This window comes from Gymnoscopelus microlampas (assembly GCF_963454915.1).
Source record: "Gymnoscopelus microlampas genome assembly, chromosome: 4".
In the NCBI taxonomy this organism is placed as follows: domain Eukaryota; kingdom Metazoa; phylum Chordata; class Actinopteri; order Myctophiformes; family Myctophidae; genus Gymnoscopelus; species Gymnoscopelus microlampas.
The window spans coordinates 27,629,024-27,691,523 of record NC_139941.1 but is presented as its reverse complement, the minus strand read 5'-3'; the positions used below and the strand labels follow the sequence as shown (position 1 = coordinate 27,691,523).

Genomic DNA, 62,500 nt, shown 5'->3' with positions numbered 1-62,500 from the left:
CAATGAGTACCATCAGAATATAAAGCTATTTAACAATTATTTTAACCAAAGTAACACTTACCCTACCTTTAATGGTGCAAATAGTTGGCTACTGCTGATCACTATAGAACTACAGCAAAGTTTCTAATCCAATTAGTTTAAAATACACCATTAAATGATTTTTAAATGTAGTAGCCAAATTGAGGGTCCCACACCTGTCTTCTTCACTTTACATTCACTCTCTTTCAGCCTAGAGTCTCTTGCACACAGAGTCTGTTTCATCCGCATTAAAAAGGACGACGAACAATTAAAACAAGCACACCCTTCTTTATGACCTCTGTCAAATCTACTTTTTCAATCAAACCCAGTTAGATTCCTGCATTTCTTCAGAAGCGTTCAAAACCGATTGACCCGATAAAAATTGGAATGGGACTCAGTGTGATAAAGACCTTTAGTCAGGGAGAGGATCAACAGAGGACAGCAAATTGAAAACAACGCAGAGCGCACAGTAAACCCCCGGTGTTAATTTACCCATTTGTACACTCAGAGTTAAATGAGGATTTTGTGTATGAGTGCATCGAAGCAAAATAAAAGAGGTGGAAGGAAGTGAATGGTAATTGAAGAAAGAGAGGACAAAGAACACAGGGAATGAAAGGGAGCGGCGCAAACAGAACAACAGCGAGAGAGTGATAGAGATGGATTGATATGATACACAATAAAATCCTCAGTGTTAACTTATCTATATTTGTAACTCTGACAGTGTACAAATGGAACCAAATGGACCCTTGCGGGCCCATTTGGTTCCATTGTGTACACTCTCAGAGTTAAACGAACACCGTGGGTTTGACTGTGTAGACAGCAGTAGTGAAGTGTGAAACAGATGCTGCTCGGTGGGGAGTCAGAGGGCAATGGAGCTTGTAGAATGCTTAGAGAGGGCAGAGGCTGAATCGATTCACACACACTCACACACACACGCACACACACAAACGTGCGAGTGCGAGAAAGTGGCCGCGTGTTGGTGAGCACGGGGGTGAGTGAGAAATGATGTGAGCAGGGGGAGGGGAGCGAAGAGAGTGATAGTGACAGGAGAGAGAAGAGAGAGAGAGAGAGAGAGAGATAGAGAGAGGTGAGGATGGATGAGAGGAGATTGAAGCTGATTATCTCTGAACACTGACAGAGTAGAGGCCCTGTGGGTCTGTCAGTGACACACACAAATGCACGCGCGCGCACGCACGCACGCACGCACACACACACACACACACACACACACACACACACACACACACACACACACACACACACACACACACACACACACACACACACACACACACACACACACACACACACACACACACAAATATACACCCGCATGCGTGCACACAAAGGTGCGTGTGCGTGCGCAGACACACAAATGTACACACCTTTCTACACTGAAAAATCCTGAGTGTGTTTTTGAAAAAAAGGAAGCAATCCATGTATATGAACCGAAATGTATAATCCTATCCTGTGCTTCACAATAAAAAAACATTTGAAACAGAAAAATCCTGAGTGTACATTTTTAACTCTTGACAGTGTAAAAGTTGACGCCTCTCTCTCTCCTTCTTATTCCTTCTCCCCACAAATTCCAAACCTCCTGTACACCATCTCCCTTTCTCTCCTCTCCTCTCCTCTCCTCTCCCTCGCTCATCTCCTCTAACCCTCTTCTGCCCAGTAGTTTATCATAGCTTCTCTCCACATGAGGTGGTTCTCTGGACCCATGGAGCAGAAAATGGAGGCTAGTCGAGAGAGACAGCACGAGATGGGGGAAAAAATATACAATCTTCACCCTAGTAAACATATTGCACTGATGCATGCACATGCTAAGCTATACAGTATGGTGTGTATCTACACATACATACTGTATATCTTATGTGGTTTATATATAGTGTGGATTATATAGAAAAATGAGTTATTGAAGTTTGTTCATCATGGTTATCATCATCGCCATGACCATCATATTTACATTTCAGTTCCCCATATTGAAGGATAGAACATTCATCGACATTTCACAATAATGTTTTTACAATTGGACAAAAGGACAGAGAGAAAAACGGAGCCACGGTTTTATCACAAGAGGAGGATTATGGAAATCAGGTTGTGATCGGTGGTGCGGTAATCCTCAGTGCTGCGTGCAATCCCATAAAAAGTGTCAGTGAGATTAACCAGCAGATTAGCCACGTAGCCACGCACATATTTAACTGATTAAAACCCTCGAAAATCCAGCCCCAGGGGAGGGGTCCACGCCTTTTAGAGTCTGTATCCGCTGCTGGCTATTTCCGTTGGCATAATTATTATGGTGTACGTCTGCATGTGTGTGCTGCAGGACAGTCGCAGTGCCGAGGCTAAAAGAATAAAGATGGGAGATTAGCAGCACCCAGAGGGAGGCAACAGAGCTTACATTTCCTTTGTAGCTCAGTCCTTCATTAAGAACGTTTCAAGTCATGTTCTTTAACTTCTTTAGTGCCTTCAACGCCACACAGCCATGTGGGCCAAGAGGCTCTTAATGATGCAGGCGGATCATAGCCTGGTTACCGGACCTCACCAGCAGATTTAACCACTTGAACCCCATCATCCCTATTCTGGGGGGAACATTCACCAAAAATAGCTCACAATACGTTGCATTTTGAGCTTGTAGATCGGCTATTTTACTGAAGATATTTGGTGTAGATGGAAAAAAACTGTCAGAGTACGGTTGCAACTCAGATCCATTTGACAAAGAATAGAGGGTTAAGTACTGTATGTCAGTCAGGCTGCAGGGATAGCCTGTCAGATGTGAAAGTGTGTGTGTGCACGCATTTCTGTGCGTGCGTATGTTTATTGACACAGTTGACAGTATGAATGCTTACTGTGCACTTCAGGTGAAGTGAAACAACATAAATGGTAATCAATGTATCTGATCATCAGCCTCCAGTTCATTGTGATCGACTGAGTGATCAATAGATGATGAGTGATCAGTTCAGGGCAATGCTCCGACATGGGAGCTGTGTTATCCGACTGCTGCTCATCAATTCCCAGATCGATTCGATTCAAAATCTAATGTAGACATAATTTGTACTAACCCTGGCCCAGTTGATGCACGTTATAATATAAATTAACTGAAAAGTATCTAGTAATCCTCATGCTGTACTGTATAGTGCTGTCCACATCAGGAAGATGTAGACAAGATTTAACTGCTTGTAGAAAATTGGTAGTAGTCTGATAAAATGATGTACTGTACAAAATAAATGTGCTGGTAATGAAAGACAAATCTACGGTTATCTGTATACAATATACATGGCATTGTTCCAAATGATGCCTGTTGGGAACGCATGCCCCTCCAGTTATACAATACCATTTAACCCATGTCAGATTATCCGCTGTACACATCTGTCTGTCTGAGTCACTATTATGCCCATATATGGAGATCTCTGTATCTGTCTGTCTGTCTGCCTGTGACCCTTTTATGGGCATATCAAGTCGTATCTGCGGTTCTAGACAACCGGATCTCCATATATGCCCATATATGGGCATAACAGTCAGATTGGTGGTCGTGGACAACTGCCAACCTGATCGGCTTCATGCCGGGCACCGCACTCCCTCGGGTCCTCTGCAAAATGCACAACCATTCATCTAGTTTCGGCTACTTCTAAACTATGCAGAGGTTACCTTAAAGGACAACTTCGTTTTTTTACAACCACGTTTTATATTTTAGTTTGTAATTAAAATTAAAAAAAGATGAGTGTTATTTTTTTTTTTTCATTTACTGCTTTCTATAGTTTTAGCAATTTTCGCGATATTTTTTACTGTGGGCGGGGGCATTCTGTCCGGTGGCTAAATATGCCTTTTTTACACAATAAAAAAGGTCCTGTGGTCTTTGATGGCCAGATGTGAGTTATTGGGGGCTAGAAGAGCTACTGTAAATAATACTAAAGAAAACACCGGGTTATTGTGTAAAAAAAAAGCCATATTTAGCCACCGGACAGAATGCCCCCGCCCACTGTAAAAAAATAATCCCAAAAAATTCTAAAACTATAGAAAGCAGTAAATTAAAATGTTTTAATACTCATCTTTTATTTACTTTAATTACAATCTAAAACATAAACCTTGGATGTAAAAAAACAAAGTTGTCCTTTAAATGGTTTACCATGGTTTTACGGTCAAAGAATAGACAAACGAGCTGAAACTACAGAGAGAGAAAGGGAGAGAAGAGAGAGAGAGAGAGAGAGAGAGAGAGAGAGAGAGAGAGAGAGAGAGAGAGAGAGAGAGAGAGAGAGAGAGAGAGAGAGAGAGAGAGAGAGAGAGAGAGAGAGAGAGAGAGAGAGAGAGAGAGAGAGAGAGACAACATACCAGAAATATGCTTGTAACCTTAGTCACACAGACATGAGTGGCATCCTATTTTTCAAAAAACCTTATTGGACTCAATATTATTGCAACCGCCGTGAGCCACCGAGGCAGAGATGATGGCAGTCAGCTGGCTAGCCTCCTGACAGTTAACTACAGCCAGGGCCTTGCTTAAGACAAGAGAACCCAACGTAGGAATCCCTGGTGTGTCTCTGACTAAATGGGGCTTGTTCTGGATGTGCTTCCTAATTAAGAGCTACCAGTCAGTCTAGCAAGGTGTACAGCAGCAGTGGTTTCTCTGTCACAGGGGGTGCTTGGCTGTCGTTAAAGATGGCTGTGTGTTTTTCTGTAATAACCCAAACTGACAGCTTCAGGTGAAGATGCATATTAAAGATTGAAGTCTTTCTACGTCTCTCACGCACACACACGTTTGTAGTGTGTGTCACACACACACACAAACGCGCATTGTCGGGCAAGCACGCACGCACGTACGCACACACACACACACACACACACACACACACCCACACCTTTATCTCTCCTATTGAGTAACACTCTGATGCTTTCCATATTCCATGTGAGGGATTATTACAGCTTACCCACAATCCCCAGCAGCTGATTATCCTGCATGTTGACAGGACAGAGTTGTGCTATCAGCCCTGTGCAGCAGTGGTCTCTGTGTAAATGTGTGTGTGTGTGTGTGTGTGTGTGTGTGTGTGTGTGTGTGTGTGTGTGTGTGTGTGTGTGTGTGTGTGTGTGTGTGTGTGTGTGTGTGTGTGTGTGTGTGTGTGTGTGTGTGTGTGTGTGTGCGCGCGCGCACACACACACACACCCACACACACACATTTGTGTGTGTAAGTGAAAGAGAGAGACAGAGAGAGAGAGAGAGAGAGTAAAGGGGAAAACAGTATGTGTGAAAGAAAATGATTTAATGTATGTGCACATTTGTATTCTGAGAGCTGGTGTGTTTATATGAGAAAAGGGTTTATTGGGTACTATTGGCTGTGTGTGGCTGTGTGTGTGTGTGTGTGTGTGTGTGTGTGTGTGTGTGTGTGTGTGTGTACGTACAAATGGGAGGCATTTATTGTGTGTGAGTTTAGACTGTATGTGTCTTATAGAGAGTTACAGAGAGGAAATGACTGTGTGTGTGTGTGCGCGCGCTGCAGCAGGCAGGTGTTTGTGGTTGATACCTGCAGTTGCAGTAGTGCTGATCACCTCAGCATGGCACCTCACCTTGGGAGGGAGACAGCTCTAAGCTCATTAGCACGCTGACACACACACACACACACACACACACACACACACACACACACACACACACACACACACACACACACACACACACACACACACACACACACACACACAGAGCTATGGAGATTGAGGTGAAAAGGGAGACAGGAGGGAAGAAGAAAGAAGCAAATCATCTCGGGAGAGAGAGAGAGAGAGAGCAGAGGAAAAGAGAAGAAAATAGTTTAGCTCACTGGAGACGACCAGGGACTATGAGAGAACAAGGAGAAAAATGAAAATGTTGGAAGGAGAGAATGTGAGGCCTTGAGGGAGAGAAGGAGGAGAGGAAAGAAGAGAGGGGGGGGGGGGGGGGTGAACGAGAGAGGAGGGAGAGAGAGGCAGATGCACAAGACAAGTACGCAGTCAAATCTGGAGTGTTCATTTAACTCGGAAAGTGCAAAAATGGACCAGGAGGACCAGCAAGTTAAATTAACACTGTGTTTTGCTGTGTAGACTAGAGGAAAGGAACGGGGCTCCCATTAACTATGATGTACGTATGTTTGTACATGCCATCTTGGATTTTACTTGGATTTCATTTAATGTTATTACCTTTATACAAAACAGCTCTATAATTAATACAAATATGTCATCACATTCTTATGTCCACAACTGGTACAGCAGAAATACAAGCATGTGTACACAGTAAAATCCTCAGTGCTCATTTAATCCTGAGATGTGTAAAAAGAAAATTGTCCAGTTGGGGGATTCATTTTTACACTCTCATAGAGTTAAATGAGCACTGAGGGTTTTACTGTGTACACACACACACACATGAGAGCGGTGGGAAGAGAGCACCTTTTTGTGTGGCGCTGGGATAAATAGGATTATGGATTTGGGAGATTTAAGGGGAATAATCCGTCTGTGTATCGCAGAGAGAGAGCGGCAGCGGCGGTGGTAATCAAAAGAGAACGCTCCGATTCGGAGCTCAGAAATCTTCACATAAGATGGAAAACCGGGAGCGACATTTTCTATTTCTCTCCGAGGATCAGCTTTCATTCCGTCACTTGTGGCTGCTGTAATTGCCACATAATCACCTAACACTGTACACAAGTATATGAGTGAATGTTAGGGACAGAAAGAGAATTATACGTAATTTAGTTTATACTCCGCCAGCACCGCCGAACTGAAAAGAGCTTGTAGATCTGCCACTGAAAAGAGCTTGTAGATCTGCCATTTTCACCGCGCGGCACGTTGTACGACAACGTATAGATCAGGCTTAAATCAGGCTTTATGTTCACAGTAATTAATCAGATTAATAGTCTACACCAGGAGAGAGGGAGAGAGAGAGCACAAAATGGTCTTTTATGACTACTGAACAGCTGCTCCCTTTTGCAGTAGCTACATTAAACTGAGTCATGAGGGCCAAATGTCCCAAATGGTCTAAAACTAAATAAAACTGTACTACAAAACAGACCATGCTGTAATGCAACTATTAAAGTGATACAAATTGAAGTCATGCAGTGCTGACGCAATACGGTGCTGCTCAGATATAAGGCCAAGTGCTATTAGTGTACCACAACAAAATGTTCAAAAATGTAACTATTCAAACTGATTTCTTCATTTCATTCATTCATACAATTCTCACCTTGCAGTAAATGACTCGATAAATGAAGCATATTATCATACAAATTATCATGAAAATAATCATTGTACATATGACAATAACTATACACAAAATCCTGCAAGTGTGTGTGTGTGTGTGTGTGTGTTTTGTGTATAATGTACAATCCACAAAAGCCAAAGTGTCAAATGAAGTTGTATGCCTTTATAACTTACCTTTATATTTCTTTATACTGTCCCTATTCAGTGTACTGCTCCAACCTCGCCAAGACATATTCCTTGATTGTACAATTCTGGCAATAGAAATAATTCTGATAATGATTCTGAAATGAAGGAAGACTCTGGTTAGAAAAAAAAAACATTTATTGTCTAGTCATCCTTTTATATTAGCTAGCATTAAGACCATTTAGTGTTTCTCCATGTTAGATGTTTCTTTTAATTGTAAAAGACGTAGAAAAAAACAGCTCATTATTTCTAAATCGTGTACGGTAAGAAAAAAACAAAACAAATATGTACAATTATTTTTTACAAACGTTCAATAGGTGACAGAAACAAAGAATTACTAGAAAAAGACCAACATAAAACTGACCACAAGGTCATGAAATCAACAAGTGACAGGGCTGAAGCAGATCAATTCACACCTCAAACTTGTATACCATAATTCAACTGTTCATCTTATGCTATCTTGTATCTCACGTTAGCTTGTGTTCAGTCAGTCATTTTTCTTAAAAGAAGTTGAAAAAACATAATAGGATGATAGTTTTGCTTGTTTCAAGAATATTAATAAAAATGTAAAATATATTTTTCTAATTTTTATTCCAACAAGTGAAATTGTAACACCCGGTTGGCTGATTTTCTTCAACTTTTTTCAAGAAGAATTTCAAGACAAAAATCAAGTCAGATAATAAGACATACATTTTGGAGCCTGCCTGGACAGGACCAGGCCAGCCACCCAATAAGACGTTGTGTCTCTGAGGCAGGACCAGGCCAACCACCCAATAAGACGTTGTGTCTCTGAGGCAGGACCAGGTCAACCAGCCAATAAGACATGATGTCTCTGAGGCAGGACCAGGTCAACCAGCCAATAAGACGTTGTGTCTCTGAGGCAGGACCAGGCCAGCCAGCCAATAAGACGTTGTGTCTCTGAGGCAGGACAAGGCCAGCCAGCCAATAAGACGTTGTGTCTCTGAGGCAGGACAAGGCCAGCCAGCCAATAAGACGTTGTGTCTCTGAGGCAGGACAAGGCCAACCAGCCAATAAGACATCATGTGTTTCAAAGGAGGATCAAAGGCAAAGCTTAAACCTATTAAGAGGTTTCAAACTTGTTTTAAATTCACTTCGACTACTTAGTTTCTGATGCAACTTTACAATGGGAAGTTGGGAACATCAAATTCTTCTCAAATGTCGTTTTTAAAATACCCCAGCCCGGATGTATGTACATTGCTGAGGTCAGAGGCTCAATACCTTTCTGGACCGGGGCAAAATCATACATGTTAAGAACACAATATGAACCAGACTGTTTGTTCATTTGAAACAGCAGCCCAGTTAAAAAAAGACAACAAAACTGCTTCTTTGGGGTCAATTCAGTGACTTAACTCAAAACAGAACATGATGAAGGAATAATGACCATCTGTACTGTCCTATTATAGGTGTGATAAAAGACTCTTCATACTGTCCTATTATAGGTGTGATAAAAGACTCTTCATACCGTCCTATTATAGGTGTGATAAAAGACTCTTCATACTGTCCTATTATAGGTGTGATAAATGACTCTATACCGTCCTATTATAGGTGTGATAAAAGACTCTCCATACTGTCCTATTATAGGTGTGATAAAAGACTCTCCATATTGTCCTCTTATGGGTGTGATAAGACCCACCATACTGTCCTATTATAGGTGTGATAAAAGACCCACCATACTGTCCTATTATAGGTGTGATAAATGACTCTCCATACTGTCCTATTATAGGTGTGATAAAATACCCAGCATACTGTCCTCTTTTCACAACTATAACGACGACAGTGGTGAATGATAGTGCTTTGTGTTGATGGCCCGCAAGTCAGTGTTTTTGATTTCAGTATGGTTTAATAGGGTTCAAGTAGGGCAGTATGGTTTAATTGGGTTCAGTATGGTTTGATTGGGTTCAGTATGGTTTAATTGGGTTCGGTATGGTTTGACTGGGTTCAATATGGTTTGACTTGGTTCAATATGGTTTGATCGGGTTCAATACGGTTTGATCGGGTTCAGTATGGTTTGATTGAGTTCAGTATGGTTTGATCAGGTTCAGTATGGTTTGATCAGGTTCAGTATGGTTTGATCGAGTTCAGTATGGTTTGATCAGGCTTCAGTAGGATAAAACACACTCCATAATGTCATCTTACAGGTGGAGTAAAAGACCCTCCATTACTGTCCTCTTACCACAACTATAACGACGACAGTGGTGAATGTTGAACGTTGATATTTCTCCGCCTACTGCATGCTCCTACTAAACAGTATGTAGCCGTTTTGTACAGTTAGTGTTACGACAATGTTATGTTCTAACTGTTTGAACATAGCATTGTCCTAACACTAGCTGAATAGTGTTAGAATCGAACACTATCCAGACCTTGCTGGGGGAGGCATGTCAGAACAGCGAGCTGAGGTCAAAAGGTCATTATCCGGGAAAGAGCAGAGAGGTCATCAAACGCTGAACATTCTGTCTGGAACTCAGCAAAAAAAAAACATCATTTGTATTGCAATATTCAGACGTCCATCAGTTCATCCAGTCTGATCAGTTCATAATTCATCCAGCGGTTTCCATATCCGTCCCAGTCTGTTTTGCTAGGGTCTGTGCACCCTGGTCTTGTCACAGACAGCCGTCAATTTGTTCAATTCAATGTCCCAAATCAGAAATAAAACAGTAGAGTGTGCCCCTTTGGTTCAGACAGTGCCTGGTCCTGTGAAATGATCCCAGTGCTGTTCTTATCATTTGATGTCCATATATATATATATATATATAGATATATATATATACTGTATGTCATAGTTCCTCTGCTTACATTAATGTCAATTTTCTCCTAACCACTACGGAGGTAATCCTAGAGACGCCTTGGGATATGTGCATGTACAATGTACCTCTCTCCTTTCTGTGTCTCACTTAGACAAAGTAGTAGAAAAATTATGGAATGTCCCATCACAGTTACTCTGTTCCTTTCTGGTCCCATGGGGTTTCCGAGGAAAACACTTTGCAGGCGTTTAAAAACAAAACAAAATAGTAACTCCTGTCCTTTGAACTCCTCTCAGTAGATGACCTCGTAGACGGTCGCCTTCTTGTCCCCTGAACCAGTGACGATGTACTTGTCATCCACAGAGATGTCACAGCTCAGCACCGAGGACGATTCTTTAGACTACGGAGGGAGATAGAAGATCTAGTTCAAATTCATGTCACTTATGTAACGAGGGCTGAGATATAATATGTATGCATGATCTATGATGGTATTTGCAACGTTCTTTGAATAGAAAAAGGAATCAATAAAACAATTACCAAGAAAATAATCGATAGTTGTAACCCTAACAACAAGCATTCCCAGTCCAATCAAAGCATCCTACCTGGAATATACTGGCACCGTAGGGCGTCCTCCATGCATTGAGTAGGTTGTCCTTCCCTGTGCTCACAAACCATTTACCTGAGGACACACATAAATTAGCCATTTATGTCAACTTTTAGTCAAAGCTAACAGAAAGGCCATAGAACAGGATGTTATAGTCAGAGTTTGGTTAGTTCAGAGAAAACTCACCTCACTATTCATGGGTCTGACCTCTGTGAACAGGTATTTTCTCTCTAAATGTTGCAGCACGCATGTAGTGCTATAGTTCAGCTTTGCATTAGTTGTGTTTTGCTTTGAGCTTGAAAAATGCTCAACCTCAATATGTTGGTCTTCGCCAGGCCTGACAGCTGTAGGCCGTAGACTATGTTTTCGTCCAAAGTTTGCAGGAGTGACCCGTTTTGAACAAAATGCCACAAAATCATAAACTCAGCGTCCGATTGCCGTGAAACTTTGGACGCACATTCTTACTAGACCAAGGAAACACCACCCTAACCTTTTCAAATCTGCCTCAGGGTGGCGCTATAACAGGCCTATACACGTTTTGGCCTATAACTCTTGAACTGTTGCCCATACAATCAAAATCATTTTCCCAATGGATTCCTTGGATCATTATGCAACTCCCAGAATAGGCCACGCCCATTTCCAACAGACAATATTAAGGCCATTTTGCGTTTTCTTTGCAAAACATAGTTTGTCCTATTTTGTCCAAACCTCACCCAAATTGATACACCTTATTTTTATATCTCTGTCGATTTTTTTGATCCCATTTTGTTCCAGGGACCCCTAGAAGCAAAGATTTGAGTTCTAAATCTTCGCTTTAAAAATATAAATATTCAAAGATTTGCAAAAATGTTCATGATTTTTCAAAAATAGCCAAAATCTAAAATGGCACAGATGCGTTCCTGGATTGAATGGGTCAAGCGAGGAATCATCACAGCGCTACATATACAGCTATAGTAGAATGGCTCATAGGTGAGTGATGGGGGGAAAGAGAGAGAGAAGACAAGAGAGACCATGTCTTACCGCAGTAGGCAAACTGCAGGGAGAGGACACAGCTCTCATGGAGATGCAGCTGGTATTTGTCAGGTTTAGTGACGTGGAGGACCTCAACATTGCTGCTCTCCATTCCCACAGCCAGCCACTCTCCTGTGGGACAGTAGCCCAGGGAGAAGATCTGGACGGAGGGGAGAAAGAAAATGTTATTTGGGCAAAATCAGAAGCAGATTAAACGCTATCTGAACGCTATCTGTACCTGAACGAGCTGCTGCTCGAGTCTATACCAAAAGAGTTGAGCTTATCACTCCAGTTCTTAAATCCTTACACTGGCTCCCTGTTTGTCAAAGAATTGATTTCAAAATACTACTGTTGGTCTATAACGCTTTGATTAGTTTAGGGCCAAAATGCAGTTCTGATCTTGTGCGATATCATGAACCATCCAGATCTCTCAGGTCATCTGGGAAAGGTCTGCTTTCTGTCGCTAAAACCAAAAGTAAACGTGGGGAAGCAGCATTACGTTTTATGCACCACATATCTGGGACAAACTCCCAGAAAACAGCAGGTCTGCTGCCCTTTCTTATTTATTTTAAAACACAAGTAAAGACCTTTCCGTTTGCCGCTGCCTTTGATCGAGTTACTTTTCCTTCTCTTCTGCACTGTAATTGTATCTGTTATTTTTACTTCTTTTGTTTAGTTTTTTCCTAATGTCATTGTATAATTGTGTTTCCTTTGCTTGATGTTCTGTATAAAGCACATTGAATTGCCTTGTTGAAATGTGCTATGCAAATAAAGTTGCTTGCCAAACTTCTTTTTTGCAATGTAATGTAAAAACACGTCACATTGCGACGTGTTGTGAGGCTTCTAGATCTGCTATTTTTGGTAATTTAAAAAATGTATATTATTAAAATCGGTTAAATGTTTATGATCAAATCGATTAGTTTGAATAACTGTAGTACCCCACTGTGCACCTGATGACAAGACAGCGAGTGTATAGGTCCTTACACACCGGGGCGATTTTTCATGCGAATAATATGTTTTTTTTAAAAACCTTATAAAGTCAATGCAAGCTTACATGGAGCGAAAAAGCGAAAAAGCGCATATTCGCATATTCACCGGTGTGTAACCACCTTAAGTGTGTGATACATGCCTGTGAAGTGAAGTCATGCTGCTGGAGCTGCCGTCCCTCCCTCAGGTCCCAGGAGCGGACAGTGTTGTCCAGTCCTCCCGTCCACAGCTTGGTGCCATCGTTGGAGATGTCGATGCAGCTGGCACCGTCGGTGTGACCCTGGAACTGCCTGCATGATGGACACATAATACAGTCGAAGTCAGGGGTCTTCCAACGTTTTTCAGGCCAAGGACCCCTTAGCTGAGAGAGAGATGAAGCAGGGACCCCCACTACATATAGGATTCATGTTAAAATGTGTGTTTTCAGACATTTACGATTTAAAAACCTCAATACTTTGTAAACTTGACCTTTGGCTCGGTACTTGGTCTCCTTTTTTCCCTCTACACCAAACCTCATTTGGACATTTTTCCCCCCCTATACTACCGGACCCCCATGCGTGTAATGAGCCGATCTCCGCAAGGACGGAGGTCACAGAGAATATTCCATGATTTTTCAAAAGGTACAGTAAAATCGCTGTTTTCGCTTGGTATCGGTCATTGTCAGTCATTTCTTTGTGTATTGAAGTTGTTGTCATATCTGCCCCGTGCAACTTTTGTTTACAAAGCCACACAATTGAAATCGTTAATCGCGTTTGTATGACAATTAATCGTCAAGTAAAATGTCATAATCGTGACAGCCCTAACAGCAAGAAGGTCCGGGTTTTGAACCCCGGCAGGGAGTCTTTCTGTGTGGAGTTTGCATGTTCTCCCCATGTTTGCGTTGGGTTTCCTCCAACACCAAAAGACATGCATGTTAGGTACATGCTATTGCCTTTGAGCAAGGTACTAGCGTTACACTGGAGTCTCATGGCGCTGCAATGTGGCTACTCACTGTTCCTACTGTAAGTAGTTATGATGGGTCAAAAGCAGAGGACAAATGTCAATAGAAAGTATAAAATGAACGTGGAGAACAGGTGTTGCTGGTATGCCATGTTATGTTATACTTATTATAAAAATAAAATTAGAGTCCGTACACTGTTGTTAGCTCCCACCGTTTATGGCAGATCAACGTTTCCATCCCTAAAGAATGCTGATGAAGAACCTTTGTGGATCAAAGCGGTATGATATAAAGTATAACATAACATATAATACACCAACAGCTTAAGCCGTTCGTAAACGCGACATTACAAAGTCTAAACCAGTTGTGCTATAAACACGCCCCCTTCTGTGGCCAACGCGGAAGTGCCTTTTTCAAACAACCGTGGACTATTTCTTTTCGCCGATAAAGTATAGTTTTGGACCATGACGGAGGCGCGCCGACTCAGCAGACCTTGAGGCCGAGGAGACGCGCCCGAGCGCCTCCAGGCGCGAGTGCCCGCGTCGACCGGCCAATGGTCTGCTAGTCGACTCAGCGCCGTTCGAGTTATGTACCGATAGGGACAGAATAGTAAATAATGTTTTGGTGAGAGCGTTTGCCCCAACTGTCACTCAAAGTGACTACTGGCCAATCACAGCGCGTCCTTGCACAAGCGTATTGGCCAATCATGCACAACTGGTTTAGACTATGGAGTCACGCTTCGTAAACTCACACTAACTAGCATTAGCTTGAATCCTGATATTCGTTTTTTTTTTTAAGTTCTAGAGCTTAAGTTGGTCGCAGCTAGACATGTAAAAGTCATATTATGCACATTTGTATCTGAAGCCTTGTTAGCAAACAGAGACAGTCTTAAAAATGTGTGGGAATAATTTTATTTTCATGGGGGGATGAAAAAAACGAATAAAATTGCACAGAGAAGAGATAGCGTGTTAAATCACTTCATGCTGTTCGGTCCTTCTAAGTGGCTTTGAATTTTTCTATACTGTCTGAATGATTGTTGGACCACCCACAGCCTCCTTTAAGAAAATAAATATTCACACTGACACACAAACATGAAAATCATCATTGGTTTAACATATGCTCAGCAAATGTTTCACAAGCACACATGACAGGGTTAAACAAACAGGACAGTAAACCGTTTAAACAGACGTCAGCTTCAAGGGGTAAATTGACATTATGTGTGAAAACTAAATATTTACCCAAATATACTGGGATTGTACATTTGTTTAGGGAAGGGAGTATTTTATGGTCCATGGAGGAGGGTAAATTACTTTTATAGCATCATCCAGCTGATGGCAGCTTAGATGGCTTCGATGAGCACGGGGGCTATTAGGGGTTAAGTGTCTTGCTCAGTGACACTTGGACACTGTGGGCGAGCAGAGGGTCAAACCGGTGACCTTCCGATTCCCAGGCGGCCTCTCTGCCCAGTGAGCCCACTCACTGGTACCAACAGAGTCCCAAAAAATGTTAAAATGCCCCTGAGCACAGAATTCTCATCTGTGTGTATTATGTACTACTCCCCATATTGGCAAGCATTGTCAAGTCTTAACACATTCAATCCGGGAAAGCGTCATGGCGTCAACCATTAGGAGTTAGAAGGCATTTGTAGAATCTGCCTCAGGTCTACAAAACCAATAACATTCTATCCATCCTTGTAAATCTACAAATACAAATATACTAGGTTGCCCTCAAGCCTTTAGAGTTTCAGTAGGATCTCAAATTATTGTTTACACTTGGCTTAGGGCCTGCTACTGTAGCTGGGGGAAATTAAGAACGTTCCGCCCGGTATGTATAGATTGTCTTAAGATTACATTACATTTCTATAAGACTACATTTGTTCTTGGTTCTTGACAACATATCGCTATATACTGTATGACATTTCAGACAATGTTGACAACAAACCTAATTTCCTTATTTGTTTAATACAGTCACAGTTGAATTGATGAGAGACAATGCCTATTGATGGCTGGTATGGAACATACTACTGACACATGTCCCATCTACTGCTGTAACGGTGGGTGGGACCGTGTAGCCACAACCAACCAGGAAAGCTCAAACTCAAACTGGCCAATGGACGCCAAGCTACAAGCTGTGTGAATACAGGAGACTCCCTCTTTCATTGGTGTCGCCCAGGTTGCGCCTAAACCCAAACATTTAACTTCACAAAAACTATGCCTAAACCTAACCTTAACCTCACAGAAATTATGCCTAAACCTAACCTCAAAATCCTGTCCACTTGGGCGAAACACCAGGAAAAGAGACTCTCCCGTGAATGCAGAGCAGGAGATACAGGTATGGGTTAAGCTCAGATAGTGTGTGACATTGACTCGCAAATCTACTCATCACTTGCTTACATTCATCTAGCCGGCAAGCTGTTTTTAAATTGTGTTGTACATACAGAGCTTCTCTTACCTAACCAATGTCTGATTGTGCAAATCCCAGACTGCGATGTTTCCGTCGCTGCAACACGAGAAGCAGACCTTGGAGTCTGGGCTGATGGCCAGGGCATAGCATGCTGGCGCCGACGATGTTAACTCCGCCTTAATCCTTGGAGTAGGTGTGGCCAAGTCCCAGATTGACAGTGTGCTGGCCTCGCCTCCCACTATAAGTGTCCGACCATCAGGTAGAAGACGACAGGAACGGATGTAGTTGTCCCGGTTCTGCACAAAATTGGCTCCAACTTAATATTTTCATACTTAACATTTGTCATATACAAGTGCATAGTTTCTGTTTATATTAGGGCTGTCAAACGATAAAAAGCTACATCACATGAATTGCTGTGGTTAATTGTGATTAATAAAAAGAAAATGTCCAATGGCACTTCAAATCAAAGATAATAAAATGTAGAACAAAACTACCACCAAATTAATGAGGAATCCACACACATCCATATCCAGAGGTGTAGTGGTCAGGAAAAGTGGGTATACTCTACTATCACCCAAGAATTTCAAGTAGGACTGTGCAGTAAAGAAACGGCATCCTACGTTAAAACATCTCAGAAACAGTGCATGCTGCCAAAAACATATATTCTCCAATGCTGTTGCTCATACTGTCAGGTCAACCGGTTTCTTAGAGTCACTTGACTCCTGCTGCGGCTATTGTTTGCTTCATAAAAAGGTCCCACACTGAAGGAACATATCGTTCTGAATGTCGAACCAAGCTGAATAGAGTTCAGCCTCTGTTCATGTGATCATCATTACTTTACTGGCTGTTTTCAATTGAACATTTGCGTTGATTTTATTCACATGTGATTGGATTAGCCACACATTTCATATGCTCTGCCTTGTGTGAAATCCACCAATAAACTCAGATACAATATCTTGAAAAGTACCAATCCTTTCTGTCCGTTCTGAAAGAAAGTCAAGCCAAATCATGCTAGGGAGAGATTTTAAGAAGAAGCGCAATATTAATTGACTTCTGTGAACACGCTCTCATATTTCTCAATCAAAACCATTCGCGGAGGCTCTGCGCACTTGTCATCTTCAGAGAGTTGACAGACTGTGACAAGACCCGCAAACTATGTTTGTGTGAGGAGCAGGGCTGCTCCATGTGGACAAGAGTGTGTGTGTGTGTGTGTGTGTGTGTGTGTGTGTGTGTGTGTGTGTGTGTGTGTGTGTGTGTGTGTGTGTGTCAGAGGAAGACTTTTCATTTAGGAAAGAAGAGTTATAGGAGAATGCGTGGCTACTCTCACCGCAAAAACAAATAACACTTGCGGTCGCACACTTCAGAAACCACACCATAATTATCAATACTTTACTATTTTGTCCAAGAGAAGGTATACAATATTGCAATATTTTCCTTACACAAGCACGCCACTTTAGCCACAAAAAGTGAATAACCCAGTCCTGACACGCATGCACGCACACACACACGTCTTCCAACTCCTCACCCACTACAGAGGCAAGCCGTCACACAGGGTTCCGCACAGCAAAATTCAGGATTTTTTCGGTACAGCTTCTAGGATGACTTGTATCCACCTTGACACAGTTTGTGTCAAGGTGGATTCCTTTAGTCATCAACATGCACAAAGCACACACACACACACACACACACACACACACACACACACACACACACACACACACACACACACACACACACACACACACACACACACACACACACACACACACACACACACACACACACACACACACACACGCCCCCTGCCATTCCCCATTCCCCTGCTCACCAGGCAGTCGAGCTGCGACACAGGGCTCTTGTTGCCCGGGTGACTTATATCCCAGACCTTGACACAGCCCTTGCCGCCGGTGTAGACGTGGCGGGTGGGGTTGCTGATGGTGACGGCGCACACCACCTCCCCGTGGTTCAGTGTGTTGATCTGGCGGGCGTGGCGCGGGATGCCCGGGCCCACCAGTGCGTCCGGAGGGAACGGCACCGGCTGCATCTGGCCGTCCGCCGCCACGTGGAAGGAGTAGGCTCTGATGGAGGAAGAACACAGTGATGAGGATGAGTAGAGCAGGGAGGGTGAAGACATAGGAATGGCGGAGGGGGTGTGGAAGAGGGAGATAAATTAAGTAAGCTGGAGTGAGGAAAAACGGACGTAGACGTACAAATCTTATCTTATCCAACAGGGAAACCTATGTCATTTTCGATTCTTGTGTTGGCTATTCAAAAATAGCAGATATGCTTTTGAAAAATCTTGAAAGTGTGAGATTTAGAAGACATTTGTAGAATCGGCCTCAGGTCTTAATGGGTTAAACCCTATACTTGGTTGTCCGGAGTCCGGAGCGGCTTTATACTAGTGCTTTTCTGTATTTGTTCTACATAGCCGAAAATAGCCGATCTACAAGGTCACAACGCATGGCAATGCGACGCGTTGTGAGCTTGAAGATCTGCTATTTTCTGCTAAGTTTTCTGCAGAATACGAATGCTGAAGTTCAAGTGGTTAAGATAAGAACGTAAAAAGATGAGGTGGAGGATAGAAGGGATGTTTGGCATTTTTACTATTTCTTTGCCCTGATAAATCCATTACCTAGAATATCATGTCAAAGTCATAACACACACACACTTCCTTTCTCTCTCACACACACACACACACACACACACACACGCTTCCTTTCTCTCTCTCTCTCACACACACACACACACACACACACACACACACACACACACACTTACGGTTTGCCTCCAGGGATGCCTGATAAGCTGGGGGGCATTCCAGGGACTCTCATGTGAGGATGGGGGTCAAAACCAACCTTAGAGAGGGAACACAACATGTGCTCAGTACAAACACACACACCATGGGGGAGTTCAAAAGAGTTCAGAAACGGTCATGATCTCAGAATAAATATACACTTGCACACGTGTTCATACATGCAGGTACACTGGGGCTTATCTTCTTAGCCATTGTTCTATCGATTACGCTTTCGCTTAATGGAATTGAAAAGTGCAGGGTTTATGTGTGTGCGTGTGTGCTGTACACACACATACATACATATATACACATATACATATATATATATAAATACACAGTACATATACACACACACATACACACACATACATTATATATAACATCGGTCGATTATTTCTCCACTTCAATATTACCAATTGGTATTGTATTTTATATTGTTATGGTTGATTAGTCACCTTTACACCGAGGTATAACTTGTAAGGATAGTGCAATTGTGGAATGAGCAACACAGCTAAACGTGTGGGTAGCACCCCCCTAACAATTTGCCAAAATCTCCCAATATGCTTCTGTTGGTAATCGTTCTCGTTTTGAGCGGCCAGCCAGTCACAGGTGTGTGACTGGCACCCGAGTTGCTGCTTGGAGCATACACAAAGTCAACAAAGTTGCGTTTGTGTATGCTGCTCCAAGCAGCAACACTGCCCCCTTGGAAAGATGCCACATTTGTCCCTTCAGGATAAAGGGGCAATAACGCAAGTAGAAGCTGGTGTTCTGTTGATAGCAGACTAGAGTGGCAGCATTATTTAGTGTCAGCCCTGGAACCCTTTCCAAGCTTAGGTCCAAGTTCCGTGAGACTGGTGAAGTCAAAGCTCAAAACGAGAGTGAATACCAACAGAAGCATATTGTGGGATTTTGGCTACCCACATGTTTAGCTGTGTTGCTCATTCCACGATCCTTACAAGTTATACCTTGTCGTAAAGGTGACTAATCAATGATATAAAATACACCAATTCGACCGAAGTAAGACTTATTTTTCTATTAGCTTGTAAATCTGCTATTTTCACTCATTTCTCTAGGGATATATTTTACTAAATTAAATCAGTTTTCAATAAGTATTGCACCCCAAATGTACACACGCATTTGCAAGCACGAGAAATGTACTCTTATGTAACTGTACACAAGACGTAACAATAAAGAAACCTTTCAACAGAAGCATACAACAATGCCCTGTATGAGTATGTCAGCAGAAGTCAGAACTGTTGGTGGTTAACTTCACACACGCACGCACGCGCACACACACACACACACACACACACACACACACACACACACACACACACACACACACACACACACACACACACACACACACACACACACACACACACACACACACACACACACACACACACACACACACACACACACACACACACACACACACACACACACACACACACACACACACACACACACACACAGATAGTTACACAACCTGAAGGGTCTTCCTTAAACATCATACAGATACACATCTGCCTGTATAAACACAGTAAGAACACTGTGCAAATACAGCAAATTAAGTGATGAGGTCATTGCCGGTAATGGACACTAAGATACGAACCCACACTGACTTCAAGCTCTGTGTAAACATTCACACACTTAAGCACTGAAATGTAAAACACAGCTGTGCAATTATTGACACACTCAAGCACACAAAGTACAACAATTAAGGGTTGAGTGTAACAAATTGCTTCTAAGAAGTCAATCAATCAACTAATGGTGATTTTATCCTGACTTTTCCACAGTATGTCCATATTGGCTGACAGTTGCACATGTACATGGTGAGCACACACAATTATGAATATAAGCATACAAAAAGAACATAATAATACAAAAAAGAAGATGGAAAATAAACAAGACAGAAAAATCTTTACTTATTTATTAGTAGTTGACAAGAGTCTCCTTTGGCTACTTTCAGCCTGGCATCCCTATTTTGGGCATGTCATTACAGGTTGAAAAATGTAAAAAATAAATAGCAAACGTGGCCCGATCTACAAGCTTGTTCTAAGCTTGTAGATTTGCAATCATTCAACGTACAACGAAGTATATAGTGCTTAATGGTTAAACTAATTGATTACAAAAGTGTAAAAACAAATAAACCTTAAAAATAATTTAAATAATAATTTAAAACTGTTACTTTTCAGGATTTCTAATTCTAAAATCTACAAGCTCAAAACACGTCGCTTCGCATTGCGTTTCGCATTGCGTTTCGAGCTTGTGGATCTGCTACTATTGATACTTTTGTGTGACGCTGTAAATATGATCAAGTAGGGCACTAATTTCTGAAAAAGAACACACAAAGTTAACCCATTCAATCCGGTAACGCATCTCTGTCATTTTAGATTTCTTGGGCTATTCAAAAATAGCAGATATACAAGCTATGAGCTTGTAGATCTATTATTTTTGAAAAATCGTCAAATGTTCAATCATCAAAATGTTTTACAAATGTTCACTTTAAAATATATATTCAAAGATTTGCACACATTTTCACAGTCTTTGAAAAACAGTAGATCTACATGCAAGCTCATAGCTATTTTTGAATAGCCAAAGAAATCTAAATTGACAGAGATGCGTTCCCGGATTGAATGGGTTGAATGGTAATATAGGAGGTTTCTGCCTGACGGCAACGAGTTACATTACTATTGCGCAATAAGGGCACCCAAGACTTGGAACGCCCATGATCCTACTCACCATGGGAGAGCGTCCGTACGCGGCCACGGCGGCTGCGGCGGCGGCAGCGCTCATCTGAGGTGACATGTGTTGTAGTCCGGCGGCGTACGCAGCCGCACCGGCTGCTCCGGCCAGGTCCCCATTCATCCCCGCCGCATGGGGCAACATACCAAACGCACCCGGGTATGGCCCGGGAACAGCAAGGGGGGTCCGCAGACCTGCAGCTGAGGGGGAGAGAATTTTCATTCATTCACAATTTTCAAGATGTGGGCCTTCGTCATGCTTTTAAACCGTTTAAAAAGCCGTGGTTCTCAAACTTCCCTCTTCATGTCAAGGACCCCCAAATTGACACAATGTATGCCAGGGACCCCCATAAGAAAATACGTTTTTACAGCCATAGCAGTGATTCTCGACTTTTTTAGTTTCAAGGACCCCCAGTTTGATTTGCATCAGGGCCACGGACCCCCACTAGTTACCATTTTGATCTCTGGGACCCCCAATCTGCACTGTAGTATCATCAGATTGATTTATCTCCGAGAGCGTACAAATGGAACCAAATGGACCGGTTAGGATCCATTTGATTCCATTTGTATGCTTTCGGAGTTACAGACACATTAGGGTCCATTTGGTTCCCAACAATCAATCATTTGGCTGGGGACCTCCTGGAACCAACTCAAGGACCCCTGGGGGTCCCCGGGCCCCACTTTGAGAACCACTGGCAGGGTGTTCCACAAGCGCAGAGGCTCAAATGTACAGCCATTTGGCCGGCAGCCGGCTACTTTACGCTTCGCTCCCTCACGTGAGTATTATCTCATCTGGCAGAGTAATTTAAGAGCATGTGCTAATATTATGCCGACCGATCCGAGTTTAATAGGCTACAGCTGCGTGGCGCAAACTTCATTTAATCTATCTATGCCAATGGAGTTAAAGTATGTAGGTAGATATTTGACGGTCTGACGTGACACCCCTTGAAACACAGACCGCACTGTGGTCAGACTGGTCTTACTAACCATTAAATTATCCAAAACATGTTTTAACTTTTGTCATGCATGCTCTGCAATGTTAAGTGTATTTTTCAAGACATCCTGTTGTGTTATTTTGCGTGCCATCCCAATGCAATATGGTTTGGATGCAGCCTTGTTTAGGCTACTGTAGACTCCATGAGAAGCTACAAGCTATTAACGCGTCGCATTGACTGTTGCCAGATGTATGCTTCGTCGTACCACTGCCGTGCGGCTAACAGAGCCGATCTACAAGCCCTCAACGCATCGCAGCCGCGTTGTGGTAGATCGCCTATCACCGTGCAACACTGTCATGCCACAAAGTATAAACCAGGCTTGTTCTGCACCGTCTCTAGTGACAGAACAGTCAGGCACATACAGTGCTGTGTGGTGAAAATATACAAGATTGGATTGGGATATCATTAGTGAGGTGATACTGATCATAATTATTACAACAGAATAGTGGATAAATATAGGCACACAACTTATCATGTGTGTGAATTATAATCATGGTCTCAATAAACGTAACATTGATATAGCCCATAGAAGCAGCCTGCACTGGTTTAAAGGACCATAGTGGTATCAATACATGTCATTGTTTATTCATAGCTTCAGACATACATCATGCATAAACATTACAATTAGTACAAAGTTATTAGAAACAAATACCAAACTTAACTGAATCATTCCGTCACTGTTGTGTTGACTACACATCATTATGCGGCTAATAAGTCATGGATGTTTGAATTTCGTTTGTAAATTAATCTTTTCTGCAGGGAATATTCTCTGCCACACAGTTCATAAAATGCTTTATAAAATGCATTAACTGCAATAAATAACTTAACTTAGACAAAATATAACCATGTAATTATATTCAGCGATCTGGATTGCTTATCAAGCCAGATTCAAGTCTCTGCGAGTTTCACACAATACTGAAATTAACTGAATCCAATTGGCTTCCTTGATAATGAAACCAGTCTGATCTCAGATCTGAGACCAGTTTTACCTTATAAAAGGTAAATTCACTTTTCTATAGCTTATCCTAGAATCACACTCTTACTTTCAGATATCTTTGCAGGGTTGAGTTAAACGCATGCAATGAATTAAATATTTTAAAATTGGATGAGATCCACGTGGGCCATGCTGTGTGGCTTCAAGTGGATCTTGGACTTCATGTGGCCAGCCTGTGACATCAGTCGTTTATGACGTATCTATGACTTATACAAATTATAAATAAAAGTTAACTATAAAACTTTTTTTTTTTAAATCACAGAGGTATTAAGTTTCTTGTGCACACACGGCCTAATGGTGTGTGTGCACAAGAAATGATCGGTCCAGCGGTTTGTGAGAATAGCTCACAGCACACAGACAGACACACCCACTTCTAGACGGCTCGAGTCACACCATAAAAATGCACATGCTTTAATTTAATCACAGAATTGTCTTTGCTATTGAGCTCTCCTTCGGCAGCTAGACAACCACAACATCCAGAGTTTGAGGTAAGACGATTGTACTGGACTTACTGGCTGGGTGTGGCATCTCCATGGAGGGGGGCTTTGATAGGCTGGGCCGGAGTCCCGGGGTGGAGCTTGGTCCAGGGGTGGAGTCTCCTCTAGGAGTAGGTGTGCTCGACTTTAGACCTGGTGTGCCCGCTTTGTCTCGCTGCCACAGAAAAAGACACTTTATATGTCTAATAATACAAAATGGCATCAACACAGACTTATGAACTATAGACGTGTATGACTACTGAATGGAACTAAGTTAAATCGTCATTCTCATAGCATGTCAAGACGTGGATGTGACAAAATAATACCTGAAACAACTGAAGGCTTAGGGAAACTTAAGCCTTTCGTAAAATTTAGAAATTAACAAAGTAGCTCTTGCTAGTCAAATAGTAATCTACCCATCCACCCGGTCACTCAACTCTCCATCTATCCATACCATGGCCATTTCTTTGGACTTGAGGGAAGAGGAGCTAGCTGATGAGGCTGTAGAGGCTGGACTACAGGGATCTTTCTTCAGGAGACGTGCCTTGTCCAGCCCATTCTCTCTTGGGGAGGGAAGTGGCGTACCACGTGGGGAAGTAGGGTCCTGAGGGAGAGAGGGGAGAACCCACCAATAAATGTCTATCCAAGAGGAAGATTCTGTCATTTGGTGATCGTATCCATACATGACAAATATATAAATGCTGTGCTCCATATGGGAGATTTTTGCTTATCAACATATTTAAAATATGTCAAATGTATTACAGATGTTAGTCTTTTAGTTGTAATTAAATCCATTCTAGCATTCTAACTTAAACTTAGTTGTTACCAGGACTTTTTCCCATAGTTTCTTTTTCTATTCTTATGACCCTTTTTTATAACTGCAAACAAAACCCACCCACTCTTTTACAATTTGTGATGTGACAGTAAAGATGAAGTTGATGTTGGACAAGTTGCTTTAATATATTGGCAGCATTTATTTATTTGCTAACAATTACATGTTGAGACCCGTTTCTCCATATAATGAAGAGTGAATGGAATCCCTACTTGGTGTTTCTTGATTGATCACAGAGCACAGAAGCAACAGATAAATCAACAATATTTAGACTTATTTTGGACTTTATGGCCAGGTAGTGCTGGGCAAAATAACTTCAATTCAATATGACTAATATTTCAAACTTTTGGCTCAATTATGATTAATTAACAATTATCTTTGCTCTATAAGCTCACACCGCGTCGCGATGCAACACGCTATGACCAGGTATTGTAGCTATAACCCAAGGCTCCACCAAAGTTCAACATCGCTTTAATTAAAGCAACATCTCAACAGACAAATACACAGAAAATATCAAGTCCACTGACCTCATTGGAGACATCCACCACTAGATTATCATCACTTTTCTCCCCGTCGCTATCCTGCAAAGACAATCAAAGCTTTGTAAATTGCAGTCTAATTTTGTCCTCTAACCAGGCACTTGGCCTGATAGCATTTATCCTTTAATTCGCTGAAAATTAACTGGCGTTCATCACCTCCTAGAGAAAGTTGTGTAAAATGAAAAAGAATCTTCAATTTTTCCTCAAAATGGACAAAATCTTTATCTTTATCCACTTTCAACCTGTTGTCCCTATTTTGTGCATGTCAAAAAAAATGCAAAAATGGCAGATCTACATGCTCATAATGCCTTGTGGTGCAACTGCAACCTTGTAGATCGGCTATTTTCGCTGCACGGGTTGCCACACATACGACAAATATATATAGATCTGCTATTTTTGCAGTGCTACCATCGTAGGGTAAAGTACAAAACAGGGCTTAAGTGGTTATATATACATATGCTCACACAAATGAAGAGGTTGGGACTTTATCTTACATAGTGGCTGGAGTCCTTGTCCTCCACCTTGCGTTTTTTAGAGTCGTTGGAGAACTCTGGACCGTTGCGTCTCTTGTCTTGGTTCCTCAGACTCTCAGGCAGTAATGAATTACTCTGGAGAGAAGGAGGAAGAAACAAACAAGGTAAATACAACAGGAAAATAGTCAAATTAAAGTTCAGAGGACAACCAGAAGTGGAAGGAAATACAAGGAGATGGTGAAGGTTGGAAGGAAAAAGCACAGATGAGGAAAGTCTGGAAAAGACAATAGGATGATGGGGAGAAAGAGAAGGGGAAAAACTCTGGATGAGCAGTGTGAATTGATTGTCAGCGTCCTAAATTCTCTACATCCTGATTCAACTTAAGGGTGATGTATACTTAGTCATGCCCAGAAAATAGTCTTTCTACAACTTCCCAACACATGGCAGTGTGAGCTTGTAGATCGGCTATCTTTGGTGAGTTACACCGGTGTGCAATACGTACGTACGTATGAAACGGGCATTATAACAGCCACTCTGCAGGTTAGAGAAACACACCATCACGACCACTAGCTTAATGGTACCCAGTATGAATGTAGGTCACCCAAACACTTTAAAACCAACCTCTCTCTCACGCTCTCTCTCTCTCTCTCTCTCTCACACACACACACACACACACAGTTGATGATTACACTGAGTGGATCTCACAATCTATCAGTGCTCCCTCTCCTGGCTTTGACAAACCGCAATGGCTGTAGTGTGTTGCATGTGTGTGCGCGTACATGCCTATGTGTTTGCCGTGCAATTGACTATGAAAGCCTGTGTTTGTGTGCGCGCGCGTGTGTTACTTCTATAACACACCCCTCCCTCCATGTCTCTAGACTAGTGTTACAGACATACGCGCACGCACACACACACACACACAGCAGTTCACCCCCCTCTGGCTCCCTGACCAACGGATTCTATTGTTAATGGATTAGAGCTTCATGTTGAGTCCATTATAGCTTCGGCCTGTCAATGAAATGTGCATCCAACACACACACACACACACACACACACACACACACACACACACACACACACACACACACACACACACACACACACACACACACACACACACACACACACACACACACACACAGGATTTGAGGGGGGAAAGGGTAAATGAAGGAGGAATAGCTGAGGGTAGAAAAGGACGGGGTGGGGGGGTGGGTGAGGGAAAAGGGGGAGGAGGAGAAGGGGATGAGATTAGAGGACGGCGGATGAAGGAAGGGTGTGAGTGTGCGGAGGAGAAGAAAGAAAGGATGACAAGGGCGGAGGGGAGGGACGATGGGGGGGGGGGTCTGCATTCTGCTAAAGGGCCCTTTCCTTCATGAGCCCGCCCTCCCTCCCTCCCTCCATCTCCTCCCTTATTGAAAGGTTTTAGTGAGCTGAGCAGAGGAGCAGTGACCCGCAAAACATAAGCAATTTCCCCCCTCCGTCCCTCCTCTATTCCCTTTTAGCACGGTCGCACGCGCACACACACACACACACACACACACACACGCACACAAGCTCAGTGTCATATGACTGCCTCTGCCTCCCTGAATCCCCCCCCACCTCGGTGGCAGTGATATTAAACACAATGAGAGTCTTTAAGCGCAGGATCAGGGACGATGGGGGAAGAAAAGGGGGGGTGAGGGTTGGGGGGGTAATCTGCTCACTGAGGTGTTAAATAGGCACAACAATGCAGGCTGGGCTAGAGGAGGCTGTGTGGATTTGTGTGTGTGTGCGTGTGTGTGTGTGTGTGTGTGTGTGTGTGTGTGTGTGTGTGTGTGTGTGTGTGTGTGTGTGTGTGTGTGTGTGTGTGTGTGTGTGTGTGTGTGTGTGTGTGTGTGTGTGTGTGTGCGTCAGTGTGAGAAGAGAGTGCATGTGCGTGTGTGCGTGAAAAAGGCTTGTTTGGAGGAGAAAGGGAGCCAACAGCTCAGAGCAGATCAACACAGTAAAATCCTCAGTGCTCATTTAACTCCCGAGTGTGTACAAATAGACCCTTGGGTACATTTTTACACTCTCAGAGTTAAGTTAACACTGAGGATTTCTACTGTGTAGGGCAGAACAAAACAACAGACAGGCTAAACCTCTTCCCCTAGAGGCCCTCTCACACACACACACACACACACACACACACACACACACACATCATCAGAAACACATATGAATAAAGGCCCATTTGTTGTGGGATGAAAAAAAAAGAAACTGTTTTATGATTGGATATAATAACACACCATGTCTGACAAACCATTACATTCTGCCAGCTATCGGATCTCTTGGTGTCTTTAAGACTGAGTTATACTTAGTTGCGCGGGGGTGCACCAGATCTACAAGCTCACTACAATGCCTCACAGAGATTGGCAATTATTGGTGCGCGACACCCACACGCAGTAGAGTATAACTCAGGCTTTAGGTATTTGAGCAGCGGCTAGGACAACAGGTCAATGCTACGATTATGTCTGCTACAACTACTATTACGTTTACAGTATTTAATGGGATGTTGGTCTACCACGTTACGTGTTTGTTCTATGCAACACCTGGCTTTGTGTCTAGACATCGTTTTGTTTTACCTTAAGGGTGTATAGGAGTATGGAACTGGTATGTAAGGTAGATAACGATGTGATCACACAAACATGGGCAAAAAATAATTTTACTACTCTGCCACCAAAATGTGGAATGCCCTGATCCATTAAACGATGTGAATCTCTGGCTTCCTTCAAAACTGTCCCGAAAAAGCTTCCGTCAGAAAATTGTGGAGTTAGATTTGAAAACCCCTTGAAATGAGTGGACATACACTGCCGCCCCGTTTTCCCCTTTTCTTTTGTCCTTTGAAAATACATATACAAAGACACAAAAGGGATGCATGAAGTCTTTCACCTGGGTTCACATTATTTTAGAAATAGGAAGTAGGAACTTACTGTGCCAGGCTCTCGGTCTATCATCATTGGAGACAGATGCGTTGTTCAGAGTGGAAGGTTGTCCATGGAACAGAAGCGGAGAACAATCCACCAGATGTTGAGAAAGAGAGGAAAGAGAAAGAGTCACAATTATACATGATATAAATCACGGTATACAAAAGTAAATGTCAATAATATGAGAAGTACATATGGTATGCGTTTCAGAATGTAATCCTGAAATATCACAGACATAAAAGAAAATAACAAATATTAATCCGAGGCTGAAGACTGTGGGAATGGTAGTTTGAATGAGTCGTATACAATTATTTAGAGTGTGCCGTTTTGAATAGCCTCTCATGCTCTCGTGTGAATAGCAGATGTACATTTCAATATGATCAAAAGTATGCTCTTGCTTTGCATTTCCACAGGAAGCCCTCACAGGCGACCAACACCAATCCCCAGGTGCAGGTGGCATTGGCTGGGCATGGCTGCATTCCTGGGTGGGTTTGCTCACCTCTCAGGTGCTCGGGGTGGGGCTCGTGCCCAGACGGGTGGGGCTTCTTGTCCCCTCCCATGTCCTTTCCCAGCAGGTGCGGGGGCATGGCCCCGAGTGCTCCGGATAGAGCTAGGAGCCCGGCTGAGCCGCCGAGCTGAGAGGGGTGGAGGCCGGCTGGGTGTGGGGTGAGAGGTACGGGGGCACCGCCACCATGGGCATGGGAGAGATGTTGCTGCTGAAGGAAGGAGGGGGAGAAAGTATGTGGGGGATAAACCAGAGTTTAGGGTATTAGTGTCAGTGAAAGACAGAGGTTGTATATGATGGCCTATATCATGTCAAACGTTTTAATTGAAATATGTATATACTGTATATATAGATATAGATATGTATATATCCTTTATTTGCTGAATAGCAGGCTGTCTCTGTCCTAACAAATACTATAATGTATGTTAAATGAAAGCGAGATTGGGTTAGTCCTTCTGCCTAATCAATGAAGAGATATCAAGTCCTACAGCAGATGGATCAGGTCCCTCTGTCTCTTGGTCTCTTGAGTTTTCTCTTCCTCAACAAGCTGTTGTACTCAAGACAGTGAACAAAATCCTGCTACAGCGTGCGCGCGCACACACACACACACACACACACACACACACACACACACACACACACACACACACACACACACCCCTCCCTCCCTCTGGGGTCAAACACTGAACAATACTGACAGCTGGGATCAGAGCCCATGGGGGGGGCAGATGCTGCATGCAGCGCTGGTTCTTTGGAGGGAGAGGAGGGAAATGGACAAGAGAGGGGAAGAGAGAATGGAGGATAGAAAACAGAATAAAAGTAAGAAATGGAGGAAGGAACCGAGCGAAAGAAGGGAGGAAAAAGTAGAACAGAAGGGAAAAGGGAGAGAAAAGGAAATGGAGAAGAGACAACAGAAAAGAGGAGGAAAGAGTGGGAATGAGGGGGATAGAGGAAGGAACAGAGAGAGCACATAAAAGAAAGGAACAGAAAAAGAAGAGAGGTGGGGGGTGTATTGGGGGCGTTTGGCCGTCAGCCCTGCTCTCTCTTTCACACCAAATCAGGCGCTCGTCTGAGCGTGAAATGCCTTTGTGTTTCAAAACATCATTATTGCCTCTTCAGACAGGAGCCGCGGGAAGCATGGGGGGGTGGGGGGGGGGGGGGGTGGCTGGGGGCGGTTAAGTTAATTGTACCTACTATAACCTACTTTGATTACAATGTTGCAACGTTACACAGCTCTGTTTACACATTTGTTTTATTCTAGTAGGCCTATATCTTCAATTCATTGTTGTTGCTTTTAATTTCACATTTGCTTTAAGTAAACCTATGTTTCCCATGCTCCTGAGAGAGAGAGAGAGAGAGAGAGAGAGAGAGAGAGAGAGAGAGAGAGAGAGAGAGAGAGAGAGAGAGAGAGAGAGAGAGAGAGAGAGAGAGAGAGAGAGAGAGAGAGAGAGAGAGAGAGAGAGAGAGAGAGAGAGAGAGAGAGAGAGAGAGAGAGAGAGAGAGAGAGAGAGAGAGAGAGAGAGAGAGAGAGAGAGAGAGAGAGAGAGAGAGAGAGAGAGAGAGAGAGAGAGAGAGAGAGAGAGAAAAAAAGAGGGAAGGAGAGAGGAGGGGTTAGGAGATAGAGATGAAGGAGGTGGTGGTAGGAGCGAGTGGGGGTGGGGGTCAGATGGGGGGGGCACTGGAGGTCAAACAGACTTTTTATCTCACCTAATTGACTAAACCACCCCCCCCCGTCTTCTCTTCTCCTCCCTCCATCCTTCAACGACCCCCCCCCCCCCATGAACAACAGAAAGGGCGACGCCATTGCTTTTCAACCCCCACAACAGCCATGCGCCTGTTCGTACATGTGCACTCACGTGCGTGTGCGCGCACACCTGTTTCATACAGTCAATGGTGCGCACAAATACACACGCCTAAGCTCACGGTTTCCCCCGGTTGACTTGCCTGACAAACAGTCAAACATAAACACATCACACTTGAACACACATGGACGAGCGCGCGCCCACGCACGCACGCACGCACACACACACACACACACAGTCGATAAACAAGGCATGCACACATAACCAGCAAACACCCTGCCTGTTGTTTCTATGGGATAATAGAAATCCACACTGCTACAAAAACACACATACACACATAAACAGACACGCACACACAAACACAGAGGACCCCTGGTGGGATTAAATGGACGGGAAGTATTGGTTGAGGCGAGGGGAGCCATGGCTTGTCAGGGGGTGTTAGTGTGAGCGTGTGTGTGTGTGTGTGTGACTCTGTGTGTGTGTCTGTGAGACTCTGTGTGTGTGTGTGTGTGTGTGTGTGTGTGTGTGTGTGTGTGTGTGTGTGTGTGTGTGTGTGTGTGTGTGTGTGTGTGTGTGTGTGTAACAGAGGCAGGGGCAACATGCTTCATTACACTCATTTAACTCACACAAACAGGGTGAATGACAGGCTGGCGTGGGAGATGGGAGAGAGGAGAGGAGGGCAGCATGGGTGCAACCCCCCTTTTACAAACACTGGAATCCAGCAATTAAGACTCAAATGGCAACTGCCAAATCAACCCCCACCAGCCCATCACACACTCACACACTAAAACCTGTCAGTCCACGCCAACCAACCAACCAACCAAGCCCAGCTCACCTCTCACTACCCTAACCCGCACTCCCAGAACCCATGCCATTTGCCAAGCTAAACCATTTTGACAATTTAGCCCCCGTTCCCTTGAACTTTAACTCCATAACCCCTCCTTCCCCACCAGTCAAGTCCCTCTACCTCCTTTCTCTCTGACTTAAGACCCCCTCTGCTGCTCTGCATAGTTAAACTTCACACTGAAGCTGCAAGCAAAATAGTTTCCCCTCTTTTCATCCTTGCCATACCAAACCTCTCTTAAATCCTCTTAACGTTGCAGTAGTAAATATTGAAGTAAAACATTGCACAACACCCCGTCAGCTCTCAGTAATTCAAAGGGTGTGAGATCAAATCTGGCCTCTGTGTAACATCTTTGCCTCTGTATTTGCATTTGGGCCCTCCAAAATCTCACCACTCACACAATACCATGACCAATCAGGGGAGCTCCATGTGGTGGGACATGCTGTAGTGAAATTAGGTTGCTGTGCAATTATTTTGATTACAATGGTTGAAAAGCCAGGATCCTCGAATGTCCTACTCTGCTACTGCCAACAACAGCGCATTCGGGAAAACTAGGGGGCGTACAGGTGCCACTTGGCTCCACCACTACAGGGGATTGTGTGCTTGTAGTTGCATTAGCGACTCCTACTGGTTGGTCGGGCACCTGTCCAGCAGGGATCAGAGCTGGGAGAGATATTATTATGGAATGACATCCACACAGTAGAAAACATAGTTTGAAAATCTAGCTCATGCTATTTCCTCCAAAGTTGGCTTTAACTCCTTCTAAAACTGTGTGTAGTTATAGCAATACCATAGCCAGGTTAGATAAATGTGAATAATGAGCGGTTTTAATACATCCCAGGTTATAAACAATGGTGACATAATGGCCCAAAATGAGGACACTACGGCTAACATGAAGGGTTGGAGGCCGTAAGGAGAATTTTTTTGACGAAGTGAAAGAGGTTCAAAGTAAAAAGTAAAACAATAGAATCGAATATTACATAATAGAATGTTATTTTGCTGTGAAAGTTGTAGTGGTTGTTCCAATTCATTAACGCTTATGTCTCCATCTGCAATGCATTTAGTGTTAACTTATAAACAATAAAAGCACAGTGGTTTTGGTCTTTACCCTTACATCTCTCATTTAGTCCAGACTCTTCTTTACTGCCCTCAAAATTTCCTGTCCTTTTCTACACGCCCCCTTTCATTCTCCCAAACATAACATACCCCACAACATAAGCTACCACAGAGCCACTGGGGAGGCTCTCTGAGTCTTCCAACCACCAGCTCACCACATTAACTGCATTCACATCATAATAATCAACCAACTATCTGCCTTGAATAACCCATGTTATCAGTTATACTTGTAGGTGGAAGACAGTAATGCAAAGAACTGTGAAGAGAAAATAGGGAGACCCTGACAAAGTCTAATAGGAGATGTAGAGGATGTTGCACTCTGGGTAGGTGAACGTCACACCCACACCGGTATTCAACTCCTGGTCATTAATGATCAAATGTTTCCCCTTCTATCACCCTTCAATCAATCAACCAATTTATTTAAAGCATAGAATCACCATGATTCATGGCAGATCTCTTGCATGTCCAGGACTGTGGGGAGAAATGGCTCTGCATTGTTTAAAGGCCCCTTAATATGTGATTCAAATTTGGGCCAGACCGGATGCTGGATGATTTGTGGCATTCGTTGCAAAGCAATTGTGTACCGATTGGTGTGAGTTTTGGGCGAAAGCTGAGCTGTAGGAATCGTCACAGGTATGTTTTGAAGAAAATGCTAAATCGCTGGAAATCTTGTACAGTATATATCCTATATGAGGAGTGGTGTCATGATCCAAGGAATCCAGGAAAACATATTTGCTCGTACGAGCTACGGCTCAAGAGTTATCAGCCAAAATGGGAAGCGGCCTCCTGTAGCACCACCATGAGACCAATTCGAAAGATTTGGGGTGAGGTCTCCTTTGACCTACTGTGGGTGTGCATTCAAAATGTCATGCCGATTCGTCCAGCACTGTGCTTCGATAGTATGATAAAGTGTGTAATCTGGGTCGTCGGTCTCCTCAACCAGTGGAGCAAAGCCGCTGAAGAGCTGAGGATAATCATCTTCTTTTTTAGGTTCGTATAGAGGAAGGGAAACTTTCCTCCTGCCTTTCACCATCCTTATCCTAGAGAACAGGTTGCCACCCGATAGTTGTGTGGTGGCAGAGACCAACAGGGATTGATAGCCCGGCGGTTGTAGACTCAATGATTTCAGCTCAGTTTATGTGTCTGTGATTGCTGATGTCCTAGCCAGTCTTCAGTAAGACTTCAGTCGAATGGATGGAGAGACAGGATTAAAGTATGTAAAAAGAACTGGCCCAGGTTTTACTTATAGTAACATGAGCGGTCCATTTAGGTCACAGAGTCACAGTGGCAGGGAAAATGCGTGTACTGTAGTATGTGGACAGACTTGGGGTGATCCAGAGGCAGAAAGTTTGGAAGCGGTATTGAATTGAAGATTGTGTTTTATTTGTTAGCAGCCCTAGCAGTCTGTGGTTCACAGCAGTAAAACAGCAGGACTGGAAACCAGGAGAGTAGTTTCTGAAACAATATGTACTGGCAATGGGTCCGATGTTCGGCTGTGGTGATCTACCTCGACGGCGGTTCAGCTTGATTCCCAGCTAACCAACAACAGGAAATAACTTCATAATCCATTCATTTAACTATTTAAACCCAATATACTTAGTTGACCGGCCACCGGCTACTAGGCCAACTCTTTTTTTCCCTCAACACTGTATATATATATATATATATATATATTCACCAAAGGTTCACCCAAGAATAGGTTTGCTAGGGTTCATTTGGTTAAAGTTAAGGTTGGGCAGAATATAGGTGGTTAGTTAAAAGAGCATACAAGACTGCAAGACTGGCTAATGATACTGGCAGATTAAAATAATAAAAGCACTTAAAGGCATAACGTTAAGCATGACAGGAGGTGCTGCTGGCAGCGTTGTAGTAGCGTGTTGTGTCTCAACCCTGTTTCTATCCCTGACTCGGAGTCCAAACTCTTCAAAAACACAGACCAAAATGCTCTCCTCCTTACATACTGTAAGACTTGAAGAATATCCTCGTCTTCAAGAGAAGACTATTTGGACTTGGAAATTGGACATGGATATGAAGTATCGGACAAGAAGCATAAGAAAACAGTGCACACATATACAGTATATATACATACATTACAGAGAGAGGATAAAGAATAAAAAGAAGTAGAATACACACTGTTGGTAGGCCTGGTAGTCCACGTACCCCGATGACAGCATTGAGCTCAGCCATGGTCACCTGTTTGGCCCGTTCAACAGCCTGGACTACCTGCTGTTGGTGCTGCAACACACACACACACACACACACACACACACACACACACACAGCTGCTATTATCAAAACGCACAGAGTAAGTTACACGCTGTTAATACATTGGTTCGATTATATACTTTGTGTTTTAAACTTGGTATTTTTAAATAAGTAGCAGCAATGTGAAGGGCACCTTTAAAATAAATGTTTCATTCATCAACGTTAGAGCTGGCTCTCTTTCCTTCTTGTCTGCAGCCCAAAACCACTTATACACACACACACACAACTGTACAAACACACTTACCTCCTGAGAGAGGAAGGGGATGACTTGTGCACAGATGGTGTTTAATCTCTTGGCAATTTCGGTCTGGGGAGGGAGAGAGGGGGGTGTAATTTTTAATACCATAATTATAGACATTTAGATAGGACAGCTGTTTAGTATCATCAATCAGGTGTTACATGCATGCACACGCACATACACCTCAAACTGCCACCACCACAACGAGCTGACATTAACGCATACACATACTGTGACTGCAAAGACTACAACCAATGCACCCCCCCACCCTCTCTCTCTCACACACACAAACAGACAATATGACAAGAGATTCTCTAGCGTAGCTATCAGCATGAGATCAAGTTTCTCTCTCTCATTTATTCCTCTTTTTTCTCTCCCTCTGTCCTCTCGGCTCTCTGGGCCTGCACTCGGCTCTCTTCCCATCAGCGCTTTGCCATAATCTCATCAGTCCCTAATTTCATTTGCTCCCCCATCTAGTATCCATGCCAACACATCCGCCTGCCCCCCCCAAGCCCCGGAGGTGGCTACAATTGGCCGAAACCAGATACCCCCACGGTGGCATCAAATCAGATAAGGAGGCTCATATTACATATCTTCCAATCAAATTGATACGAGTAGGGTCAGGGCGAAGAGGGAATTGGAGGAGCCTTGAAATGTAGTAATGGCTCATCAGACACACACATAGAGACACACACACACACACACACACACACAGGCTAGTATGTACTAGGATAAAAAGTAGTCACATATTCTGCTTTAAGAGCCAGCTAAATGCCTTTCACAGGACCTCCCGACATGCACGTGCATGCACAGTTGCACACATATATATGCACACTAAGCTCTATCAGCTGAACTAAAAGCACACACAATATTACCCAGGCACAGTTCATCCAATTATATACTTGGATGAGCCAAGTAAAGGACTACTTTAGCCACATAAACCCAGACAGAACTAAATTAAGAAACTGGTGCACTTGAAGAGCCATAAATAAAAATGACTTTGACCAGAATACACCTTGAGTGACCTAAATAAATTACTTTGCCCGTCTAAATATAGAAACTATTTTACCCAGAATACATCAAGAGGACTTAAAGGCACCAGAATACACCTCTAAGTGGAACCAAAACAATATACGTTTCTAGTCTATCTGATCCAGAATCAAAGAGAATACCTAAAGAGAGAAGAGTTACAAGCTGTGATAGGAATGTCTGCAGGTGCAGCACACATTGCACTCATCATGGTCCATTATGCATCAATCATTCTTCAACCACCTTCTGCTTTGTTTTACTACAGTAGATGCATTTTTATGACAGACATCATTTGGTCTAAAGAGTGACCTCACAAAAAAGTGTCCGTGTCCAAGTGTCAACCTGTATGCCAGTAGACAGTTATATCATGCAAATCTAGCAGACCTATCTCATCTCACATTGTTAGGTGGAGCATAAACCAAGGACGGGGCAACTACGTTTCCTAATATTCCTTCATTTGAAATTAGTGCAGTGCCCATGCAGGGTGCGGTGGCTGTTCAGAACCCGTGCCTGCTCAGAGTGGGCCAGTTCTGGAGAAACAAAACACCCATGCAGCAAGTGTGAAGTCGCTCTGTTGAGCAGTTCGCAGGATATGCAAAAGAGAGACTAGCAGACAATACAGAGATTCCTGTAATTGATAGACAGATGATCTCTTGAGAAAACATGGGACCAAAATGATCCAGGTAAAACACAGTTTCCCCAAATCAGATGATCTTGCTGGTTGCTAAAAATGGCTACTGTGATTGAAATCTCCACGCAATAGTGCTCCCAGAACTTTACAAAAGTACACGCACTGGTCTACTAGACTAGTGCACTAGTCCCATATACACACACACACACACACACGAGAAGAGAGCTAAACAATGAGCTACTTTAGCGAAACTCTCTGCATAGACAACTCTCTCATGACAGACAAGTCTGTCATTTGAATGCCTATAAATAGACTATAGAATCTGACTGATCACGGTATCTGAGAATGGACTGAACTACAGGGGCCAACTCAACTAAAGCTCACACAGATCTATGCTAGCAAGGCTAACAAGGAATAAATAAACATGTTAAGGCTACAAATCCCTAAAGCTGTGATCCGAGAAGGAAATGTGACCACAACAAATTGTAACTTGAAAGCTCCAAGAGTAAACAAAACTAGGCTTAGCAAGAACTAACAAGGACATGATAATGATGTTAGCCAATGTTAAATCTATGCAAGCTAACAAGGCTTATCTAATGGCACTCACTGGGGTTAATTAAGGTAATAGGGTGCCCCAGAATAGTAGTGGGCTAAAATGGGTCAAAGCCAAAGACAGTTTGTGGATTATTTAAGCTACATTTATACAGGAATAGAAACAGGAGCAGATTTTGCACCCTTGTGCAGATCAGATCTTTTCCACAGGTGAACATCTGATTACACATGGGCCTCTCTCCCAAGTTGTACAATCAAAAGTTACGATTTTCTATGCCTCTGTACATCAAATTTAACGGTTGGTTGAGGACCCAGTCGGGTCACATTTCAGATGAGTCCTCATGGTATTGAGGTAGACACGTTTAAGAAGAGTCCAATAATAGTACTCATTTTGCCCTAACGCGCCATTAAACACACAGCAGAGGGAGAAATGCATATGCGTACACACAATATGCTGAGATAGGATAGGCCTCATATTACACATAATTGCAGGATTATGAATTTCTCCCTTGTAGACACATTCACACACACACTCAGTGTTTCTCTCTCCCCCTCCCTCCTTGCTTCTCAGCAGGAGGTGGGTAGTTAGTTTGTACTCCCCCCCCCCCCCCCCAGGAGCTTGTTGCTCTGACAACTGCAGCCCCAAGCTAATGACCTCCCCTGGAGCTTTGCTCTGTGCGTGTTGTGTGGGGGGTGTGTGTGTGTGTGTGTGTGTGTGTGTGTGTGTGTGTGTGTGTGTGTGTGTGTGTGTGTGTGTGTGTGTGTGTGTGTGTGTGTGTGTGTGCGACGTGCGTGCGTGCGTGTGTGTACAATGGGCAGAGATGCACCTCCCTCACAATGAAAGAACAGTAGTTTCACACAGATATAAAATGAAAGAGAAAAGGGGCAGGGGGAGTGAGAGAGGGAAGCGAGGAGTGCAGTCTCTCATTGTAAAATGAGAGCAAGGGAGGGAGAAAGGAAAGCAGATAACCGGAGAGAGAGTGAAAGTGTGGCGGGACTACAGTAGAGGGTGAGCAAAAACAAAGAGAAACAGAGAAAGATTGAATGAGAGAGAGAGAGATCTCCACTCCTCAGTGGAGCAGCAAGGCCAATCCACCTCCAATTTCCTCTGGTCTGACGGGTCGATATCTGTGGTAATTACTGGTAAACGCTCTGAGCCCTGCACCACTCCTGTGGGGAAACGTCTATGTGTTTGTGTGTATGTGTGTGTTGGGGGGGGGCTTACGTGAGCACTTGCCTACCTAGCTGTAAGTACATTTATATCTTGCTATGCAAGTACAGTATGTCTGCCTTTTTAGTGTATCTGCATTCACACACAGGTGTGAACATATTTGCTTAGTGTAGCCTTTGTTATGTTTAAATGTCCTTGGCTGCAAGTGCATGCGCAGAGAGGAAAGCTTTTCCCTGTCTCTGTGTGTGTGTGTGTGTGTGTGTGTGTGTGTGTGTGTGTGTGTGTGTGTGTGTGTCTCCCTGCCTGTAAAGAGGAGCTCTCCTGTCTTTCTTCCTCTGTGTTTCCTCGATAAAGGGCCTCGCCGTGATCGATTTCTCTGCCCTCCCCGGCCCTGCCCCTCTAATGTAATAAAGCAGGCCGCTCCCCCAGACAGCACCAATCAATCTACAGAGCCATTCATCCTGCCTCTGGGCTCAGCCGGCCGGCCCTAACCAGGGAAATGGAGACAGAGCTCCATCGATCACAGATAAACACACAAACATATGCACAAATGGCCAGATACACACACACACAGACACACACACACACACAACCCCCCACGCACCAAAAAGTTAACACCCACACAAGTACATCAAAACCTTGCCATAAGAGAGGCAGACAGAGGACGCATACAGACAGACAGGCAGGCAAGCAAGCAAGCAGACATAAATGGATAGACAAACAGATAATAGCATAACCATACCTGCTTATGCATTTCAATGTTGAGGCCATAAGACATCTCATAGTACTGGGGAGAGCAAAAAGTCAGATGGTTAGAGCTAGGACGTGTAGTATAATTTAAAGCCATGACAAACAAACAATTTCTATGCTCCAACAACAATTCACGGTGCACACAAGTTAAAACGTTTTTAACATGTTGTCTGCACCAATCACCATGCTGTGTTCCATAACCTAGATTTGTCAGGTGTTGAGTCTCTTGCTGCCATGATGCACAGACGGTATTTGAGGCAAAGTACAGTAGCTGCGAGAATTGTGCAACGATCTGTGGAGGATCATTTGCAGCTTTTTTAATTGCAATATTTTTTAACCCTGCTATAATGTTGTTTAATACAAAATAGCTTGAAGGTTTTTTATAAGATTAATGCAATTATAAAATAGTGTATTATGCGGCTGAAATTGTTGGTTTGGGTAAACAAGGACAACCAACCACGCACAGATGCATACGTTTATTATGTCTATAACAGACTTAATGGGTTGTTTCAGCAGACTGCCAAGGTGTGAGTGTGAGTCTAGTCTCACCATGACATAGTGCCTCTGCATCTCCGTCTTCTCACTGGCCAACTTCTCACATTCCAGCTTCAGACTGAAAAAAAAAACACAAAATCAAATTTACTTCCACAGAAACACTTGACATAGTTGATGCAAGGAAGCTTATTTAAGGAAGGGTCGCTGACGTCATTTTCTCTATCTAACAATTCCAGCCGGCAGAGTCGTCAGGTGGTAAACTCAGACCAGAAGTGAAATAACATTGGAGTCTATAAGAGCCAGCTGGACAGCTTATGAACAAACACCATTTCTGAACGATTGAGACCTTTATAAAATATTTCGCTCAGGAAAATAAAAGAAGACATATCACACATGCTCTGTTGCTTTTTGATGTGCACACTGTATAATTGTATAGAGTATGTAAAGAGCACAAAGTACGTTTCTGAATGTCCCAAGAATCGCGAGACTGTCCACCATTTCCTGTCTGGCAACCAAATCTTGCGATACCGAGACAGAAACGATGCCTGTCTCAATAAAATTATACAGTGTGCACATAGAATAGCAAGTGATTAGAAAACAACCTGTGATATGTCTTCTTTTATATTCCTGAACCGATTATATGACAAAGGTTGCAATCGTTCAGAAATAGTGTTTGTTCATGAGCTGGTCAAGCTGGCTCCATTCACTGCCATGTATTTCATCGAACTTCCGGTGCGAGGTTTGCCAACCATGAGTCATGGTGCATTCCCGGCGTCCCTTCCTTAAATAAGCTTCCTTTAGTTGATGTGCATTTCAGCTCATCGTTGATGTTTATCATAGTCTAGCCTATAGAAATAATACTTACGACACATACAACCCATATTAACAAAGAAAATGTCCCGTTGTCCATTTTGTAGGGATGCACGTCATTGAAATTTTGGCCGATATCATAATACTGAATAATTACATGGTCAAATCGATCGATACAGATATCGCAATACAAGTTTCCATACGGGTTTTCCTTACACCTGTTATAGATTAACTGTGGTTCTGGGTGCAGATACAGATGTCTAAAAAAGATTCTTATTACCCGATTCATTAGGCCTACTGATTCACATATATGAGCCTATCGGTCAGATTGGAGGTGCTGGACAACCGGATCTCCATATATGCCAACATATGGGCATACCGCCCGGATTGCCGGTTCTGGACAACCGCATATCCGAACGACTCGACACCGGGCACGGCACTCCCTCGGGTCCTCAGCGACGTGCACGTCGAGGTTGAGGTCGGTCGGACGGACGGTTCTCGAGATACGTTAGCTACACACAGACGGACAGAGATTTCACGCGTAGTAGGATGCCGGCCGATACCGATATTGATACACGCCTAATCGTGCATCCATACAAGTTTTGGCCATTTTCAGTGTTCTACAATTCACTTTTAACCGGGATGGCACAACCTTGTGGCGTTTCTCCACATCATCCATACTGTATGGTACAAGATGGCATGGCACTGCTTTTTCACCCTTTCCAACCTGACCCGCACCAGGCTACAGTGCCCCAACTTTTTTTGCTACCTCACCTCTCTGGGGTAGGTACTAACTGTGCTGAATGGGTGGAGCTATGGGTAAGGTCTGTTGACAGCCCAAACAGACGGAGCACTGCAACGGCTTTAGTAAATACGAATCTGAAAGGTAGACGTGTTTTGTAAATTCAGAATAAACCCAATGGGAATCATAATGTTATGTCGCCGTTGTGACGGATAACAAAAACACACCTGTGTTCTTCGTTTACACAAACGAACAAAGTCAACATCATTACTCTTCAGCATTGCCCACATACATTTATCTCTTTTCAGCAATCCTCTTTCTCCTCTCTCTCTTCCACTGACATTTTGCAACTCAATTAACAGGTCTATTGGAGATGGCCAAGCAAGCTGCATGCTACAAGTCAGAACAGATAAAATCTAAAGCACAGATAAAAAGTTAGTAAGAGAGTAGTTTTCACTGTATCCCAATGACATCATGACATGAGGTAACTTTACACAACAAATTCAGCAGCATCTCATACAGAGACAGAAGATTGCTCACCGTTATGGCTGCATGTGTTAGTCAGTGTTATAGCCCTATAACAAATACACAAAAGTCATGTTGAAATTCCTGATGGTTTCCTTAAGCTTTTCAGCCCAGTATTTAGTCAACTCTGTCTCACCCTAGAGAACCCACAGTGACACCCATTAGCACTATATATCACTCACAATCATGTAATAGAAACATAACCACCAATCCATATTATGAAATACTGATTTAGATTCATTATAGTCTAGAAACATTACAAATAAATTACAATGATAAGTGGTTGTCTTGTCACAGAAGAAACTATATTTGAGTTTATTCCACATAAGTCAGGCAATTGAAAAATGGTGCAACTCAAACATCATTGGTGGTACTAATCAATGACTATGTGCAAGGATTTGTTTAACTAAAAATGCAAAGCCTTCCATTGTAACAGGTTAGCCCATACAATCCAATTGAGCCCAAGAAAAACGACAACTTTTTGGCTGCGAAAGAGGGGTAAATTCAGCTGCATACTGTAGATGTTGAGCAAATAATGTTGTTTCTAACACTATGTTCCCTAAAGCAGATAATTATCACTGGCAATGCATGATACAAAACAAAGACAGTGTTCAACAAAAGGAAGCATTCCAATCTGTTATCCTCCTCAAAACATCCTCTTGTTGAAGCAACCTTGCCAACAAGCAAACACAAATAGAGGCATGCTCTTAACAGGGGTTAACATCAACAGAGTGGTTCACGACCAGAGTATTAAAAGTTAAACAGGTATTGCGCTTCCTGCATAGTTATGATAACCGACTGCTGTCCGCCTGGGATAACAGTGTTGGTTGTGCAGTGTTTGTTTAGTTTAACCCCGCTGAGCATGAGGTATCCACCTCATACCGCTTCCCAAAACCGGGCGATAAAATGAAAAACCTGTGTGTGTATGTGTGTGTGAGGCTGGGTGTGGAACAAAACAAAAACTCTGAGTTGTCGGTTTCTGTCATTAGGTGAGAGCTTTCACCTGTTGTCACCCACAAAGAAAACACACAAATGCATGGATTGGATTCTCTCATTCATCTGTGCATATTCTCTCACTCAGGCACGAACACACACGAAACTGGGTAAAATAAAGAATGATTTATGAAACCCTCAGGCAACACGCCACCCTCTGGCTCCAACCCATCACCACGACTTACGACCTACCGCAGTGTCAGCGTCAACACTGATGTCTCGTCTGATGTGTGTGAGTGCCTGTTGCCTTATTCAGTTTGGGGTTTTGGCACTTATGGGTGCCGTAAGCCATTGATTCTCAAAGTGGGGTCTGGGGACCCCCAGGGGTCCTTGAAGGAGTTCTAGGGGGTCCCCAGATAAATGATAGAAAGTTAGGAATCAAATGGACCCTTATAGCTATGTAACTCAGAGAGCGTACAAATGGACCCTAACGGGGCCATTTGGTTCCAATTGTACACTCTCTGAGTAACTCTAAGTTAAATTCACATTGATTTTACGATATAAATTGGGGTCCCAGAGATAGAAATGCCATTAAATGGGGGTCCGTAGCCTAATGCATGTCAAACTTGGGGTCCTTGAAAGTAAAATGGTTGAGAATCACCGCAAGAGCCGTAAAAATCTTCTCGTATGGGGGTCCCTGGCATATCTTTTCAAATGGGGGTCCGTGGGACGAAAAAGTTTGAGAACCACTGCCGTGAGCTATGCGGTCTGGGGGGCGTCAATGACATTCTTCCCCACAAGAACAGGAGAGTGTTGCATGTGTATCGCGTACTGTATCCACCTGTGGTACTGTGCCTGAAGAAACTGGAACTCCTCCTTGATCCGGTCCAGTGACTCTGGGATGGTGAATTTGAAGGGCTGGCCCTGAGCCTGGTGGGGCGCCTGACACACACACACACACACACACACACACACACATACACACACACACAAAGAAAGTGAGAATTACAAACATCACACTGCCTACAATGTCACTTCCAATGAGTCTACTCCTCTCCAGGGCTCTCATGTGTCAACAACTTAAAATTATGAGGCATCATTCAGCTATAACGTCGTCAGTCACCACTCCACTCCGCTGCCAAGTGTTACTTGGGCGTCGCAGTTATCAAGAGAGCATGTAATTATAGGGACAGGTCTGGCAGGTTGTTGTTAAAACTAAAAACAAGAAGCTATCCATCAAAGAACTCTTGGAGAGCGCCAAAGCGGTGAGACACAAACAACCCCGACAGATCAGGTTAAGTACTGTTCGGCCAGAGCAAAGAAGGGTGAAGGACAGTGATGGAAAAAAGCACTCACATGTTTTAGTTAAGTAAAAGTATCGATACTGCAAGGTAGAAATACTCTGTTACAAGTAAAAGTCCGGAATTCAAAATGTACTTGGGTAGAAGTACAGAAGTATTGGTATCAAAATGTACTTTAAGTACCAAAAGTAGAAAGTAGCTACTCATTATGCAAAATGACCCGTTTCACAAGTTTTCAAATGTATAAATTGTATAAGAATCTTTTGAAAATAGCAGACCTACAAGCTTACAATGTGTGACGTATTGTGAGCTTGTAGATCGGTTGTTTTCAAATACAAAGTAACTAGTATCTAAAGTTGTCAAATAATTGCAGTGGAGTAAAAGTACAACATTTGCCTCTGAGATGTAGTGGAGTAGAGGTAAAAGTACTGAAAACTGGAAATAGTCCAGTAAAGTACGTACAGTACTTGAGTAAATGTACTTGGTTACTTTACACCACTGGTGGTGAAGAAGATGACAAATGTCTGTCTCTTACCGGGTGTCGCCCCTGGGGAAACATCGTTATCTCCGAAGAGGAGGATGCGCCCGTTTCCTGCTAAAAAAAACACCCAAACTAAGGACCGTTGGGGGGGTTTGGGGGGGTGCTTTTATAAGTAGACCATGAAGACAAATCCATCCATCGCGATGTATGTGGTCCTTGTTATGATGATACCACTGTGTTTTTGCCTGGGTTACTTCCACACAGAACCCGAACGAACGAACCGATGTTATGTGAATCTGTGCTCCCCTCTCTCTCTCTCTCTCTCTCTCCCCCCGTGTATGTGTGTGTTATATTACACTTGCTGTTCTTGTCCTCTTCGCTCCGCCGAGCAATACGGCTGTAAATCAGCCAGAAACACACGGGAAACGGGTCATTAGCTGGAGGAGGAGGGGGTGCATAAAGCAGGTGAGGATGTAGATGTAGACCCGGAGCCACCTTCCTCCTGGGGTGGGTGCTCTATTTTCACACAAATGTTCACTCCTGTGGTTGTGTTTTGTTTTGTGTTTAAAAAAAAAGAAAGAAAAAAAAGAGGGAAGAATCCGATATATTCCGAACGGAGAGACGAGAAAGCCAAACAAACCAGGAAAAAGAATCAAGTTGGCAGACCAAACATAGACAGACACTAGAAACAAATCCACACAAGTTAATTGCAGTGAAGAGAGTTCCCACTTGACTCGCCGCGGTAGCTTCTTGGTGGTGGTTGAATATTCAACAACAAAAAAAAAAAAAAGAATATTTGCTCCCCCTCGGGCCAATAACACGCGCGAGTTTGGAGAAATGCTGCGGTGGTCCCCAAAAAAAATGTTTAATAGAACGCGGAAAATGTTGTTAGTGTTTTTTTACAACAACAACTCCTACTACAACCACGGCGGCAACAGTCTCGCGTCTAGCAGCTCCGCTTTACCTCAATGGCAACTTTCTCACGCGGTTTCACGACCCCCCCAACTAACCAAAAACGCAGAGCACGCCCACAAAACGACCGCTGACCAGCGTTGCCAGATTTTGCGAGAGAAATGAGCAACCGGGTCTATGAAAACGAGCCCAAAAGAAGCAACTTGGCCACATGAGCACTTATATACATTAGCTATTTGAAAATAGCAGGTCTACAAGCTCACAACGCGTTGCATTCTCAAAAGAAAAAAACAAAACAAATGTGGAATATTTTAACCACACAGATCTGGTACAGGGGTCCCATGGCACAACAACATTTGCAGTCTGCAGACAAATATATATCAATTTGGGGGTCCTTGACATGAAAACGTATGAGAACCACTGGTTTAAACATAAGGAAACAAGCCCAAATAAGCAACTACACTTTAGAAACAAGCCTAAAAAAACGCAACCCGCAACTAGTACTACTACCAATATTTTCAAGCAACTTTACAGAAAGATAAGCCCAAAGTCCCCAAACTCGCTTATATTAAGCGGGCATGGCAACCCTACCACTGACCAATGAGAAACGCTGCTCCACGTGGGCTAGTGACGTAGTCCATGGAACGGACCAATGGACGCCACGCGTGTGGCTTCGTTTTTTTTGACCTGATTGAGCTACGGGGATCCTGACCAATCCCAGGCTCCATGGGCACGGCCATAACAAGGCGCGCGGGGCGGGGCGTGAGGTGGAGGATGGCAAATCTCTGCTGTCAGTCAAAGTAACGTGGGGTAAAACTGGAACAAGGTTAGCCACTCACTCACGCGCCTGCGCGCACGCGCGCACGCGCGCACGCATACACTTGCGCACTCGCTCCCAAATTTGCGCGCGCACACACACACACACACACACACACACACACACACACACACACACACACACACACACACACACACACACACTGAATCGGGAGCTGCTGTGTGAACCGTCCTAAGAAATGCCACAGCAAATTAACTCAATATTCCTCTCTCTCTCTCTCTCTCTCTCTCTCTCTCTCTCTCTCTCTTGCACACACGCACACGCACGCACACACACACACACACACACACACACACACACACACACACACACACACACACACACACACACACACTCATTCCCCCCTCTGTCTGTGTCTACTAATGTTCAAATGTCCTTGTTTTTTGTGTTACTTTTTGCTTCATGTGTCTTCAGACGTGAAATTATTTGTGTGTGTCTTCCAAACTCTATTGCTGTTTTTATTGCAAGTGAGTGGCATTTTAAAACATGCATGCCATTGGTATACAGCCAATGTATTGGTTTCCTTCACATTTCCACATCGTCTGTGTTATCCAATGTCACTGATGGAGATAGCATGAAAACAGGATACCATCCTGTAGAACTGATGTATGAAAGGATATTCTGAACAGGTTACCATCCACTAACAGAGCCTTGATGACCTGAAGGGAAGACACTCAGAAAATAACAACTAACACACACATTCATTGTAAAAACTACTGACGATTTACTTATGAACTATTTCCAAACATGACAAAATGACCACATCATACGTCGTCAAGTGGCCCTGTGCATGTTTCATAAACTTTGGTCATAGAGTGGGCTTAGGGCGTGCCAACTACTGTGTTCCACTTATCCCGTCTAAGCCCCTCTCAGTTCACAGGGAAAACCCCCATCAGGCACACACTGACCTGTGATTGGCTTAGAGAGCTCAACCCCTGACCCTGAGACCTTTGACCTCCCTGGCGGCTGATCCGGTCCATATGAGAGACTCCTGACTGTGACCCGCCGTGACCTTTTTTCCCTGCTCTCAAAAACACACCCTTACATGCACGCAAGCATGCACACGAGCGCTCTCTCTCTCTCACTTTTTCACACACATGCATGCATGCACGCACGCACGCACGCACGCACACACACACAGTGTGACTAAAAATACCACCCACTGTGCCGCACCTGTGTATGTGCTTGTGTATAAAAGACAGGGTGACCTCATGTCATGAGATTGCACCTCTGTATGTGTGTGCACACATGTGGAAGGAGATGAGCTTGTGTGACTGTGTATGTCCATGTGTTACAACCTAGTCTGTCTCTCTCTCTCTCTCTCTCTCTCTCTCTCTCTCTCTCTCTCTCTCTCTCTCTCTCTCTCTCTCTCTCTCTCTCTCTGTTTGCTAACATTTGTCTTGACCTTCTCCTACCTTCACCTCTTCCACCCCCAACGTAAACCAATCAGACGGCTTTGTAATATAAGCCAATTCCAATGTTTGGCTATTTGCTGCATTCGTATCCTAAACCAGTTAGCCGTCCAGAAACAGAGACAGTCTATAAACTAAATTGTCAACTTTATCACGGTGGACAACTAAGACCTCTGGTTGTCCTGTTATACATATGTCCTGCACAGCAAAATTCTCATTGGTAATTTAACCTAAAGAGTGTTTACACTCTTAACCACTCTTAAACCCTATATACTTCCCCCAGGGCTCTATCTTTTTTTCCCTCAACAAACGCGCTCATAGATCTGATATTTTTTGCCCAATGTTCACCCCAGAATAGGGACACTATTCTGGGGTGAATTTATTGCAGTGAATAAAACAGTTTTGGCATGATGGCAAAAATATCCATATTTCCATATCAACAAACCATGCATTTTGAGTGGGTTTTATGTCAAGTGACAGACAACAAAATGCAGGTTCCGTGGATGAATGTTCCTTAGTGGACAGCATTATGACAGAATCTAATTGGTGTCGTGGTGGCAGCATGTTGTTAACTGAAACTATGGTCAGAGCGGGAAGTAGGATGAGATTAGGATTAGTGGATTTAGACTTCCAGGTAACGATTGATGACCTATTAAAGTCTTATATAGCTGTACTCGAGGAACGTGTGTGTGTGTGTGTGTGTGTGTGTGTGTGTGTGTGTGTGTGTGTGTGTGTGTGTGTGTGTGTGTGTGTGTGTGTGTGTGTGTGTGTGTGTGTGTGGTGTGGTGTGGTGTGGTGTGTGTGCGTGTTATTTTTTCATACATGTTGAGAATCTTGAGATTGTGGATCCTCAATTATGAGGAAGTGTTCTCAACGACATCGACAACGATATTCTGTGTTTCCTCTCAGTGCTGTGGAACAGAACAGGGAGGTAGATAATGGTGCATGATCTCACTAACCCTCTGATTTCTTTAACAAAATAGCCTATCCCTTAATCCCCCCCCCCCCCCCACACACACACACACACACAAACACACACACACACACACACACACACACACACACACACACACACACACACACACACACACACACACACACACACACACACACACACACACACACACACAGTCATTTGTTTAGTGTGGGGAAGCACACGATTAGCCTCTGCTTTGTATGGGATACAAAACCTGCCCTGCAAGGCTCATTTGGTTTGCAAATGTCCCATTTCTTTCTGATTTTAGTGGCTAAAACAAATGGTGGGGCTTTGTTATTTTTTAAAGAGCGGGAGGGAGATGGAGAGAGAGAGAGAGAGAGAGAGAGAGAGAGAGAGAGAGAGAGAGAGAGAGAGAGAGAGAGAGAGAGAGAGAGAGAGAGAGGGCGGGAGACAAAGTAGAAGTGGCTATTTCAGCTGTGCCCAGGTCCTGTGTTGCCAGGTCTGCTTATTATATGCGACTTTGGGCTTGTTTTTTCTGTAAAGTTGCTTGTAAATGTTGGTAGCTGCGGGTTGCATTTTTTTGGGCTTGTTTCTAAAGTGTAGTTGCTTATTTGGGCTTGTTTCCTAATGTTGTTTAAACCAGTGGTTCTCAAACATTTTCATGTCAAGGACCCCCAGATTAATTTGTATTTGTCCGCGGACCCCCATCTGAAAATATTTTGTGCCAGGAACCCCCATACAAGATTTGTGTTTCGAAAATAGCAGATCTACAAGCTCACATTCACAACGTGCCGTGGTTTAAAGTGCTCATATGTGGCCTATAGTCACTTCTTTTGGGCTTGTTTTCATAGACCAGGTTGTGTATTTCTCTCGTAAAATCTGGCAACACTGCCCAGGTCAGCTCAGCTCTAGTGGAGAGAAGAGGCTCTCCCAGATAATGGCTGAACAAGCAGCTTTGTGTAGGAGGACAAATGGAGTGATCCTACTCTTGTTGCACTCACCACTTTGAGTGTGTGTGTGTGTGTGTGTGTGTGTGTGTGTGTGTGTGTGTGTGTGTGTGTGTGTGTGTGTGTGTGTGTGTGTGTGTGTGTGTGTGTGTGTGTGTGTGTGTGTGTGTGTGTGCGCGTGTGTTTGTGTTTGTGTCTGTGCGTGCGCGTCGCGTGGCCCCTTGTGGATGTGTGCATATTGTTTATGTGTCATTTACATTTGTGTGTACGCTGCACATGGGCATTGTTTAGTTTGTGTGTGTGTGTGTGTGTGTGTGTGTGTGTGTGTGTGTGTGTGTGTGTGTGTGTGTGTGTGTGCGTGCGTGCGTGCGTGCGTGCGTGCGTGCGTGCGTGCGTGCGTGCGTGCGTGCGTGCGCGCGTGCGTGCGTGCGTGCGCGTGTAAGGAGAGGGTGTTAAGAGTGTATTCATGGTCATGAGGCAGTGTGTGTCAACAGCAGGTAATTTGCATGAGGGTTCTGGTTGAGATGTACCATGGAGTCCTTTGGGTGTTTTTGTGTGACTCTCCTGGGCATCATTTGAATACCATCAGCACTACTGTACATGTCTGTCAGGCATTTTCTGTTTTCTGTGTTCCTGTCTCAATTGTATCATTTCCTTTCTACCCACCACCACCACCACCCACAGCTAACTTTTGACAATGGGACAGAGCCGTTTATTACGCAACAGGTTGGAAAGAGTTTTGTGTAAGGACAAAATATAAAATGTTTTTCAAAGGATGCCTGATACATTTCAGCTTTCAGCTGAGATTAATGTTTGTTACTCAATATCCAGCCATCATGTGAGGTTGCAGGTTAGGATCGGGGAACTTTGTGAGTTCCTGATGGCTTAGTGTTTGTTTTACCTGGCAATGCCATCCACTGCCAATAATTACAATTTATATTTTGCAAATAAGGCATTTAATAAAGACTCTTATCCAGAGCAGCTTACAAGTGCAAGATCAGAGTAAATGAAACCTAGTCAACAAACAACAGGCTAAACGGTCACGTACAAAAACAATTAAGTCTTACAAAGTAACTATACCAGGTAAACATCAAACCTAGCATAGTATAATAACTAGCATCTATCAAAAAAATAGGTGACACCAAATGTGGAGTGCTAGGGGTGAGCTAGAGTTTGAAGAGGTGAGTTTTCAGACTGTGGCGGAAAAAAGGGATTGAGTCTGCATTCCTGGCTTGGGGGGTGGGGGCATAGACCACCGAAGTCTGACGTAATTTACACATCCTTGGTTTGTCTACCTGGTTTGCGGTTTTCCACCCCCATTCTGAATCCCATAGACGTCTTTAATGTCCAATAAGAACTGTGTTCCAAAAATAAACAAGTGACCCCGGCGGTTTGACTCTTATGGATATGAAGCATCAACTGACGGTGAGAAAACACTAATGTTACTTCTGCCGAATTAGTTACATTTTCGCCAGAAACAGACTGTATCAAATATAAGTGACTGACTATCATAAACGATACAGAACCTCCTCCCTGACAATTATGCCGAGACAGTTTGTTTATTTTTGGACCACAATTCTTATATGAGACGATTCTATGATGACCCAATGTTATTCTCCATAGCGAAATTACTTTACGAACCTGGGGATGAACAAGTGACGTCAGGACTTCGGTGGTCTATTGCACAGCTTGGGAGCCAGGAGGGAGAAGAGTCTAGGACACTTGGAGCAATGGCCAGGGATAGAGTCAACTGGGACAAACAGCAGGACCAGATTCCATTCTGTGCCTGTGGCCTGCAAGGACATAAATGTAAATTACATGTCTTTGGCCTGAGAGAAAACAATCCACTGTTGTCAGTGTTGCATCATTTATTTAGAGCAGAATGTGACCAAGTTTTCATCCTCAAATATATTTGGTAAAATATTTCTCATTTATCAAAAGTTAGCATTAGCTACCAGTATTACCAGAAAATAGTATTAATTCCCCCCACACTGTATGTAACATCAGTGTAGATTTCTATTGAAGGGATTTGTAAACAATGGATACACAGTATGGGAAATAGGGATGAAACAGAAAAAAGCACCTGATGATGGAAGAGGGAAACTGACAGTTCCTCAGCCTGTTCTAACAGACTTCTGCAACACAATACAACACACCACTGCCTTTAAATATGTCTTCAGTATATGCATGTTAGCATTAGGGGTGTGCCGATACACTAATTTCACCAAACGATACGATACGATATTTGGCTCACAACTTCGATACGATTTCGATACGATACGATACGCACTTTTTTTCATTATGAAAATATATGGGGGTGTAAAAAAGTAAATGCAAAAAAATAATTCTGTTTTTGCATTATTCAGACATGCAAACTTGTAGCTTTTCAGCTACAATAGCCGTTTTCAATCCAAATAGGGCAATAGTGTGACACCTGACCCCCCAAAAAAAAAACATGTTGTCACCCTTTTCACCTCGGGGCTGTTTGCATGCCTGATTATAATGATTGTTAAAAAAAAAAGTAAAAAAAAAAAAAAAAAAAAAAAAAAATCTTTTTTTCAAAACGATATTTTTTTTTTCCAAAACGATACATATCGTCGCGAAAACGTATCGCGATATATCGCGGGACGATATATCGGCACACCCCTAGTTAGCATGTGTCTATGTGTATTAGCGTGTTACCTATGCTGCAATGATGGCAGAGTGATAACTTCAGAATTAAACCTGGACATCAGTTCTGTTTGAAATGGAAAGAGAGATAAATATTTCAAGGCAATCAAAATGTTCTGTTTACCAACCGAAAACTAAGTTGGGAGCCACTCACTTTTAAGGGCCATCCAAGGGCCATCCACACCAAGCACTATACAACTATAACTATATTGTTTACTACTGTTGTCATTATGTTGTAGTTGTGGTGTGGACTCTGTCATCCACTTGCGTTGGAACAATTTCTAAAACTATATATTCATTGTTATAGTTATATTGCTTGGTGTGAATGGCACTTTAACTGTTGTCACTGTATTCTATCAGTTTTGTCAAAATAAGAATGATAGTGACACAACCCAGTGAGCCATAGTCGAATATTAGACGTCCGTTTTTTTTTTAGACCTAAATTAGCTGGTCTAGAATCGGTCTTTAATGTAGACCGAATTTAGCCGACTGAATTTAAAGCATTATTCCATAAATATCGATTAAAAAAACAACTGTAAGTTGCATAACTGGTCTCCAATTATTGGACAAAAACAATTTGAATTGCCATTGATCATTTTACACTATAGTTTAAATTTAGCCAAGATTTAGACGTTTAAATCAATACCATATATAAACGTCTACATTTAGACCAGTTTTAAACCATGACATTTTTTTATTTATTTTTTAGATGTTTTTTTACACGCTAACAGTATGTTTAGAAGTGATAATATCTCACAATTATCGCTTAAATAATGTCAGTTTGCCAGATTTTGCGAGAGAAATACGCAGCCAGGTCTATTAAAACAAGCCCAAAGCAAGCGACTGTAGGCCACATGAGAGATATCTCATATCATATTTATTTATTTATTTATTTATATATATATATACGATCTACAAGCTCACAACGGGTCTTCATAGAAACCTCCTTTAAGCAACCTAACATTAAGCAGGTTAAGCAGATTGATAGTTATCAACCTGCTGGTTTCAAATCAGTGTTCTTACTAGTTTGAAACTACACTGTAGTGATTGTAGCCCACCAACCTACTGGTTTCAAACCAGTGTTTGAACTGGTTTGAAGCTACAGTGATGATTGTACCAACTATCTGTTTTGTTGAGGCATTTGTTGTATAATGGAATTGTTTGAAAATGATTGTATGCAAGCCAATGAAAACTTTGAGAAAGTTATTCAATACAAAACATATAAAGGCCTACTAGTGCTTGTACCAACTGTTGAAAAAACAGTGTTTTTTTTTTTTTTTTCTATAATTTTTATCCCACGATTTTGTAACCCACATTTTTTCACCCAGTGCCAATTGCCTATGTAATCCTGGGCACTACCTACCCTCTGCCAGCCTAGGGAGAGCCCAAGCTGAAGCTCATGCCTCCTTCAATGCATGAGGAGCAAGCAGGCCGCTTCTTATCACCCGACAGGGGGGAGTTTCCCTGGTTGGACATAGCGCGTGGAAGGAACACGCTATTCCAACCAGTTCCCTTCTCCTCCATCAGGCGCCCCGGCTGACCAGGGGGAGGCAGTATAGTGACCAGGATTACTACATGTTTTTGTGAGGGTATTAACTACCCTAGGAGACACGGGGAGAACATGCAAACTCCACACAGAGTAGGCCCTTTCACCAACCCCACCTAGGGTATGGGCGCCGATGACGTGGAGGAGAGAACACGCCCCCAGTGCCCACAGCGTCCCTGGCAGGAATCGAACCCAGGACCTTCTAGCTGTGAGGCGACAGCGCTACCGACTGCGCCACCGTGCCCCCGTAAAAAAAAACAGTGTTGATTGATTTGAAGGGATATCAAAACACTCGCCCCAAAACACAGTCGCCCCGGGACAAATCCCGCAGTATTCGGCGGACATAGGGCCCCAATGGAAACGTTTTTGGTGTTATCCTTTTTTTTTAGACCAAGTGTTTGACCAAACGTAACCTGATTGCACCAACCTGTTCTGATCCAGTTTTCTGCGTTGGTTTCTGTGTTGTTTGGAGCTGAAGTCTTCCTTGTCGTATTGTGTTATAGTGCTTGGCAACGTATCGTCACCACGGGGGGCGGGGGCATGGCATAGTAGCTGCAGACATTTTGGTGGGGTGGGAGCATAGAGGTAGGGTAAGAGTCAATGTTAAGCAAGCTGTTTATGACCCACCAAGATGTCCGCCGCTACCAAGTGACACTTGTTGACACCCCCTTCAGGATTTTTTGCTACGCAGTATAGAGAAAAGAAATGAAGAAATAAAAGAACAAAAGAGAGAAAAAAAGAAAGAAATTAAGAAATTATTAACAAATGAAAAAAAGAAAGAAAGAAAACGCCATGCCAATACAGAGTGTGTTGCATTCAAGAAGGGCATCCAGAGAGCAGTGCCTAAGGTGTAAGCCTATATATAAGCCCCAAAGCGTCGGGTAGAATGGCCCACATTCCCAACACAAACTCTTTAATCTACATCTCACAAACGGACTCAAACACATGTATATGATCTCTCTCTCCCCCTCTCTCCTCCTTTGCAGTTCTCCTCCGTCCTCCCACTTCTCCCACAAGCCTGAGGGTGAATCGTCACTTAACTGTTATCTTTACAGAGACAATGCATCAGGGAGGGTGTCACTTGATTCCCATATGCTTTGGAATGATACAGTAACTTAAAACAGGATTGTAGCATAGAATCTGTATCCTCCGACTCGGACCTCCTTCTCGGACCTCGGACATCCTTCTCAACGACCGGCTCCCTTTTAAGCCTTTGCTTTTAGGCCGGCAGCAGCTGGATGGAGCAGTGGTCAGAGCTTCCAAGCCGTGGGCGGTGGAGAGCTTTGCATCCATCTTTGAAGGGTGTGTAGCAGTGGTCAAGAGTATTGTCACCGGCCCAGGCTGACCTAGCAGTCCGGGCACCTAGGCTCCTAATGCAGCCTGACTAGGGATGCAAATTATCGTTTTTGGGGCGGTGTAGCCGCCCCCTATAAGTGAGTTTTGGACACCGACCAAAAAATGTGTGTACCCCCTAACCCTTCCATTGTTAATGCAAATCGATACTTTTTTCATATCAGCCAATCACATTACAGCTAGTGTCATCACCACTAACTGTAATGTGATTGGCTGTCTTTGCAAATTCAGTGTGTCTTTCAAAGCAGTAGAGTGAGGAGAGCTCTACTGCTTTGTGTCCAAAGCAGTATACCTCGTGTATAACTACCACAGCATGATGGAAGCAATTATTTTCTCTTCCATTCAGATGTACCACCCAGTGAAACATTTCACTCACCAACACGAATCAGTACTAATTTACAAGTGGAAGTTGTAAGACAGCTGGTTGATTTCAAATCAAATCACGTTTGTACCTTGGACAAGTCATTTTAAAGGACAGTTACATGGTTGTGATGATGATGTTGTGATGTCATTGCGTGATGACGTCATCAAAATAAGTGAATAATGCATTAGTACACAAACCAGTGATTTTTGAGTGGTGCCAACCACTCCTATATCTGTCTTTGTCTGTGTGTCCGTATGTCCAAAAGACAAACATTGATGACAACATCAATACGGGGCTCAGCAAAGGCACCACTCTCTTCACACGGGGTGTGATTTTTAAATTAACAGCTGATGACATTTTATTCCAATATCACACACACACACACACACACACACACACACACACACACACACACACACACACACACACACACACACACACACACACACACACACACAATTATGGTTAAGAGTAGAGTCACTTTAGAATTCAGCAGGTGGTCACAGAGAACGTTCTCGGTGACATAGATACTGGGACCATGAAGAGTTAATGAGGTGAAGGTTGGCATATATTTCTATGGCAGGACATTACATTACATTACAGTCATTTAGCAGACGCTTTCATCCAAAGCGACTTACGATAAGTGCATTCAACATAGGTAGACAAAGAAACTACTAATCACCAAGTGCATTCTCTTCTAAAACAAGCGACTAAGAGTATACCTAGCGCTAAGGTTAAAAGAGTGTATCAAATAAACAAGATCCAATAAAACAAGAGTTCGTACAACTAATTGACAACAAGTAGGCAAGGCTAAGAGGAAGGGGTCAGGGTGGTGTTTCCTGAAGAGGTGTGTTTTCAGCCTGCGGCGAAAGATGGGCAGTGGTTCTGCTGTCCTGACATCAGTGGGGAGTTCATTCCACCACTGTGGGGCCAGAACAGAGAAAAGCTGTGACCGTGTAGATCGGCCAGAGGGACCACTGAGTGACGAGGCAACCAGTCGCCCCGAGGCGGCAGACCGAAGTGGTCGGGCAGGGGTGTAAGCCTCGACCATAGCCTGGAGGTAAGAAGGAGCTGTTCCTTTCACTGCCCTATAGGCTAGCACCAGGGTCTTAAACTGGATGCGAGCCGCAACGGGGAGCCAGTGTAGAGAACGGAGGACAGTATGTAGGCCTAATGATGACATGGAACCCAGGCAACTAAACAAACACATTAACATATGTGTGTGTACTTGTACTCTACTAGTGAGGGCCAAATGTCCCCACAAGTAGGCTATAGTAGAATTTGAGAAGTAGACATTGTTTGGACAATGGTCCTCACAGGACTCAAAAAATATTTGATGGCTGATTTATACTTAATTGCACACCAGTGTCACGCACCAAAAATAGGTGATCTACAAGCTTACAATGCATCACACAGTGTAGATCACTTGTAGATCTGCTATTTTTGGTGTGTGACACCAACACCAGCGCGCCATTAAGTATAACTTAGACTTCCAGGTTCAGGTTAAAAATGGCCAAAAAGAAAGGTAAAAATGGCATTTAGAAAATTGCCATCCTATAATATAGATATTCTGCCAAATATAGTAATAAAACCTGTGGGTATAGGTGTGTGGTGTGTGTGTGTGTGTGTGTGTGTGTGTGTGTGTGTGTGTGTGTGTGTGTGTGTGTGTGTGTGTGTGTGTGTGTGTGTGTGTGTGTGTGCGCGCGTGCGTGCGTGCGTGCGTGCGTGTGAGAGAGGGTGAGTGGGTCTGGTGCTGGTGACAAGTAGCCAAGAGATCAAGGACTCCTAATGAGAATTGTCTTCCTGAAAACACTTTTATTTTCAACTCGGGTTCAAAGAAAAAAAAGTGGGAAAGAAGAGAAGCAAAAAAACAGATGGTAAATATAGAGAAAAGAAATGAAGAAATAAAAGAACAAAAGAGAGAAAGAAAGAAAGAAATTAAGAAATAATTAACGAATGAAAGAAAGAAGAAAACGCCATGCCAATACAATAACACATCTGAACCCACTGAAGTCTACCCTGCAAGGGGGAAGTACATCAAAGTAAAAGTCTATCCCCCGTCACTGGAAATGTTTGCCTCCCTAGAGACAAAATGTTTCAAAATAAAAGTCCAGAAGTACACTGCAGATTCAAGTCCACAGTTGCTCCTTAGATTAACTTTTTGTTTTCAAATATGCTTTGTATGGTTCTGTTTTTTGAAGTGCCTCTGGCTGGGGTCAACACCATCATGGCTTCTCTCCTCTCCCCAGTGCTGAGCGAGTCAACCCCAGGGAACATTGCATAGCCAGATAGAAGACACGCCATCTTCTTCAAACGTTCAACTTTAGAAATGTCTGGATGGACTTGTCTCCATCAGAGTGTGTGCGTGTGCATGTGCGTGTGCGTGTGCGTGTGCGTGCGCGTGTCAACAGCAGCAAATAAGAGATGCCTCTCAAAATCATATGATTGTCAGTTGGCTGGCCTCAGATCAGTCCTCCAGAGGATTGCGCTCCGCACTGCTGATAATGTCATATTTGTGTTTAAAATACACACATATGCACACACACTCTTGTGATAATTTAAACCTTTCACCCAGACACAGCGCAAAACGTTATTTACTGGCTACTACCATAAATTAATTGCTCACAATTACTAGTGTTCACCATGAAGCCCGATTTATACTTCTGTCATACAACGGAGCCAGAAATGGCCGAAGATCGTCTAATTCCGGGGTGCGACACCATCGTAGATGGAGCATAAATTAGGCATGAAAAGTGTTAGCATAGCAGTGTTGCTGTGTTTAATGGATGGAAACCAGAGCCGGGTTCTGTATGTATGGTATAATTAAAGCTTAATTCATACTCCATGATGGAGTATGAATTAAGAACTAATTCACAAGCCAACACCACCAGTAAGCTGTATGTGAACATCCGCGCGTCACATGGAAATGTTTGTGTGGACACAACTCTGCCAGAGAGTTTGATATGTATCATAATGAGCCTATATACACAGAGCCTATATACACCCCCTCCTCTCACTGTACCGGAGAGCAGACCACATCGACATGAATGGACGGAACATTCCCCTGAACCATTCTTCCAAATAATGACATCCGATAATCTATTTTCATTTCTTTAAATTTGTCATTCATTTGCTTAACTTTTTTTACGTTACCCCATCTGGCCATGTCGGCCTGCATGCCTTGAAAGATGGAGTGTAGGGTTGGATCATGACGGTAAGGGGGTTCCATTCCCTTGATTGCCTTGTAGGTCATCACTGGTATTTTGAATTGGATGCAGGAAGCATTTGGAAGCCAGTGAAGGGAGAGCAAAAAGGGGATACACAAACATGTTGGTGGGTCGAAGACCAGGCGTGCCACTGGACCAGTTGAAAGGGTTGGATTGAGCATGCTGGCAGACCAGCAAGGAATGAGTTACAGTAGCCAAGCCTGGAGTCCTTTGTGAAGAAGCTAGAGTCTGATCCTCTGGATGTTGCACAGTGCAAAATACAGGATCAAGTCACCAGGCTGTTGTCGAAATGTAAAGATGGATGAGTTTCCAAGACTTTCCAAGGAAGAAGAGAAGTTCAGTCTTGTCTGTGTAGAGCTTGAAGTGGTAGGAAGATATTCACTGTGAGATTTCAGCCAGGCATGCAGCAGTGCACACTTTAACTTGTGTGGCAAGCACAGATGACAGAACCAAGATATCTGGTGTAGAGGGAAGAAACAAAGTGGCCAAATACAGACCCCTGGCAACCCCGGTCAAGGGATGAAAGCAAATATTTCCATGAAATCTGGTATGTCTGACCTGTCAGGTAGGAGGAGAAGCACTTGAGTACCATTCCATTGATGCCAAGATGAGAATGGGTGTCTAAGTCTATTACGGACGAACGGTATGGACTATCAGAATTACGCCTCTATATGTTAATCACATAGGTCCATAGATCATGTGTACCCATTTTTGTGAGATTTGGAAAGAATGTGTATAGGAGGAGGAGCAAAAAGTGTCTTTTGAATAAACTTCAAAATGGCGGAAAATCTAGCCAGACGCATATGGGCGTGGCCTATATTGGGAGTTGCATCATGATCCAAGGATTCCAGGGGAAAAGACATTTTGATTCTATGAACTACTGAGAAGTGGGAGGCAGCCACGGTACAGTAGCATTGAGTGCCTCTGTGACTGTGAGAAGTGCTGTGTCAGTCGAGTGGGCCGCTTGAATCCTGACTGGTTGGGATCAAACAGCAGAATAACTGTTTTGATTGATTGATTGATGTACTTTATTTAGTAAGACATGAGAACAACATTACATGGAAGTACAAATTCACAAGACAAGGTCTACTAAACTGGAGGACTCATTAAGCACTGAGCTTGTTTAAGATGAGATCCCCATGCACACAAATCATGATGACATATAAGAGACAGACAGTTATACACACTATACAGAACGTCATACAATCAGCTTACAGCTTACTGGTATGAAGAGTGAAAAATATGTACAAGAGAAGAAAAAAAAATCACACCCAGTGTGATGTGAGCGGTGTGGTCATCACAGTGATGGAAGCTCACTTAAAAAAAAAAGTGTTTTTTTTAAGTGTCCTATTTATAGGTTATTAATTTCATCATGTGTCTCGCTAGCCAATCACAGTGCTGAATAGAGTCAGCCAATAGAGTCAGCCAATCACAGTACAGCTAGGGGTGTACTAATGTAGAGGGGTGTGCTATTATGAGCCAATCACAGTACAGCGAAGGGTGTACTAATGAGGTGTCCCAACCCCACTTATAGGAGCGGCTACACCGCTCAAAAACTGTGGGGGATGGAGGGAGAGCTGGTTAGAAACTGGTAAAGAGCTTTGGAAACAGTGATACCAGTATGTAGTTAATATCTGAGCAGTCAAGGGTCGATTTCTTGAGGGGAGGAATAACTCTGACTGACTATAAAGCAGATGAGATGCAGCCCAAGGCTATGGATGTGTTGATGATGTGGTAATGAATGGGAGTAGATCGGGGGCAATGGTCTGGACTCTGGAAGATGGAGGAGGGGATGGACATGTGGTCATTATGTTTCTGGGTATTTATATTTAGGCCTATGTGTGTGTTAGTCTGCTTTGTCGTTTCCACATCATCTAGCTGTATAATCCCCCTTCCTATATGAGAAAATCAAGTCCAATTATGAACATAAATAATAAAAAAAAGAGAAAGTTCACTATTGGCAAGAGTGTCATGGTAAACCACTTAAGCCCTAGCTAGCATACAGTATACTTTGTCGTTTGAGGAATAGCAAAAATAGACAATCTACATGGTCACACTATCTTTTATTATTTTTGATAATGTTTGAAAATGTTCCCCTATAATGACATGACTATAGGGACACCATGTTGAAAGAGGTTAACTGGCAGACATATTCAGCTTTAAAGCTGAAACAAGCTGTGTTCAGATTGGTTATTTGAGATCCATGCCAATGTTCAGGTCAACTCAACCCAGACAGAATGCAAAACAAATATGACTATAACACCATTGTGAATGATTGCCTTCATCCTATTGTGTTTTACTTTATTTTGTTCTAAGTGTTATCATTATCTATACAAAAACAGGGCAACACTGCTTCAGAGGAGAGCTATAACTAAGCCAGACCAGTCTTGTTTACAATACACTACTTCTACTAGCAAACTATCAGCTTGCTCAGGGCTACAAGTTGTAGCCCTGAGCAAGCTGTAGCCTACAACCCATTTAGTGTATGGTTAAAAAGGTTCTACAAAGTATAGTTCAACGCTCATGCCATATGAAGAATGGCTTTGTTTGGTATTTACCTGTATACTTTTAACTATGAGTATGGCATAAATCCTGGGATTGCAAAGTCCTTCGATAATTTATGACTGTCCATTACACAGCCTAGCAGCAGGTGGCCTATCATGTTAACAGCTCCGGGCTTTCACAGGCGGCTTGCCGACTGTTTAACCAGACGAAAGGAAAAGGGGAGAAGGAGGGAAATTAAAACCTAAACGGAAAACATGTGTGTTGAGGGAGGGCGGCGGGGGGGCAGCTAGACGATGTGGAAATGACACAGTGTGAGGCTGACACACACACGTACACAACACACAAATACACATAAACATACGGAAACACGCGCACGCATGCACACCTTGCATGTGCACAAATACACATACACACATCACACACGCACACAGACCTCTGCACCGCTAAAACCTCTAGTTTGATCAGGCCCAGCTGTGAGCGGAACCGTATCAAAGGCAGTGTGTGGAGCAGAGTTGTGGTGCTGTGCTGCAGAGAAGATCAAGTCCAGATGGAGCTCAGGCTGTCAGGCAGACCTGTTCTTATTCTGCTCTGCTTCGCAATGAATTGTTCTATCCAGCTCTGTTCCTACTCACTCTGAACTGCTCCTTTCTACTGTCATGTAGACCCTTATCGGCCTATTTGAAT

General features: G+C 43.3%; 1 protein-coding gene across 7 annotated transcripts; it reads right to left on the bottom strand.

Annotated features, from left to right (window-relative positions):
- Positions 1–7,536: 7,536 nt before the first annotated feature.
- LOC311042848 (transducin-like enhancer protein 1) lies at positions 7,537–46,063 on the bottom strand. Of its 7 annotated transcripts, none has more exons than XM_084053894.1 (20): positions 45,160–46,063; positions 44,156–44,265; positions 40,368–40,431; positions 39,811–39,855; positions 35,692–35,754; positions 35,316–35,417; positions 29,415–29,631; positions 28,922–28,938; positions 25,995–26,108; positions 25,489–25,542; positions 24,584–24,733; positions 24,166–24,304; positions 21,663–21,865; positions 18,899–18,975; positions 17,949–18,198; positions 16,169–16,416; positions 12,923–13,070; positions 11,803–11,953; positions 10,781–10,857; positions 7,537–10,578 (listed from the first exon to the last, which is right to left on the bottom strand). In XM_084053894.1, exons 1-20 carry the CDS (start codon positions 45,181–45,183, stop codon positions 10,471–10,473), a joined length of 2,361 nt encoding a protein of 786 aa, XP_083910020.1. In that variant the 5' UTR covers positions 45,184–46,063; the 3' UTR covers positions 7,537–10,470. The 7 variants fall into 7 exon arrangements, with proteins under 7 accessions (XP_083910020.1, XP_083910021.1, XP_083910024.1 ...); XM_084053895.1 differs by having other exon boundaries at positions 29,415–29,628; XM_084053898.1 differs by having other exon boundaries at positions 35,343–35,417.
- Positions 46,064–62,500: the final 16,437 nt, after the last annotated feature.

Coding starts and splice junctions, on each gene's coding strand:
- LOC311042848 (XM_084053894.1), bottom strand. CDS start 45,183: ATGTTTCCCCAGGGGCGACACCCG. Junction 40,432..44,155: donor CAGTACCACAGGTGGATACA/GTACGCGATACA, acceptor TTTTTTTTTCAG/TCTGAAGCTGGAATGTGAGA. Junction 35,418..35,691: donor TCCCCTTCCTCTCTCAGGAG/GTAAGTGTGTTT, acceptor TGTGTGTTGCAG/CACCAACAGCAGGTAGTCCA.